Source organism: Notolepis coatsorum (genome assembly GCF_963971535.1).
Source record: "Notolepis coatsorum genome assembly, chromosome: 3".
NCBI classification, from domain to species: Eukaryota; Metazoa; Chordata; class Actinopteri; order Aulopiformes; family Paralepididae; genus Notolepis; species Notolepis coatsorum.
In genome coordinates, this window is record NC_140167.1 from 75567022 (window position 1) to 75639110 (window position 72089).

The 72089-nt window shown below is 45.3% G+C and overlaps 1 protein-coding gene across 1 annotated transcript; it reads right to left on the bottom strand.

Annotated features, from left to right (window-relative positions):
- Positions 1-267: 267 nt before the first annotated feature.
- On the bottom strand, positions 268-45276 carry lrrc24 (leucine rich repeat containing 24; the record flags this gene model as incomplete). Its single annotated transcript, XM_084311250.1, has 8 exons — positions 268-687; positions 5389-5973; positions 19300-19562; positions 22154-22322; positions 29823-30014; positions 35576-35662; positions 43958-44132; positions 45191-45276. 8 exons carry the CDS (start codon positions 45274-45276, stop codon positions 268-270), a joined length of 1977 nt encoding a protein of 658 aa, XP_084167376.1.
- Positions 45277-72089: the final 26813 nt, after the last annotated feature.

Below are 72089 nucleotides of genomic sequence, written 5' to 3' on the forward strand. Positions count from 1 at the left end.
ACCATTTTAAGAGTTTATGTCTCCATCCGTCCGGCACTGCAACTTTTCACAAGGATGAGTTGAGCTCTTACTGATTAGCAGATCCCAGGAGTTGATCACGCAGCAGTGAAATCCTTCTTTTCTTTTGGATAAAATGGATTTTCTTTATTGATCCTGGTGGGTTATTTAATCTCAGACACAAACAAGTCCCTGCTATGTTGACACCATCATACGTTAGAGTAAGTCGATTTCAGCACCAGATCCTCTTCCCCTTGGATTCCCCCATTTTTAGCAGTGGATCTCGTAGGCAATCTGCGAGTCTATGAAGATGCCCGTGTGGTTGAGGAACATCCCCTCGGCCTCTGACGTGATCACAGGTTCGGCTTCCCCTCCCTCCCCCGCGATCCTCCGCATGGTCCGTACGTCCGGCTCTGGTGGCGGCTGCTGCTGCTGCTTGTTGGGCCCGAGGGCCGGGCTCCCGGTCTGGCCAGGCCCCGGCGAGGATAGGGCCAGGCTGGAGGAGTGGGCTTCGGACGACGCCGGGTAACCCAGGTTGGTGGTGGCAACGGTGGGCGGCGCAGGCGGCAGGACGGGTTTGGCCCGGTTGAGGACGTACATCTCATGGCCACGCTCGTCACGGTACTCCTCCAGCTGGGCGAAGGTGGTCGGGCCGTCAGAGTAGTCGTTCACGTACAGGATGCTCTCTTCCTGGAGATGTGAAATAGAATGGAAATGTGATTTGCTTACAGAGGAAACAAAGTGTGTTAGCTGGTAAGATGTTATGTCATGGGAGGACACTGTGTCCTTGTGTTGTGTTAATTACAGCTAGGGGTGGGACGATACATCGATCCAGATCGATACATCGATGTAATTATCAACGATCGAATCGGATCGATGCGATGTAATAAGATCGATTCATATCGATACTCTTATTTTGAAAATCCTGTGGCGAGTCTCATAACTGATTGTGTTAAATGGGCATATGATATCATCTCATATCGATCGCAGGCACCTGAATCTAATCGTATCGTATTGTATCGTGAGAGACTTTGTGATATCGGCAAATATCGTATCGTTGTCCAAAGAATCGATATCGTATCGTATCATGATGAAACTGGTGATTCCCACCCCTAATTACAGCACAATGAAAAAATAGCAATTGCCATTGAAATCCCTGTGACTATTTTCTCTTCTCCATCCTTTCATTGAGAACACGAGGACCCAGGGCGGGATCCACAAAGGGTTTGCGCAGCTTTTTCCGACGCAAAGCCGGTGCATATCGCTCTGAAAGTTTGGTATCCACAGAGGACATGCAACGGGTGAAATGAGGTGGCAACTGCATTCCGTCAGCATTGCGTCCGGTGCAATTGGCGCGTACTTAAATGAGGTAATATGGGCGGAACATGTCCCCTTTCTATGCAAATGAGCCTCGTCCAGAATGCTCTGAATCCACAAAGCCCGCCAATTGCACCGAGCAGTTATTGCTACGCACCTACCGTCTTCACAGACATGGTGGTAAATAAGCGCCAAGCCCTAAACGCTATGGCCGTGTTCACATCTGAAAGTCCACCGATAGTTCGGACTTTCTGGTGGACCAAATGTGAGAATGATACATTGTTTGATTTTGGTTTGCGTTCACACTGCCCTCTTTTGAGCAAACCTAATTTGTAAACAAAGGACATGCAGTCGCCAAGTCGTTCATTCTATTTGGACAGATAATTTTTTCGGGAAAATCCCGCTCGCACACACACACTCTCTCTCATGCTCGCTCACACACACACATGCTCTCACACACTCGCTCTCTCATGCTCACTCGCACACACACACTCTCTCTCAGTCGCTCGCACACACACACGCTCGCACACACTCGCTCTCTCAGTCGCTTGCTTGCACACACACACACGCTCACACACTCTCGCTCTCTCATGCTCACTCACACACACACTCTCTCTCAGTCACTCGCTCGCACACACTCGCTCTCTCAGTCGCTCGCTCGCACACACTCGCTCTCTCATGCTCGCTCGCACACACGCACACACACACACACACACACACACACACACACACACACACACACACACACACACACACACACACACACACACACACACACACACACACACACACACACACACACACACACACACACACACACACACACACACACACACACACACACACACACAATAAGAGGCCTGCACTCCTGCCACTCCTTGTCCGAGTGTTGTTTACACCTCCCATGGTATAGGACTCTCTTCTAGACCTTAGTATTCTTGAACTATGTTTTTTGTGCTCAGTGACCTTGCTCTATACTAACCCTTGTTCTCCGATGTCCAGGACCTCACCTCTCCGGCCTACACCTCGACCACAGATCCTCACCAGCCTGCACCCTCATGGGCCTGTCACTCTTCCACTCCCTGTTCCCCCTCTCTAGCTCCTCTCACGACCCTTGGACCCTTCTCCCCTCTCATGCTTCAATTAAACATTCTAAACCGCTCTATTCTCCTGTGTTCTGCTCCTGGGTTCTAGAAAACACCTCACCCTAACACTATGCCTTACCTTGACTTTGTCTATTTTGCTGCTATTTATTTTTTACTAATTTTATGCTTATTTTATGTGCACTTTATGCATTGCTCTTGATCTGCCAATTTTGTGCCCATTTAATGTCTGTCTTTTTTTTTACTGCTGTGAAGCACTTTGAGCTGCATTTCTACCTCCCGACAGTGGCTCTGGGGGTAGAGCAGTCGTCTGGTAATCTGGAGGTTCCCGGTTTGATTCCCGCTCCTCCCGGGCAGCGGGTCAAAGTGTCCTTGAGCAAGACACTTAACCCCTAATTGCTCCTGATGAGCAGGTTGGCACTTTGCATGGTTGCCTCTGCCGTCGGTGTGTGAATGTGTGAGTGAATGGGTAAAATGTGAGGAACAAATTGTAAAGCGCTTTGGATAAAATAAATACAGCCATTTACCATTTGTTATAGAAAGGTGCTATACAAATAAAGTTTATTATTATTATTATTATTGTGCTGATAAAGACCCACATACACTGTAATAGTTAAAGGTAGAATCTGTAATGCAGTCAAACAGCGGCCTCTAGGCACTAGGCCAGGGGTCGGCAACCTGCGGCTCCGAGGCCGCATGCGGCTCTTTAGCCAATCAGCTGCGGCTCCATGTCCCAAAAAGAAAAAAAAAAAAAAAAAACATTTAAAAAAAATTCTTTAAATTTCTTTTCTTATTTTGGAGATTGATGTCATACTGTGACACTGAAATGAAAAAATATTTCATCAACTACGATATTTAGTCAACAAAAGGCTTACCTGTATGCCTGATGTGTGGTGCGAAATTTGCGAACAACGAAAGATTTACTTTTTATTTTATAGATTTTCCACAAATAGAGCTGCATAGTTCAGGGTTTTATTTCAAAGTAGGTCTACAGACACCAGTGTTTTGTCTCCTCTTCTGTGTTTTATTTAAAAATAGGTCTACACAGCCAGTATTTTTTCTCCTCTTCATAAGAGTTTGAGGTTTTCCTTTGTTATAACAGGTAAAAACAGCAATAAAAAGTCAGAATTTTTCTTTTTGTTGCTTTATAATCCCACTAATGCAACAAACTGTGTGCTATAAGTATAAAGTATAATAAATCGCAAATTACTTTGGGTATGCAATTGTCAGGCGTTTTATGCTAAATGTGGGGTATGCTTGGGGATATATAAAACGTTATACGTAACACGTTTCGCAATTATGCCACATCAATGTGGAACGCCCTACCCAAAATTGTAAAGGAATGTGAATCTATACCCACTTTCAAAACCACTCTCAAGGGACACCTACGGGAGACTGCAATTCGAAACTGGCCCCTGTAAATGTCCTAACCCAACCCCCTCCAATGTACAGTAATTTACCTAGTATGGTTTTGTCAATATTCCAATGTACAATTGTGCTTGTTTGTACAGTGTGTGTGTCCCCCCCCAATGTACAGTTTTGCTTGTTTATACAGTGTTCCCCCCCCCCCCCAACCACCTCTAATGTAAATGACCCAGTATGGTTGTCAATATCCCAATGTACCCAACCCCCCCCACCCAACCTCCTCCAATGTACAGTTTCTACGTCAAATGTATATACTCCCTTTTCTTGACTCTTTTTGTATCACAAACAGTACTGTATTTGCAAATCTGGTATGTCATAAATGTATAGATGTAGCAGTACTGTCTATCAGTATGTCATGTACCGTAATTCCTCTAATAGTAACCGGGTCTCAAATACAAGCCGGGTCTCTATTAATGGCCGGCTGCGCTCTTGAGCTAAGCAATTATAAGCCGACCTCCTAATACAAGCCGGGTTACTAATATACTGAGCTGCATACTGAGCTAGTTACTTGATTTCACTTTGAAAACGTTGAAATGACCAGCGACCACCTGTAATTGCACTGTTTACTATTTCATACAGTACTTGGTTTCAATAAATGAACCCAGTACATTTTACTGGGTTCAAACTGACACAAAATGTTGATTTATTCATTATGATCTGTTTGAAAATTAGAAATATAGGCCTCTCTCTTATACATGCCTCCTCCTAATACAAGCCTGGTACCCGCTACAGTTAAAACAAATACAAGCCGGGGTTACTATTAGAGGAATTATATATGTCCTGATGAATTGAAAATGGGGGACCCTGATGTAAACAAGACGAAAGTCTTTCTCTGGTCTGCATCCCCTTAACAATTGTGTGTATTGAGCTGTACTGCATTGTACCCATTCTGCAATCTGTTAATAAAGTTTTCAATCAATCAATACACTGTGTTATCTTCATTTTAAGGGTAAATAGGTTGTGTGGCTCCCTGAGCATTTTATTTTGTGGGATGGGGGAAAAGTGGCTCTTTTGATAGTAAAGGTTGCTGACCCCTGCACTAGGCAGTAGTTCAGTTAGGAGTTCAGTAACTTATTTTACTGTGAGTTTCTCCAGCAAAAGCAACCCAACGCCCTATCCCCACTCAACTCCAACCCACATCAGACCAAAACAAAATATGTAAAAAAAAATAAAAGTGGGGGTGCTCCAGTAGCACACCATGTTACCGCGCTGCGTCGCGGGACTCCGTGCTGCGTCACGGATCTGGTTGACTCCGAGTTCGATTCCCGGACTCGCCGTCATTTGCCGAATGTCTCCCCCTGCTCTCTCTCCCGTTTCACCCTACAACTGTCGGTCATGCTTGACCAGAAAAGCGATAAACGCTAAAAAAAAAAGAAAAAAAAAAAAAGAAAAAGTGCAATACCAACCGAGGTCACGGTTTGAAAGCCTTACAGATTCTACCTTTAATACACACAGTATTACACACATACTTCTTCTTCTTAACCTTTATTTGACCAGGTAGTCACTTGAGATCAATGATCTCTTTTTCGAGCACATGCACACACACCTTCTCAGCGCCGTCTGCCTCCTTCTCTCTCTGGTGGTGGCGGCTGTAGATCATGGCGACCAGCAGCAGTGCGGTCAGAGCAAGCAGGGAGATGCCGATAGCGATGGCGGTCTGCGTGGCGGCGCCCAGGGCGCTGAAGGCCATGCTGCCTAGCGCGTACAGGGGCTCGCGGCTGACATCGGAGCCCGCGGCCGGGCGGTGGTTCCTCAGCCGCGGCCAGGAGGGGGAGGGGGCCTGCGACCAGGAGGCCCACAGGGAGGAGGAAGAGGTGGAGGAGTTGATGGCCAGCTGGAAGGTGACTCTGGCCACGCCCCCGGCATTCCACGCCTCGCACTCGTAGAAGCCGGCGTGCGCCACCGTCACGTTGCTGAGGAACAGCATCCCACTGCCCATGTCAGGGTCGAAGCGGTCCCCGTCCACCTTCTGCAGACGCACTTTCCCGTCCTCTGAGTGTTCCTCTCCTCCCGCTCCTCCTCCTCTGGCTCCTCCTCCTCCTCCTGCACCTCCTCCTCCAGCCCCCAGCTCCTGCACCAGGCCTCGGGGAGACAGCGCCACCTTCCCCTGCGACGCCTTCCTCCACGTGACCTACAGAGAGACGTTAACAGTGTTAACCTCTTCTTCTTCATAGCTATTTGTGTAGTTAAGGGTTTCAACCTTGTTTCTGTCACAGTTTTTAAATGTCCTGGTTTCAAAGAACAGCAACATAAATCTATATCACTGCTTTGCCATCGCAGCTGTTGAAACACATAATATATATTTGAACAAGAAGCAGGGCTACAGTGTTCTTGTAGTGTGAATATGTTTGAACTATAAAAAACTGCCAACATGTGTCGGCCTTCTTCAGGGCATATATATTTATTTATATAATTTATTTTATTTTATTTGTATCAACCTGGACAAGCTATGGACACTGAACTGCTGCAGCTATAGCAAGAGAACACACAATTGCCATGTCATTATTTAAGTACAAAATTGGTACCATTGCAAATTATTTCATACAATGACTGGTACCATGGTCACAGTAGAATGACCACCAAACTAACTGTAACTGAGGGGTACAATTCCCTGACTGTATTGTTAGATATGGTATTTAATACCACTACCTCTTGTACTTTAACTTCTGGCCATCCAGTACATGATATAAGTATGATGAACACTTTCCCACCTGATGAAACGAATCCACACAAATGTACAAATCGAATATTTAATATAGCAAAAGGTATATACAACGTTCACTTGTTTACACTTATGATTTGAAATATGCACTTGTATGGCAAATGAGTATTCGTAGGTAAATCAACATTGAATGTCCAATCTCTGGTTACGCAGGGAGTAAGTATACAACCTGGATATTTAGGAAATATAGCGATGGTACTTAAATGATTATAGCTGGATACACTAAGGGGGGGGGGGTCCCGCTGGTTGTAAGACAGTAGGAGGGGGGGGTTAGAGAAGCCGCTGGCGGTATCCCATCTGGCCGACGATTTCTTGGGAGAATTCAAAGTCTTGAACACGGTGCCCACAGAACCTCGGTCCGCAGACGAATACAGCTGGACCCTCTGGTGGACGGTAGCTGCCGGTCCACAACGGAGAGACGTGAGGCGACCTCACTGGTGTAGAGCGCCGTCTCACCTGGAGTCCTCTCCGGGGGGTAGTTCCAACACTCCGCAGTGTTGGCCGTTATCCATGGAATAATCAAAGCACCCAAAGCATAATCCAAGCCGTGGAAGGCTCGCCGTCGTCCGGGTAGAGTAATCCAATATACAGGTCCAGTCGCCCTGGCCCGGAGCTCCTCGGATGCAAGCACCACTAGGGGTCTGCCCAGCCTGGTTAAGCGTCCAGATAACGTCAGGAACGATGGGGGTACTGATAACTTTATAACTCTAACCGAACGATGCACCATACATAAATAGACTATTATTAGCTTAATAGAATACGTCCAACTCGACGGTATAGTGCCAAACTATGACTATTCAACTATTAATCCACACGATATCTCAATGCCTATTCTGAGGCCAAGTAGGCCTTACTACACCACACGTGCGTCGTGGGTGAGGCTTCGCGTCTGTCACTCTGTTGGAGGGTAAAGAACTGGACTAAAAGAAAGTTCTACTTTACTTGCGCCATATATATATGCGCTATGAACAAATAGTACCATTCGTATTTCGCCAGACGTATTCCTACGCGGAACCGGGGCTTGCCACGACATGTTGGGCGGCACGATTGAACTTGGACCTAGGGGTATGGCAACCTGGCGCCAGGTTCTCGTCCAATGGTAGAATGAAACTATTATGGGCTGTTTAGTAGACTAAAGGGATATTCAGTGCATATTGTACAAGGAATATACAGGGGATATCAAACGATATACAAACACTACTTAAATATATATATATAAATAAATATATATATTCGGTTTAATCTGATCCTTCACAACAGCCGCCCCCTAATTAGTCCCACCTAATTAGCTAAGCAGAGACAGATTAACCGCACTGTCTACCACTCAAGGTCCGCTGTAAGGGTCAGTCAACTCACAAAGTCATGGGGTCATGGTCATCATCGATAGTATCTGGGAGTCGGGGCAGTTCTATGAACCTCGCCACGGGTCGTGTGTAAGTGCGCCCTTGGACGAGTACTTCAGCTGCTCGGACCTTGCCATCGGCACCGGTGATCACTTTGCTTACGCGGCCAGCCGGCCACATAGCTCTGGGTAGTGACTGGTCGATAATCATGACGACTGTTCCTTCTGTCAAATTGTCTCTCTCTTTTACCCACTTCTGGCGGGTCTGTAGAGACGGTAGGTAGTGGAGTAGGAAGCTGCTCCAAAACTTGTCAGCTAGTACTTGGCTGTACCTCCACATTCTTCGGCCGTTCGCTTCTTCAGGCCTGTACATTGTCTGGGGTAGCGCGGGGTCCAGCCGCGCCATTAGGAGTGTGTTGGGGGTGACTGGGTCGACATCTGCTACATCACTGGAGACGTAACCGAGGGGCTTTGAGTTCAATACTCCCTCGATCTCCGTGAGGACTGTCATTAGGACTTCCTCCGCCACAGTCTGGGCCCCAAGCACGGCGTACAGGGCTGTCTTTATAGAACGTACTTCTCGTTCCCAGGTTCCACCGAAGTGGGGTGCGTTCGGGGGATTAAACTGGAAGTCAATCTGGGATGGAGCGAGGTGGGTCTTAAGTTCTGGGCCCATAGCTTGGAAGCTCTCTCTCAGCTCTCTTTCTCCGCCTTTGAAGTTTGTCCCGTGATCAGACAACAATGTAGACGGTTTTCCCTTCCGTGATGTGAATCTTCGGAAGGCCATAAGGAATGAGTCTGTGCTCATGGTCGGAAGGAGCTCGATATGTATCGCTCTGGTGTTCATGCATTTGAATACAATACCCCACCGCTTCTCGGTTCCTCTTCCTCTCTTTATATACAACGGGCCAAAGCAGTCCATGCCTGTGGAGTGGAATGGCTTGTCGCCGAGTCGGAGGCGACAGGGGGGTAAGTCAGCCATCCGTGGTATGCTGGGCTGCGCGCGCCACTTACGGCAGTCTAGACAGGTTCGCTGGAAGCGCCGCACTGCTTCTCTCCCTTGCAGTATCCAATAACGACGTCTGATCTCCGCGAAGACTCTCTCTGCTCCTGCGTGGTGTACATCCTCGTCGTATTTCTTTATGATCAGCTCTGTGACCTTGTGTCGGCTGTTCAAGACGATCGGGTACTTAATATCATCCGGTAGATCGGGGGCAGGCGACCACCCACTCTGATGAGATTATGGGCGTCACTCTCTGGTGCCAGGTGGAGCAGTCTGCTGTCTGATGGGACGGGGTTTCCTCCCTGTAGGCAGTCTAGCTCATCGGGGAACGAGTCTCTCTGGGCTCGTTGTAGTAGAAGAAGTTCTGCTTCTTCGTAGTCAGCTGCTGACATGTCAGTGGTGGACTGAATCTCTGGGTGGTGCCGCAGGAATGTTCTTTGCTGCGCACTCTCTAGGGTAATGCAGTCATCTATGTTGGGGTCTGTGGAGGCGACTGTGCTCAGTCCACAGAACATAGGTTTCTTGTTCTCAGCCTCCTCGTTACTTGCTTCCCGTGGGGTGGGCGTAGGCCACTCTCCTTCCGGGAGCTTGAGGAATTCTGGTCCGTCACTGTAGATGTTGCGACGGGTTAGGTCATCCAGAGACATTCCCCGGGTGATGACGTCAGCTGGGTTGTGTTTGGTGTCCACGTACCGCCAGCTCGCTGCTTCTGTTAACTCTTGAATCTCAGTGACTCTGACTCCCACGAAGACTTTGTATCTGCATGAATCAGACTTGATCCATGTGAGTACTGTCGTGGAATCTGACCACAAGATTGTTCTGTGCACCGGAATGGTGAGTTCACGTTGGATTAACGTGGCTAGATGCGCTCCTGCTAGGGCTGCGCAGAGCTCTAGACGTGGGATAGATTGTTGCTTACGTGGGGCTATTCTTGAGCGGGCCAGGATGAAGGCAGTGTGTATCTTTCCTCCCTTCTCTTGGGCACACAAGTAGGCCACCGATCCATAGGCTACTTCGGAGGCGTCGCTGAAGACGTGTAGATCAATCTTGCATGTATCTGGCCTCACTGTGGATGGGAAGTAGCTGCGGCGTATATTGACGCCTGGGAGTGAGCGGAGTTCCGTCTCCCACTCTCTCCATGTTGAGGCAAGGTGTGCGGGTATTGGGTCGTCCCAGCCCTGGTCCTTGTCCCATAGTGCTCGTACAATCATCTTTGCCCTGGTGGTGTAAGGTAGAATACATCCCAACGGGTCATATTGTCTGGCGAGTGTTCTGTACACACTCCGTCTGGTGGTCGGTATCGCCGTCGACCTTCCCTGGTCTGGAGCCAAGGGTTTGTGTCTATAGTGGAGCGAGTCTGTTTTGAAGCGCCAGACTAGTCCTAGTGTCATTTCTTGGGCTTCTCCTGGGATGGTCGCCATCCAGGTCTCGCTGCTGGCAGCCTTGTCCGCGGGGGAGAGGCTGCGCAATACGTGCGGGTCACTGCTGGCCCACTGCCTGAGATCAAAGCTGCCTTTGATCAGGGAGGCGCGTAACTTGATTAGGAGAGCCTCGGCTTCTTCTTGAGTCGAAACGCTTTGTAAACAGTTGTCCACGTAGAAACTGTTCTTCACACTGTGTCGGACCTCTTCATCTGCTGTTGGGTCCTCTGCGACGTGTTTCTGTAGTGCAAATGTAGTACAGCACGGGCTGCATGTGGTTCCGAAGGGGAGTACTTCCCACTGGTAGATGGCTGGGTTCTCGTCTCCGATCCTCTCTCTCCATAGGAACCGCAGCAGGGGCTTGTCCTCCTCTACTAGTCTCACCTGCAGGAACATCCCTTTGATATCCCCGCTGATAGCCACCTTGTCCTGGCGGAAGCGCAGTAGCACGCCTAGTAGGGAGGGGCCGAGTGTGGGGCCGGGCAAGAGCTCTTTATTCAGATTTTGGGATCCGATCTGGTAGCTGCAGTTAAACACAATGCGATCCTTGCCGTTGTGATGGACCTTGTGATGCGGCACGTACCATGATTCGGTCGTCTGATCGGCCTCTTTAATGTCAATCTTTGTTACGTGTCCTGCTGTGATTAGCTTCTCAATCTCAGCGCGGTACACACTCTCTTGAGCGGGGTCTTTGGCTAGGCGCCGCTCCGTGTTCAATAGATAGCGCTCCGTGGCGTCTTTCTTTGCGTGAAAGGTGGGCATTCCCTCTCGCCTCAGGAGTGGAGTTGCGTATCTCATCACTCCGCCGACTGTGACTCTCTTTGTCCCCTGCTCGAGTAGGTTGATGGCGTAAATGTCTTCTTTAGAACGAATACCTTTCTTTTCGTTCTTAAAGGGCATTGTCTCTAGTGTCCATAGCCTCTCGACATGCTGCAGGAGAGTGGTGTCTTCTTCTGTCGTTCTGGAGTGGAGGCAGCTAGTGGCTGCTGTTCGGTTGAGAGATTTAGCGAGGGGGCCTTGTAGGGTCCACCCTAGGCGGGTCTCGACTGCTGCAGGACAGCCTCGGGGTCCTGTATGGACCCGGTCAATCGGGACTATGAGTTCTGCATGGTCGGAGCCTATCAGCAGGGTCGGGGTAGCGCCGTCTATGAGCGGGATAGGTAATTGGCGCAGGTGCACATATTTATCCATCAACTTGGCGACAGGGTAGGTGTACTGCGATAGTCCTATTTCTTGGCTGGTGAAAGCATTTGTAATCTTATACCGTCGCTCTGGCTGCCCGTTTGCTGCGATAGTGAAGGAGACATTCTCGCCCTTTATCGTCTTTAAATCTCTTCTTATTGTCCGAATCGTCATTTCGTTCTTGCTCCCCCGCAGTCCCAGCTGGGCCGCAGCGGACGCGAGCAGAAGGGTCTTCTCTGACCCGTCATCAAGGACGGCGTAAGTGTCCATGACTTTATCTTGGTAGCTCAATGTCACACGGACTACCTTTAAGAGCACTTGGACGCCGCTGCTGCTGGCGGGGTCAATGTACATGACACTTGCCTTGGTGCCGCTCGGTGGTGCAGGTGGAGGCCGTCTTCTGTTACTTTCGTGTAGTATATCTAGATGGGCTCCGTCGCACCGACTGCACCTTTTCTTTAGGCGGCATTCGGCTGCCATGTGTGGCCGCGCACATCGGTAACAGCGCCGGTTGGACTTTATCCATTGACTCACTTCTTCTGCATTCATCTTTGTGAATAGGTCACATTGTGACAGCCAGTGTTCTTTCTCACAGTAGGGACATGCTATCTTCCACTTCTCTTTTCTCGAGGGGGTGCTGTGACTCTTACTGCTCGGTACTGACTCTGATTGGTGCATGACAGTCACCGATCTTCTTCCATCATTTATTCTCCTGGGTCCCTCTCTGGAGCTTGGCGTGCTCCGCCCGAATGTATCCAGTCGTAAGCTGCTGACTTCTCTCGCCAGGAAGTCGGCTAGATCAAGGAGGGATGGTTCGGGGCCGTTGGGATCCCGGTAGTCTCTCTGCCGCCTAAAACGCTCCTGTCTTGCGGGTGGCAGCTTCTCCAAAATCCTCTCGACGTTAGAGTTGGCGTATAGCTCGTGCATGCCCTTTTCCCGTTGCGCTCCCAGCATCCCTACCAGGGACTGCACTTTGATTGACAGGTCGTCTAATGAGCGATTGTCTGTGGCTGGGGGTAGGCGGTCAATATGCCTTATCTCTTGGATTACGTAATCCCATATACGTCCATATCTCTGGTCCAGCCCCGCTAGGGCCGCTGTGTATGGTGTCGAAGAGGTGGCATAGGCTAGCGCTATATTGTGCGCTCGCGGTACTTTCAGGTGCTTCAGTAATATTGCATACTTGTGGCGTTCATCAGCGACATCCACCATCATTGTCTCTAAGCACATCCGGAGCTCCGTGTACTGTGCTCGACTCTCATAGGCGAAGTCTGGAAATGACGGCGTGGCAATGTATGACGCCGTGGATGGCTGATACATCGGCGAGCGTTGGGGGAGAGACCTCCTGGGCGAGTCCCCTCTTGCGCCTCGCTGTGGGCTGGTACTGACAGGGTACCATGGCCCGCTGGTCCAGGTGCTATTCCTCGGGGCTGGTCGTGCGTCGTGCTCACCCGTGAATAGAGTCGGGGGTCTGTAGCGCAGCGCCGCGGGGGTATAGCCTGGGCTGTACTGGACCTCCTGGTCCGGTGGAGTACTGTGCTGTCGTCGGGCTTGGTTCTCCTCCTCTCCCTCTTCTTCCTCTATCAGATCTTCCAGATCCTGTAATCGTTTATTTAGCTTCTCCGCAGTGTATGCCGCTCCTTCCTTGTAGCTGGGTCTCGCTTGGACCGGTCTGGGAAGGGGGTCTGCGGGGGGTATAGGCTCGGTCTGTTGGTCAAGTTCAGGGTCGCTTGCTCGTTGAGGAGACGCTGCCCTTGACTGTTGTCTCGACGAGTTCCTTGAACCCCTGGCGGAGGGAGAGGGTGTTGCCTTGCGGATCAGCTGCTCCATTAGCTGCGCTTGTAACTTGTCGCGCTCGACTTCGCGCTTGGTGAGATCTGCTTCTCTTTGGGCACCGGCAGCGGCGCGCTGGGCGTCGGCCCGGTCTCTTGCCATATTCTCTTCCGTCTGAAGGCGTCTCATCTCCAGGCGTGTGCGCTTTTCTTCGCTCCGTTGTTGCGCTTGGAGTTGTTCGCGCTCGCTGAGCGCCTGTGCTTGGAGACGGTCGCGTTCACCCTGAAGTCGATCGCGTTCGGTAGAGGCTGTCAGGCTGACGAGGAACGCCTGTTGTAGCATCCTCTCCGCTTCGCTGGGGGAGGGCGGTTGTGGAGGTGAGCCGCTCCTGCGTGAGCCGCTCCTGGGGGTACTCGTTGGGGAGTCCTGGAGCTCTATTTCCTCGGCGCTCTCCTCCTCTTCTTCCGTGCAGAGTTCTCTCTCTGTAGGGTTGTCTTCCTCCCGGGGCTGGTCGGGGACTACTTCTTCGGTAGTGGCGGGGGGTAAAGGCATGTCCGCTCCCTCCTGGTCCCCACCGTGAGCTTGGTCAGTTACATTAGGACCTACTAGGGCCTCTGTGGTCGGGGAAACCTGGTCGTTAAGGTCAGACATAATTTTACTTTCTACTTTTACCGCGTTTACCGTTTGTCGAAGGCTAGGTAGTTGACTGACAGTGTAATCCTCTAAGTACTGAGGTGGCTGTCGTCTGCGCCGCGGGCGTTCTAGGTTAGGAGGACCGTTTCGTGGAGTGTTCATCATAGGCCATTTCAATATTAATAACACTATATTAATATTACACTAGTTACCATCCGGCTCGAAGGACCAATTGTAACTGAGGGGTACAATTCCCTGACTGTATTGTTAGATATGGTATTTAATACCACTACCTCTTGTACTTTAACTTCTGGCCATCCAGTACATGATATAAGTATGATGAACACTTTCCCACCTGATGAAACGAATCCACACAAATGTACAAATCGAATATTTAATATAGCAAAAGGTATATACAACGTTCACTTGTTTACACTTATGATTTGAAATATGCACTTGTATGGCAAATGAGTATTCGTAGGTAAATCAACATTGAATGTCCAATCTCTGGTTACGCAGGGAGTAAGTATACAACCTGGATATTTAGGAAATATAGCGATGGTACTTAAATGATTATAGCTGGATACACTAAGGGGGGGGGGGGGTCCCGCTGGTTGTAAGACAGTAGGAGGGGGGGGTTAGAGAAGCCGCTGGCGGTATCCCATCTGGCCGACGATTTCTTGGGAGAATTCAAAGTCTTGAACACGGTGCCCACAGAACCTCGGTCCGCAGACGAATACAGCTGGACCCTCTGGTGGACGGTAGCTGCCGGTCCACAACGGAGAGACGTGAGGCGACCTCACTGGTGTAGAGCGCCGTCTCACCTGGAGTCCTCTCCGGGGGGTAGTTCCAACACTCCGCAGTGTTGGCCGTTATCCATGGAATAATCAAAGCACCCAAAGCATAATCCAAGCCGTGGAAGGCTCGCCGTCGTCCGGGTAGAGTAATCCAATATACAGGTCCAGTCGCCCTGGCCCGGAGCTCCTCGGATGCAAGCACCACTAGGGGTCTGCCCAGCCTGGTTAAGCGTCCAGATAACGTCAGGAACGATGGGGGTACTGATAACTTTATAACTCTAACCGAACGATGCACCATACATAAATAGACTATTATTAGCTTAATAGAATACGTCCAACTCGACGGTATAGTGCCAAACTATGACTATTCAACTATTAATCCACACGATATCTCAATGCCTATTCTGAGGCCAAGTAGGCCTTACTACACCACACGTGCGTCGTGGGTGAGGCTTCGCGTCTGTCACTCTGTTGGAGGGTAAAGAACTGGACTAAAAGAAAGTTCTACTTTACTTGCGCCATATATATATGCGCTATGAACAAATAGTACCATTCGTATTTCGCCAGACGTATTCCTACGCGGAACCGGGGCTTGCCACGACATGTTGGGCGGCACGATTGAACTTGGACCTAGGGGTATGGCAACCTGGCGCCAGGTTCTCGTCCAATGGTAGAATGAAACTATTATGGGCTGTTTAGTAGACTAAAGGGATATTCAGTGCATATTGTACAAGGAATATACAGGGGATATCAAACGATATACAAACACTACTTAAATATATATACGGTATATAAATAAATATATATATTCGGTTTAATCTGATCCTTCACAACACTAACTAATAATGTTATGGAAGTCAAACGTTCTGCCCTAATGTAATCAAATAATAATAATAATAATAATAATAATAATAACTTTATTTATATAGCACCATTCATACAGATTACCTTTCAAAGTGTTTTACACTAAAAAGTAAACAAATGTATAAAAAATTTATAAAATTATTATAAAACAAAATAAGGATGGAAATGATTAAAATGATAAAAATGGTAATAAAACAATTAGATAATATAGGAAAATAACTAAATAATATAAATAATACAAACAGTAAGACAATAACACAAGACAATAAGAAATGACAAATAAAAGAATAATAAAGATAATAAAGAAAGAAAATTAAATAGTTAAAATAATAAAATATTTTTAAAAAACAGCCGGACTTTGTCAATATTTCTTAAATGGAAGGATGCTGTCTTGGTCACTTTATTTATGTGTGTTTTAAAACTTAAATCAGAGTCTAAAATAACACCTACACTTGTTACTTCTGCTTTATTTTGTTGAGCCAGATTTCCTAGCCTATTAAAATGTGCATCCCTTTTGGCTTTATCCTCATTTAGTTAAACATAAGTATTGCTCATACATTGATCCACTGCAGACAGACAGGTAGTCAGGGAGCATAGAGCATAGAGCATTTGCTTGCAGGAAGCTGGAATCGGCTAGGTAATGTAGTTTTTCGGAATTTCAAAGCTCATTGAGAGCTCTGGATGCCCTCTCCTCAAATGACTACAAACAAAGTTGCGACGCAAATTCAAAATGGCGGATATTTGCAAAATTATGAAGACATTCCATGAACTAAAATCTCACTAATAACACTTTAGCCTATTGGTAAACAAACGTATTGTTGAAAATATACATTATGACTGCTGTTTTGACAGGATTAGGGTATTTACTCTTGGCTACATTTGAAAAGAAAACGCAACATTATGTCATACAGTCTGGAGAGATTGATTTATGACGTGATGTCATCTGCGGTTCGCCGGCGGACCGCTCAAGAGTTTATTAAGAGGTTAAACATCTAGTTGACACTTATGCATCCCTAAATGTAATAACTGTGTTCCCACTCTTTTCTTTGTGTAAGGAGACTAGATGATTTCACACCAAGCCCTGTCTCTCACTTTTCACTAACCCTTACTCCCTTACTCAACTAATTCGCTCTCTCTTCCTTTAAGCTTTTTAGACTTTATCTCGATATAACTAACTTTCTTTGTTCTTTGACTATTGTTCTTGTATTTTTGTATGGATACATAATGGACACATCCTAATTATTATAATTTCGGCAGCAATTAAATATCCTTTTTTACATTAACACTTTCAGTGCCAAAAACGACTTAAGTCGTTTCTGGGCCCCGACTGTTGAGTGCCAAAAACGACTTAAGTAGTTTCTGGGTCGTTTTTCCTTTTTTTTCGATATTTGTATTTATTATTCACCCAGGGAGCCTGTTGTTACCATAGGGAATGAGTCTGAGGTCGCCAAAGTGCAATACCGGCCGCATCCAGCTAGATGGTGTATCGAGCACCCTTTGAAACCTTGTATCTTGGCCTGTGCGTCGATCTTTTTTTTTACGATGAGCGGTTATAACGGTCGGATTGAGAAGAATCAAATGCTCCCGACGCATGATGTGTGGTGGATTATGTTGGCGACACGATGGACATCAATACTTGTAATCAGATAATTGGAATATTCTTTTTGGGGTACATCCTAGTCAAGGTAAGGGCTATATGATATCAATCTTGCGTTGATCCAAGCATGTCTTCAATTTGATCCGAACGTGTGTGTAACGTTAGTCCACAACGTATGCCGTTGGTGGCGATCAAAGCATAAAAAAACTACCCCCCCCCCCTTTCATGCATTCATGATGAAACATAATACCTATGATATAGATTTGAAGTATAATACAGGAATAAGGCTATTCCTCAGCATTTCAGGAATTACCCCGGACCGATCTAAAAACATACTTATATTCACTACGGTATAACGTGTGAATGTATGCATGGAAAAACTATCTCTTTTTTGCATCTTGACCGCACGAAAATCACTGTCAAATGACCATAGTATTGTATCCATAGCTATAATATAGAACAGGGGTTCCCAAAGTCGGGGTCGCGAGCCGCCGCGGGGGGGGGGGGGGGGGGTCGCCAGATGATTTCCCCAAAAAAAAGAACTGTTGTTGCTAATCATTGACACATGCTAGCCTGTAATAATCCCCCCCAGTAAAATCTACTTTGCATTTGATATATTGCAAATATATGCCATCACACACACTGGCATTTAAAGGGTTAGAATTATAAAATTAATATGTGGTGTTATGATCAGGGCTGAAGTTCAATAAAAGATTGTATTATTTTCAATCTGACATTACAAAAAAACTGAAAATCCATCAAAATCAGTGTTGTTGCTAATCATACATATGCTAGCCTGTTTTTTAACAATAATTTGTGATGCCATCACAAACACTGGCATTTAAAGGGTACAAATAAAAAATGCCTGCACCAGAATGTAGGAAATGAAGTCTTTGTAACAAGAAATGTCCTGGTGGGGAACCCCCAGACCCCCTGCTTAAAAAGTGGCCTGACTGGGGCTATATTTTGCACTATATTTCCTGGCCTGAATGATTTCCCCAGTCCGGCCCTGGTTAAAAGCCTCCAATGCTTATTAGTGTGTGTGCGTTTGAACGTGTGCATGTTTAAACATTTTTTTTAACCTCCTATAATAGTGAGGGTCGCGGCTCTCTGACACCGTTATTTTTGGGTAGCGGCCTGAAAAGTTTGGGAACCCCTGATATAGAATATAGTTATAGCTCTACAAACAAGGTGACGGACTCCTATCTTTTAAAGCGTGGCATTGAATAGATGGGGCCCGAAAACACCGGCAGCACTCAAAGTGTTAATTAAGTTATCAGTTATTATAGATATAATAGATATAAAATATATAAAAAAAGAAAATCAGCAGAATTTTCTGCAGAAAATCAGCAGTGACAGCAAAAAAATCTTTGACCTCCCTAATGATAAAGAGCAGGCTGCACCCGAGGTCGTGACCTCCCTAATGATACAGAGCAGGCTGCACCTGAGGTCGTGACCTCCCTAATGATACAGAGCAGGCTGCACCTAGCCCCTTTCGTGACTGCGAGCGAGCCTGGGTCTCTACCGCAGTCACTCTCACCTAGACTGTGACCACTCTCACCTAAACAGTTTAAAACATTGTTACAAAACGAGTGGTACTCACAGAGCGAGCCGTGCATTTCCGCCATTGGTGTCACCGCACATGCGCACCAGGCAGCCAATGCCTGGTGCGCATGCGCGGTGACACCAATGGCGGAAATAGACGGCTCGCTCTGTAAGTACCACTCGTTTTGTAACAATGATTTAAACTGTTTATTAGCAACTCCGAGCTTCCAGACCCCACTGTAAAGCTGTGTTAAACCCATATTGTACGCTGGGTATCTTTGAAATTCATATATGATATATTTTTGACCCACCGCGAGCCCCGTGATCACGCTTGGTACCTTAAGTTGAAAATGGTCGCAGTCTAGGTGAGAGTGACTGCGGTAGAGACTCAGGCTCGCTCGCAGTCACGAAAGGGGCTAGCTGCACCTGAGGTCGTGACCTCCCTAATGATAAAGAGTGGGCTGCACCTGAGGTTGTGACCTCCCTGATGATAAAGGGCTGCACCTGAGGTCGTGACCTCCCTGATGATAAAGGGCTGCACCTGAGGTCGTGACCTCCCTGATGATAAAGGGCTGCACCTGAGGTCGTGGGTATCCAGACGCGTGGCAGGACACCCTCATGCTCTCCCCCAGCCGCACGGCCAGCCTCCTGGGCTCCAGCTGCACCAGCGGGGGGATGCACACCAGGCTGTTGAGAGGCACCTCCACCAGGCTGAGGTGGGACAGACGTGGCGGCTCGGTGCAGACCAGGCGTCGCTCGGCCGAGCTGAGCAGCCGCTGACCCTCCTCGTCGATCCAGTTCCTCAGCCAGTGGAGAGCGCAGTCGCAGCGCCACGGGTTGTCTGTCGGAGAGAGATAGACGGGACACGGATATAGAGGCTGAACACATGAAGGGGGGAGGGGGGCTTCACTAGATTAGATCAGATGTTCTTTATTGTCCACAAGGGACATTAGTTTTGCTTTGGTCATTATCTACATACAGACAAACAAGACAAGTAATCAATTAGAATGAGCCAGAAACACCACTGTAAAAAGAAAAACCTGTAAGAAAAAAAACGCCACTGTGAAAAGAAACGTCACAGTAAAAAGAAAAGCCACTGTTTAGGAGGGTTTCCTCTCCACTAAGGAACACCAGAATAGGTTCCTATATGTGGAGGATGGAGGATGGAGTTGACATCGCAATTGGTTTCTTTAACCTCTTAAGCATCGGGCAAAAATGGGGCTTGTTTTCTTTTGGTTTTTGATGATTGCATATCCAAAGTAATTTGCGATTTATTATACTTTATACTTATTATAGCACATGAATGAGTCTCTTTTTAAAGGTAACATTCTGAAGTTTCTTACACAATAAAGAAAAATCACTTTGAGTGCTAATGAAATAGAGTAACAGAGGTTTGAACACACTGAAGTAAAAGTTTTGTGTACTCACATTTCTTTTTACTGGTTGCCAGATGCCTGTTTTAAAGTTCCAGCTGAGAGGTAGGAGCTGGAACCATAATGGATCCATAGCCTGAAGTCTTGTGGAGTACAGGTCCAGAGTTTATAAAAATCCCACGGAAAATGTATGTTTTACAAAGGTTTTTGTAATGTGTGTACCAGTACAAATTCAGCACGATCATGTCATTCATTCAGAGGCTCTTGTCAAAACAATTTGTCTTCTTGTGGCACCTTCCCCCACTCTGAGCGCCAGTCTGGGATCGCTTTCGGAGCAGACGCTCCTTGGCTACGATGATGGTAAATCATTTTCACCATCAGCGATGACTGGTCAGTTCAGGACCGCTTACAACCGGACGTGGTCACTCGTCCGAACGGCTTGTCATGTTTCGTCTTGTAACTCGAGAATGGAATCACGCAATAGGTTGAGTGTGGTGACGATTGAAAGGCGGCAAATTCAACTTTCCAACAATGTATCGGTTGATCAGCGAAAACGCAGGCCGGAGCCGACAGACGAGAGCAAAATGCCCTGACGTGCGCATTCACCGATGGTGAATATTCAACAAAATATATCATATATCATTGGTTGTGATACCTTGGTATGATTACAGTAAACCATTGCTGAAAACAATTGGTAGCCTAATTCTAATGATAAGACTACATTTACCATAAACACTGTTGCTTCCTGTTTTACCGTTTTTTCCCACCCCCCGGCATGGGATTTGTTTTGGTGACGAGATGAGAGGGTGAAGCCCTAGCCATATTTTCTGAAAATGTGCCTAAAAGTACAAGTAAATGGAAGATTGCTCCACTTCTTCAAGCAATTTGCATGTTCTTGGTATCTAGGGACATCTATGGACCTCAGGGAATGTATTGCCAGTGTCAGAAATATTGTGTCTGTTACTATGCTTGAGTAAATTGTAGGGCTGACCCCTATTAGTCGATTAGTCGACTAATCGGTCGAAAGGAGCCATAGTCGACTGCCAACCTCTTAGTCTAATAAATTTTTTTTATCATTCTTTCCAAAAGAAAAGAGGCCTAGAAGCGTGGCTAACGCTAATGGCATGCATACCAGAGGCTAACTGCCTAAGAAAACAGGCACAGAGGCACTGAAAGAGGATTTCACCCATCTAATGAACACACTAGACTAGACAAATATCAAGATGTATCCATCAATGGACCAATTGCATGCTTTTGCAGAGGACAAGAAGCCTTCAGTCGACTCCTTCAGACATTAAGCACCCCCCACAGCCCAAATGGAAAAAAAAAAAAAAAAAAAAATGAAAATGTATACTTTGGCACATTTTGGCCAATCATAGTCGACTATCCAAATCCTTAGTCGGGGACAGGCCTAGTAAATTGTAATGAACCAAAGGAGAATATAAATTATTATTATATATAAAAGAAAACGCTACTTAATGTCATACAGTCTGGAGAGATTGATTTATGACGTGATGTCATTTGCGGTCCGCCGATGGACCGCTCGGGCTAAAGAGGTTAACAGGTTAAGCCTGAGCGGTCCGGTACCGGACAGACAATAATTTCACGCCATAAATGGATCAATACCGGCGGTATTAATTAATGTAGCCAAGAGTAAAGACCCTAACCCTATAAAAACAGCAGTCAAAGTATATATTTTCAGCACTACGTTTGTTTACCAATGATTTTAAGTGTTATATGAATACAAGAGTTTATAGAAATCTCAGTGCATTGAGTCGGAAATGGCTTATTTTTAAGGTATGAACCTGTACATTCATACCATGTAAAAAGATGGCTCAACAAGACCTTTTAGCTTCTGTCCCCCCTGTTTTGCAAAGCACCCTAAAACTCAATACAATAGTCTGTAGTTGTTTTGATTGATTTGAATTGTTTAATTGATTTACCTTTCTCTTTCTATATTGTTTTTGCATGTATTGTATACCTCTCGACATAATTTTAAATGAGAGCGCACTCTCAATGATCTTTGGAGATTAAATACAGATTGAATGAATAGTCTCACCTGTGATGCGCAGCACTTGCAGGCTGACCAGGGGTCTCAGGGAAGCAGGGCCGATGGTGTGCAGGCTGTTTCTGCTCAGGTCCAGCAGAGCCAGGGAGCTCAGGCCCACCAGAGCCTGCTCAGCCAACATCTCTATACTGTTCCTCTGCAGGTGAAGCTCCTGGAGGCGCTGTAGGAGGAGGACAGGGTTACCACACGGGTTATTAAGGAATGCAATGCACGGTGTCATATGAAAACCTCATATCTCAAAAATCTAGATTTGATTCAAATGTATTGTCATTATACAGTCCAGTACAACGAAAAGAGGGTTGGCATCAAACCAGAGTGCAAATGTAACATGATTGATTGATTGATTGATTGATTGATTGAAAACTTTAATTAACAGATTGCAGAATGGGTACATTACAGTACAACTCAATACACACAATTGTTAAGGGGATGCAGACCAGAGAAAGACTTTCGTCTTGTTTACATCAGGGTCCCCCATTTTCAATTCATAATGACATTTATGACATACAGATATACAAATCTAATCTAGTCATCTAATCTAATCTAACCATGACATTTATGACATACACAACATACAGATATACAGATATACAAATCTAATCTAGTCATCTAATCTAATCTAACCATGCCATTTATGACATACAGATATACAGTACTGTTACATGCACAGTGAAGTGCAATAGTAATATACAATGTACAGGTGATTAAACTGGATATCAAATATATTAATTAGTATTACTGAGTAATAGTGCTAATCTACACTATGGTATGGTAATAGCTTAGTCATTTTGGCCAGCAGCGTAACCAGAGTAGGTAAGGGATATGTACAGATATAGACATAGAATCTACAGATATGTAAAAAATTATTATATAAAGGTATGTATAGACATATCTGGATAGATATATAAACAGTAACAATAAGTAATAGCACATGACAACACAATATATACAGCATTATTGTACATGCTATCATACAGAGTTATATTGAATCTAATCTAAGACAATATTTTGGATGCCTTGTAACAACACAATATGTAATAAAACCACATTATGTAATAAAACCACATTTTGTAATAAATAGCATCAACGCAATATGTAATACATTTCCATACATTTTGTAACACATTATTACATATTACGTTATTACAAATGTGTGATTGGGACTTAACAATAATTCTTTTAATATAATAATATGGTGTATTACATTATGTAATCGAATGTGATGTAATGTAATCTAATGTAATGTAATGTGTAATTCTTTTTGTATTTTATTTTTTTATAATTTTTTAAACAAACACATAAACAAACATGACAACATAAAATTAGATATACAAGCATTAATTAACAGTGCACATGCAATGAAATCACCATTTAGACAAATGTCTTATACAAGATATACACCTAATACCTGCTATCTAATACCCTACATACATATGCTCCTGCTCGCTATCCCCCCCCCCCCCCGGACCCCCCATTGGATAATCCATCCATTATCATTCGCTCCTAACCAGGCATTACCATTATATGCTAGCTTTTATTCTCTCCACCACTTCTAACCACATTGTCATTTTGGATTCATTGAGACCCAAAATTCTTGCTGTAGATATTTCTAGATAAATCACATCGAGATATGTAATAATCCAGACCTTCCGGCAAATTTTTTCCGGTTGAAACCACCGTGATGCTATCAGCTTTTTAGCCACTGTGATACCAGATAAAACCAATCTCTTTAGCTGTATAGGTACTGCACACTCAAAAACATCATTCAGCAGTAATACAGAGGGGTGTACAGGTATATTCAGAGTTAAGAGATTTGATAATTGCTGGGTCACTTCTTTCCAGAATATCTTAACTGGTGGGCAGTCCCAGTACATGTGCATAAATGTCCCCTCGTCCCCATTTGTACATAAGGAGCATTTGGAGTCTTGTTTAAGACCCATTCTGTTTAGTCTTATAGGGGTCAAGTATGTCCTATGAATATAGTTAAGATTGATTTGTTGATGGTCCGGGTTCCTTGATGCAAGTCGAACATTTGCCCAGGCTTCTTGCCAATCAAAATCTATCTCCAGGTCTGGTATATCCCTCCTCCAGACTGATTCTAGGTGGAGGATTTCATACGAGGACGTTAGTAATTGATGATAAAAATCTGATACAAAACCTCTCGATGTCTCTCTTTCATAGAAGAATTTGTGGTATCTGTGGTGTACAATTGGTATCCTTAATGGAACACCGTGAGCCTTCAAACATAACAATAACTGTGCGTAAAAATAATATGTAGAACCGGTGAGATTAAATTTTTTGTGTATTTCCTCATAACTACAAAAACCCTGTTTGTTGAAAACATCTCCTAATGTGTGTATGCCCTGCTTTTCCCATCTAGGGAATCTTATAGGTCGTTTTCCAATCAGGAGTGCATTGTTATTGAATAAGGGAGTATGATTATGCCATTTATGTGGGTTCGAATATTTTCTTTTTGTGTTTCACGCCATATCCGGATCGCATGAGTAATAATGGGGCCAAATTTCAGTTCGCATTGCTTAATTGATAATTTGGTGTATACTATGTCCTGCAGTCTATGTGGTGCTACTATATTTACTTCTAAATTCCTCCAGGATACTGATGCTTGGGGATCAAACCATGTTGTCAGTGGTCTTAAAGTGTACGCCTTAAAATAGTGGAAAAAATCTGGAATGCCATACCTCCGTCGGCTTTGTTTTTCTGTGCGGTGGATCTTTTTATACGTGGTGGTTTGTTATTCCAAATAAATTTGTATGCGGAAGAGTGTAATTTTTTCCAGTAACCATCTGGAGGGGGTAACGGTAGCATTGAGCTGATGAAGTTGATTCTAGGTAAGACATCCATCTTAACTATTGAAACCCGTGCCTGCCTGTACTGAGTTTTTAAGTTTTGACCACCTGTCAAAGTCGTATTTGATTTTATTTTTGATTTCTATGTAATTGTGCTTCACCGTTTGGCTTATGGTAGGGAATACTTCAACTCCCAAACATCTAAAGTGTTTAACCATTGGTATTTCTTCTGGAAGGAGTATATTTTTTGCAGGGGCGTTGAGTGGAAGGAAAGCCGACTTTGGCCAATTTATCTTAAATCCCGATAGGTCGCCAAAATCATCAATCAACTTGAGAAGATGAGGCATTGCGGTGTTAGGGTTTTGCATGAACAGTATTACGTCGTCCGCATATAAACTAATTTTGTGTTGTGTGCCCTTGATTACGATTGGTTCTATGAATTGGGATTGTCTTATATATTGTGCTAAATGTTCTAATGATAAATCGAATAGTCCGGGACTAAGAGGGCAACCCTGTCTAGAAGAGCGTGATACCAGAAAGATTTCGGAGGTGATTATACCTGTTGTAATCATGGCTGATGGGTCTTTGTATAATACTTTAATCATATCAATGAATCCTTTTCCTAACCCCATCCTTTCTAATACTGCCCATAGATACGACCATTCCAACCTATCAAAAGCTTTCATTGCATCCAGGGACAGCATCGCCTTAGGTGTGGTGTCGTCCTTGCTGGCATCTAGTACGTGTAGTAATCGTCTTATGTTATCAGTGATCAAGCGGCCTCTTATGAAGCCAGTTTGATCCGGATGAACTAAAGACGTCATATGCTTTTGAAGTCTGATGGCTAATACCTTAGAGTACAGTTTGATATCGGTTCCGAGGAGGCTTAAGGGTCTATAACTACCGCACTCGGTGGGGTCTTTGTCTTTTTTAAGGAGGACTGTTATGAGTGCAATATTGTCGTTCTTATGGAAGTTCCCCTCCTTGACTGAGTATAAAATCATATTAAGTAATAGGGGTCGTAATGTGTAATTCTTGTAATTCTTCTGAGAAACATGACACCTACTTCGGAGTTCCACAGGGGAGCTGCCTTGGTCCATTATTGTTCTCACTATACATGCTACCACTTGGAGACATCATTAGAAAACACAATGGGTCTCATTCTCGAACGAAGTTACGACAAAATATTTCGTCTTAGCCAGATTTTGGCCTATTTAAGACATATTAGGGCTGGGAGTGGGAGTCCTCAAATTTTCCTGAGATCTTATTTGAGAGCAGATCTAAGAGTGCTGAGGAGCACACTTAAATATGCTCTCAGCCCACGATCAAATCTCATGATTGATTGACTAATTTAAAATGTTATTATAACTTGACAGACTGTGTTCTCAGTGATTCCTTCACGTCAACGCTACAGGCCTCCTTGGAATTAATTACTTAATCATAATTAAAATAAATATGACAATATTTGTACGATAAGAAATTACGAATTTGATGTCGGAAAATAAATAATATGGATTCATCTGATCACAGGGCAGCTGGATTAACCATATCTGAACCAGCTATTTTGGACAAATAATTACTCAGATATCCAAACACAATTATGCAATTATTGTGAAATGATTGAAAATAATAATAATTTAATGCCTTCTGTGGAATTTGTATTTATTATTTGTTACACATCTGTTTTAATGATTAATTATATACATTTGAAAGAATGCAGGTCAACATGCAATGTATCCCATTGATTGGTATACAATGGGACAGACCTTTGTTTGATTGATTGATTGAAAACTTTATTAAGTACAGTACAGCTCAATTACATAAGGGGATGCAGACCAGAGAAAGAATTTCGTCTTGTTTACATCAGGGTCCCCCATTTTCAATTCATCATAACATATATGACACACATGACACAGATAGACAGTACTGCTACATCTATACATTTATGACATACCAGATTTGCAAATACAGTACTGTTTGTGATACAAAAAGAGTCCAGAAAAGAGAGTACATTTGACGTAGAAACTGTTGGAGGAGGTTGGGTAGGGGTGGGTGGGGGATAGACTTACACTGTACAAGCTAAACTGTACATTGGAATATTGACACAACCATACTTGGTCATTTACTGTACATTGGAGGGGGTTGATATAGCTATAAACCTGCATTCCTTCGAATATATCATTAATCAATTAAACTTATATTGAAATACACTATATAGCCTATACACCAACACTGAAATGACAGTGGATAAATAAATAAGAACTATAGCTAATCGGTGGAAATAGACTGCATTAATATTCCATAACAAGTCTTGTGTGCGCCTACGAATGAACAGTAGCCTATAGGCTTAATTGTGGAATAATAAGCCATACTGCGTTCATTCATTACGCCCGCCGTAGGCTATATATTATATGTCATTCATTCATTCATATACAGTACTGCGCGCGCGCGCGTCTGTGTGTGCGCGCGCGCTGCGGCAGGTGTGTACCGTGAGCTGTATATGATGCCAATACATTAATCTAATCTAGTTTTGATGGGCGCAAGCGTGATTACGAAACCTAGCCGCATTTCTCGGAGACGCTCTCTGATTGGCACTGACTGACGCTAGGTTTCGTAATCACGCGGCTCGCAAAGCACTTCCGCCATTCCATTTCACACAGCTGCGTCACCAGTTGCCTTATAAGGAGCTATGGAGGCTGTGTTTTGTATGCAAATGAGCTGAACGGGAACGCGCTTTGGAGTTTACGACAGAATGCCATTCTCCAAGCAGATATCAGATCATATCATTTCTGCGACCGTTTCAGCCACTTAAGACATATTACCGGCACGTTCAGGACTCAGAGTGTACTTGTCATAGATTATGTCTCAGTGGTTCCAAGATAAGTCTTCCAGAATATATCTTTGAAACATTTTCGGGAATGAGACCCAATGTATGTTTCCATAGTTACACAGATGACACACAATTGTACATCTCCGCTGAACCAAATCCATTTCCATTAACTCCATTTCCACCTGTCTCTTAGCAATAAACAAATGGATGACAAACAACTTCCTAAAATTAAACGAGGACAAAACTGAAATCCTACTAGTCGGTCCTATAACAAAAAGAGAAATATTACAGAGCAATATGAGGCAACTTACTCCTTGGATCAAACCCGAAGTTACAAGTCTTGGGGCGGGATCCACTAACAATGGATTGCGCGGTGGGAATTGCACCCTTAACTGTGTGGGGTTTGCACACGGTATCTGCTCCGTCTTTGCGAGCTATCCACTATGGACATTGCGTGGATGAGATACCAGCACAGACACGCCCATTATGTGTGAAGTTTTCCCCTGATCTGCTCCAGCGCAGTTGGCTCGCAGCGCTGAGAGAGGCAAACTTAAGTTTGTTTAAACTTACAGTTTAAACAAACTGTATAAACGCCATAATACTGTTGATTAAAGTTGGGACTCTGTCCCTTTCAAAGTGGAGCATGGTGCGGTTTGCTGTTGATGTGAACGCAATAGAAATTTATATAGTACCTAATCTAGGAAGCGCAGGGTTTTTGGAAGTGAGTGTGAATGAGAGTGTGCGAGCATGTGTGTGTGTGTGTGCGAGCGAGCGACTGAGAGTGTGTGTGTGCGAGCATGAGAGAGCGAGTGTGAGCGTGTGTGAGAGCGTGTGAGTGTGTGTGTGAGCGAGCATGAGAGAGAGTGTGTGTGTGTGCAAGCGGGATTTTCCCGAAAATTATCTGTCCAATAGAATGAACGACTTGGCGACTGCATGTCCTTTGTTTACAAATTAGGTTTGCTCAAAAAAGGGCAGCGTGAACGCAAACCAAAATCAAACAATGTATCATTCTCACATTTGGTCCACCAGAAAGTCCAGACTATTCAGATGTGAACACGGCCATAGCGTTTAGGGCTTTGCGCTTATTTATTGCGCCTTCCAGATGAAAACTTGTCAAACTCACCATGAAGGGGATGCAAAGGATCAGACAATATTCACTGAGCCTTGTCCCTATTCCGAAGTACATACAGTATAACTCAGACAATTGTTTTTGTGGTTTCCCTATAACTTTACTGCCCATGTTAACAATTTGTTCTTATTCTTTAAAAACAGCTCAAAACGTACTTTTTTTTTCTTGTTTACTGTGTAATTTTGCTATTATTATTGTTTATTTTTTGTATAATTTTGTTTAGTTTTTTTAGTGCTTGTCAGGCGATTAAAATAATTTATCTAATTAATTACAGGATTTCTAATTAATTAATCTAATTAATCACATTTTAATCGCATAACCATTTTAGGCCTGATATTCTATATTCTATAATCATATTTCAAATTGCATGTGTCCGGATGGCAGAATTCAGTACTGTATCTACAAAACCTTCTGTTTAATCATCTTCCATTTATTCATTTGCTTAGATTTGTCAGGTCTGATCAATTTGAGCATGGTGTTATTCACAGTCAAAGATAACAAAAATGTTATTGTTATTCTCATTTGGTTCATTACAATGTACTCAAGCCTAGTAACAGACACAGTATTTCTGACACTGGGAATACATTCCCTGAGATCCATAGATGTCCCTAGAATCAGATACCAAGAACATGCAAATGGACAATATTAGAAAAAAGTCTGTAAATGTGTATTCTACATTCTTATGGAATGAATGACATATAAAAATATTTTAATAAACATTTTTTTATTTTTTTTGTAAATTAATTTTGAGTTAATTTTCATAACGCGATAATTTGCTGTGTAATTAATTAATCTAATTAACGCGATAAACTGACAGCCCTAGTTTTTTTGTGGTGCTGCTATATAAATAAAGTTATTATTATTGTTATTGTTGTGACGTGTGCTCCACCTTACCTGCAGGCCTCGGAAGGTGTAGTCCAGCAGCCGCGTGATGTCGTTCCCTGCCAGGTAGAGGATGCGCAGGTGCTCCAGGCCGTGGAACATATCCGCTGTCACCAGGTGGATGCGGTTGCCGTTCAGCGCCAGCTCCAGCAGCAGACCCTGGGTCCTGAACGAGCCCGGCTCCACCGCCGAGATGCTGTTGTTCTGTGGGAAAGGCGTGAAGTTCGAGCTTAGAGTCAAAATTGGACTTTGTTCCAGAGAGTGTTCTGATCTCGGTTCCAGATGCGCGTTTCCATATCTGAGCGACAGAGCACACACTGGTACCGAAATGGACTATTTGTAAATTAAGAGCGCTCTCAGAATTGATATAGATGCCTGATAAAAGGTAGGAGGAAGGGCTTTGGCCTTTCAGTAAATGCATCCAGCAGCACTAGGGACCTTAAATATGAAAAGGCCTTGAAGAATTCAGAAGTAAACCTATCGGGGCCAAGCTTTGCATGCTTTTAATTGCTTGTGTTAATTCCTCAAGGGAGAAAGGTTGATCCAGGCTGGTCTCATAACTCTCTTCTACGTTTGCTTTTCATCTAGAAAGTAAAGGTAATTAATGTGGGATCCCATCTGGATTCCGAGGTATAGAGATGTGTGTAAAACTATTTAAATGCCATATTAATTTCCTGCTGGTCTTTAAGAATTTCGTCTATAAGTCTTGATGCAGCACCTTGACATATCTGGTGGGCCAGTAGGCATCCAGCATGCTCATAGAATCTGTGTCTGACGTATTAGCTTCACTGATTCATCAATGGAAAGGAGATCAAACTCTGCTTGGAGGGAAATCCTCCTGTCATAAAGATCTGGGCCCTCATTTATCAAGTTTCTTCAGAAAATGTTCTATTTCCACACGTAAGCACAGAATTTAGAATGTGTGCACGCACAAAAAAAAAGGGATTTATCACACGTGCGTACACAGGTCCTACGCACACCTGTCATGATAAATATCACCTTGGTCCTACGCCGAGGCTCGTGCACACTTTCACGTATTTGCATACCAAAACCGCCCCGATTAACCATATACGGTAATGGAACACCCCCATGAAACGGTGGAAAAATGGACTAAACCGAGGGAAGCGTGTTATGAGACAGGCTGACAGACGTGTACACATACGGTGATGTCGGATATGATATCTATTAACCATTGCTGCCTGGGCAGCGCAAACACTAATAAAGACCGTGCTGGAATATGACTGCCTTTTTCCGTTTTGTTTGATTAATACCCAGGGATTAAAGTTCTCCTCAATTTTATTCCAAATCGCGACGGATTTCCCGTCAATCTTCTACCTGCTGCATATGATTTCTAGAGGCATACAATCTATTTTGATGTCAGTATTGGGTAGCCTATATAAACAATAATACGAGAGCATATACAAGAACAATGAATCTCACTGCCATGTATGATGTAGCCTGCCTATGTGATCAATACATGAACTTGAATTCCATCATGTTTGTGTGCGGGAGCTCACAAGGCTGTTGTCACAATGGGTGGTATGCCATGTAGCCTATGTTCTATTATGACATGATCTGTGACGACAAATGTTCTAGAATGTTTGATTATGACACCATACTCTGACAGCATGCCTATGATCAATAAAAACGCGAACTTGAATCCCATCATCATATTTACATAGTCTGTCCACTATCTTTATTACTTTGTTATTCCCCCCCCCCCCCCCATCTATGTAAAGCGACCTTGCATGGGTCTCTTGAAAGGCGCTATGTAAAATGAAGCTATTATTATTATTGTTGTTATTATTATTATCATGTCTGTGTGCTGAGCTCAGTGAAGTTTCAACGGAGCGAGGTAATCTATTCTAATCAACAAATTGAAGTAGAAATCATTCCGTTGTGGCCAATCTTATTTGGAAACATGACACAAAATAATAATATGTCGCTTTTTATTTGAAACAATATTTAATCGTATGATTATAGATATTTTTAGAGAATAAATAAATCCAATGAAGTTGCCAAGTTCACAGACAACTCTGCGCTCTAATGCCTATTATGTGCGCTCGTCATGAGCCCGTTCTGGTCAGAGTCATATGGCTTCAGTGGATAACTATGATCTGCATTTAATGGCTGAATGAATGAATGAATGAATGAAAACTTTATTTAACAGATTGCAGAATGGGTACAATACAGTACGGCTCAATACACACAATTGTTAAGGGGATGCAGACCAGAGAAAGACTTTTGTCTTGTTTACATCAGGGTCCCCCAACTCGAGTCCTCGATATCCTCGCGGACGGACCAGTATACCTTTATATCATATCATATTCATATTCATATCATAGTTTACTCTATCAGCCTACCAGCATGTAATACGTTCTTTGTTAGAACTCAACTCGTTATTATTTTGCGCATAGATTGCAGAAATACGGGGACGTTTTGATTTAGGCTTTGACACAGAATACAAGTCATGATATCACCCACACGATATATGCTCTGTGTCCAGAGCATGTATGCTTTTCATTCATTTAAGACACATTTATTGCAAGGGTTTTGTATACACATACACTCAACAAATAACCTCTGTCTGTTCTCGTTGCAATGCGTTTATATCGTGGGTGTTCATATGACTTGTATTCTGCTTACAGCTTCGGGGTTCCACTTATTACGTTTAACAATGGCAAAGCCTTTTAAATATAATCAAAACGTTCCCGTATTTCTGCAATATATGCGCAAAATAATAACGAGTTGAGTTACGCGGAGCGCAGTCAGTGCTTATTTCCGCGTTGTAAAAATATTCTACCACCGGGCGCCAACTACGCATGGTCCGACCTGTGCTTAAATATACGCACAAAGTCAAGCACAAGTTCAAATAGATAAATCCCACACTTTGCTTAGAAATGGTCGTACGCACGGCTTAAGCACATATCTGTGCGTACGTCAGGTTGATAAATGAGGGCCCTGGAGAGGGCACTGTTCTGTTGATGATCAACTTCCAATATTTCTTCTGAAATCTCAGACATACGTTTAACACGTAAGCATTGAGCCGATTTAGTAGATTTCCCCATTAGATACTTAGATACTTTAGATACTTCCCCATTGTCGTTAAAGCCATATATTGTTCTAGTTGGGCTGAAATGAATTTATCTGTCCCTCATGGACTCCATAAAAGAAAATATTCTCGTGAACAGAAAACATTACTGATTGGCTACCAATAGTATGCTTACCCACCCTTTGTCCACATTTACTAAAAGAAATGATAGAGAAAAAGAGAAGAAAATAAACCAAGGTTGTGAATGTATCCATGGTAACACCAGCACATCTATATTAATTGTTAGACTAGAAGTCTTTATTTGTCATGCAGTTTTAACACACACACGCGAGATGGGCGACCCACAGGAACACACACACACATGCACTGAGTCGCCGATGAAATGTCTCTCTGCACTTTTCCCATCTCGTTGTCCTTCCCCCCCAAGGGCAGCCGGGAGCAGATAGGGCGTCAACGTGGGCCGCGCCCCGTGGACCAATCCAAGTGCTCCTGTCCGCTTTCGTCAAGGACGCCACAGCGTTAGCGATCTGTTGTGCATGTTTTTCCATTGGGTTTATCTTATCGGGGGGGAAACCCTTGCGAGCACGGGGAGAACATGCAAACTCCACACAGAAAGGCCTGGGAGATACCCCACCTGGGTACCTGGCATCATGGAAACCTGGTCCCCAAGGGGGAATCGAACCCTGGACCTTCTTGCTGTGAGGCGACAGTGTTAACCACTACACCACCGTGCCGCTTATACGTCTGATACAAGTCCTCCGCTGCCTGTTTGGAGTCCGATGAGGAATTTAGTGGGACTAGTTCCTTCTGCTCCTTCTGGGGTGTCGATAAACCTCAAGTTTTGCCGCCTGCTCCTGTGTTCAAGGTCAAAGTATTTATCTCTCAGTCACTTCAGTTCCTTAGATTTCGACCCATCTGATTGTTCTAATTGTTGATGGGGTTGAGGGCATCTGTGAGACCCAGTGAGCCATATCAGCTGGCTCTGTTTACACCTGGTCAGGTCTCATATCAGCTGGCTCTGTTTTCACCTGGTCAGGTCTCATATCAGCTGGCTCTGTTTTCACCTGGTCAGGTTGACCTCCACTAACCCTCCCCCTCAGCTGGCTCTGTTTACACCTGGTCAGGTCTCATATCAGCTGGCTCTGTTTTCACCTGGTCAGGTCGCGTGTAGCTTTTTGCCAGCGGAAGAGTGCAAGAATGTGACAATGTGACCATGTGACCGCGGCAGCGCGAGAGAGCGGCAGTGCGGAAATAGGCTGTCTATTGCCATTCTCTAAGACAAACGCTAACCTTAACCAGCTCCTTAACAGCGCCTAAACTTAACCCTTCTAACCTTAACCAACTCCGAAACAATGCCTAACCTTAACCTTAACCTTAACCATTCCTAACCTTAACCTTAACCATAGAAAGAATATTGCCATTCTCTAAGACAAACTCTAACCTTAACCAGCTCCTTAACAGCGCCTAAACTTAACCCTTCTAACCTTAACCAACTCCGAAACAATGCCTAACCTTAACCTTAACCATGCCTAACCTTAACCGGCGAAAGAATACATGTTAAAAAAAAAAAAAAAAAAAAAATATGGGATTCGAACTTGTCACCAACGGACCGCAGGACCGCAGCGCTGCCAGGTGTGCTAAGCTTCGAATGAAAATCATCACGGATTACGGCTACATAATGCCCCAAGCTCTGCCGCAAGCTCTGCCGCTCCGCTCCGCGGGGCGTGTCGCAGCCAATCAGGGAAAACGCGGAATCACTCGGCAGCACTCCTCCGCTGGCAATAAGCAATAAGCGGTCAGGTCTCATATCAGCTGGCTCTGTTTACACCTGGTCAGGTCTCATATCAGCTGGCTCTGTTTTCACCTGGTCAGGTCTCATATCAGCTGGCTCTGTTTACACCTGGTCAGGTCTCATATCAGTTGGCTCTGTTTTCACCTGGTCAGGTCTCATATCAGCTGGCTCTGTTTACACCTGGTCATGTCTCATATCAGCTGGCTCTGTTTACACCTGGTCAGGTCTCATATCAGCTGGCTCTGTTTTCACCTGGTCAGGTCTCATATCAGCTGGCTCTGTTTTCACCTGGTCAGGTCTCATATCAACTGGCTCTGTTTTCACCTGGTCAGGTCTCATATCAGCTGGCTCTGTTTTCACCTGGTCAGGTCTCATATCAGCTGACTCTGTTTACACCTTGTCAGGTCTCATATCAGCTGGCTCTGTTTACACCTGGTCAGGTCTCATATCAGCTGGCTCTGTTTACACCTGGGTCTGGAATTTCCCCATTTTCTCTCCATTTCTCAGCGCAGGTCCTCCACACTTGCTGCTATTTCAGAACGTATGGCCTAAATTTCTTGCCTCTTTGCAGAGGGCAGAAATCTCTGCCATGACCTCTTTCAAGATAGTTTCCAGAGTGAGTTTGTGTTCTTGTTGAAGACACTTCTTGATAGATTCCAGAGTGCGTTCGTGTTCTTGTTGAAGACACTTCTTGATAGATTCCAATGTTATCCCTCCGAGTGTGTGTGTGTACACATGTGTGTTTAGTGTTTAGTGTGTGTGTGTGTGGTGTGTGTGTGTGTGTGTGTGTGTGTGTGTGTGTGTGTGTGTGTGTGTGTGTGTGTGTGTGTGTGTGTGTGTGTGTGTGTGTGTGTGTGTGTGTGTGTGTGTGTGTGTGTGTGTGTGTGTGTGTGTGTGTGTGTGTGTGTGTGTGTGTGTTACCTGTAGGTAGAGGTAGTGGAGCCGGCCCAACTGAGAAAGATCCTGGCGACGGATCTGACTGATGGTGTTGTCCTGAAGAAATATGGTCTAGAGAGAGAGAGAGAGAGAGAGAGAGAGAGAGAGAGAGAGAGAGAGAGAGAGAGAGAATTCTAATTGGGGCAAACATCAAATTGAAACTCTTCACACTGAATTTTTTTAATACATTCGAAAAGTTCAAAGAAAAAATCCAAATAATGCATGCAGAGCGGAAGTTGGCCAATTCCCTCTTCTGATTGACATTCAAGGAAGTGAATCAAACTTAAAACTAGTGCCCCCCCCCCCCTCCTGCCATCATCAAGCCTTGCAAATCCAAGAGGAGAACAGAGGAGCCCCCTCAGCCTGAGGTTGACCTCCACTAACCCTCCCCCTCAGCCTGAGGTTGACCTCCACTAACCCTCCCCCTCAGCCTGAGGTTGACCTCCACTAACCCTCCCCCTCAGCCTGAGGTTGACCTCCACTAACCCTCCCCCTCAGCCTGAGGTTGACCTCCACTAACCCTCCCCCTCAGCCTGAGGTTGACCTCCACTAACCCTCCCCCTCAGCCTGAGGTTGACCTCCACTAACCCTCCCCCTCAGCCTAAGGTTGACCTCCACTAACCCTCCCCCTCAGCCTGAGGTTGACCTCCACTAACCCTCCCCCTCAGCCTGAGGTTGACCTCCACTAACCCTCCCCCTCAGCCTGAGGTTGACCTCCACTAACCCTCCCCCTCAGCCTGAGGTTGACCTCCACTAACCCTCCCCCTCAGCCTGAGGTTGACCTCCACTAACCCTCCCCCTCAGCCTGAGGTTGACCTCCACTAACCCTCCCCCTCAGCCTGAGGTTGACCTCCACTAACCCTCCCCCTCAGCCTAAGGTTGACCTCCACTAACCCTCCCCCTCAGCCTGAGGTTGACCTCCACTAACCCTCCCCCTCAGCCTGAGGTTGACCTCCACTAACCCTCCCCCTCAGCCTGAGGTTGACCTCCACTAACCCTCCCCCTCAGCCTGAGGTTGACCTTCACTAACCCTCCCCTGCCTCCCTGCCCCTCAGACAATCTGGCCCTAATAGAAAAAAATATAAAACTATATTACCTATTGGAAAGATACCAAATAAATACATTTAGAAATAGAAATAGAATTAGAATGCTATTTGGCACTAAATCAAGAGTACACAGTGGCAGACTATTACTATTATCCAAAACTGAAGAAGACATTGACTACTACAGACTCAGTGAGGAAAAAAACTGACCCATGAACAGATTGTATTATATTCAGAAGAATTCTGGATTCGGAGTGTGTGTATGTGTGCTGTTGTTAGGAACTTGAGCAGACTAAGTTAACGCTGTTAGGAAATTGGACAAAGTTAACGTTGTTAGTAACTTGAGCAGACAAAGTTAACGCAGGTAGGAACTTAAGCAGACAAAGCTAACTCTGTTAGGAACTTGAGCAGACAAAGTTAACGCTGTTAGGAACTTGGACAGAGTTAACGCTGTTAGGAACTTGAGCAGACAAAGCTAACTCTGTTAGGAACTTGAGCACACAAAGTTAACGCTGTTAGGAACTTGGACAGAGTTAACGCTGTTAGGAACTTGAGCAGACAAAGCTAACGCTGTTAGGAACTTGAGCAGACAAAGTTAACGCTGTTAGGAACTTGGACAGAGTTAACTCTGTTAGGAACTTGAGCAGACAAAGTTAACGCTGTTAGGAACTTGGACAGAGTTAACGCTGTTAGGAACTTGAGCAGACAAAGCTAACGCTGTTAGGAATTTTATCAGACAAAGCTAACGCTGGAACTTGAGGAGACAAAGTTGTTGTTGTTAGGAACTTGGACAAAATTAACGCTGTTAGGAATGTGAGCAGACAAAGCTAATGCTGTTAGGAACTTGGACAAAGTTAACGTTGTTAGGAACTTGGACAAAGTTAACGTTGTTAGGAACTTGAGCAGACAAAGTTAACGCAGTTAGGTACTTGAGCAGACAAAGCTAACGCTGTTAGGAACTTGGACAAAGTTAACGCTGTTAGGAACCTGGGCAGACAAAGCTAATGATGTTAGGTACTTGAGCAGACAAAGCTAACGCTGTTAGGAACGTGAGCAGACAAAGCTAACGCTGTTAGGAACGTGAGCAGACAAAGCTAACGCTGTTAGGAACGTGAGCAGACAAAGCTAACGCTGTTAGGAACGTGAGCAGACAAAGCTAACGCTGTTAGGAACGTGAGCAGACAAAGTAAAATTTGTTAGGAACTTGGAAAAAGTTAACATTGTTAGGAACTTAAAGTTAACCTCTTAACTCTTCTGTGCCGCCGCCGTCGGGACCGACGGCATCGTCACTCCTGTCAATCAAATTGCCGTCCCGCCTCCAGTTCTTGTCCAATCGACACCATTCCAACGGCTTCTTTATAGACAAGAACTGTACTTTAATATGGTAATCTCGGATTTCATGAAGTCCCAGGGACGGCTGCATGGGACTGGTTGGAAAAGAGACGGGCGTTTAGAGAGAGCAATCGAGAGAGACCGCAGCATTTACCAAATTGTTCCCCGGCAGTGAGGAATGTCTGTGAGTGAGGCGATCATGTAAGTACTGATTTGAATCAATTAAACATCGTTGTTGGACATATTATAGCATTCATTCAGTTTCTGACCGTTTATAGTGTTTGTGATATGTTTTTTTTTAATTCTTTATTTTTTATTATCTTTCCCCCCCCTCCTTTTTCCGATTTTTCTCCCATCCCACTGTTAGTCGCTATGCCAATTCCCAACCCCCTTCCTGGTTGTTGCGCACTTTCTTCTACTGTTGGTCCGGAGACTGTCACATGCTTTCCTCCGACGCATGTGCAGCCAGCCGGCAGCCAGCCTGGCCGCGCAGATTCTCACTGGGAGAGTGTAACGTGTGGGAGGCCGCACTACCTCTCTCCAGATCCTACCCTCGCTGAGCAGGCGCCCTGACCGAACTGTAGGGGTCGCTGTCCACAACGCCCAGGACCCACCCGCCAGTTTTCCCCACCCCCTAATACTGCCAATTGTATTAGTGTGAACGGCCAGCCAAGCTGGTGACAACGCCGGGAGCTGGATTCGAACACGCGAACCCAGCGTCTCCAGCGTTGGTGACGAACGCAATCTCCGCTACGCCACCTGACCGCCCTGTGATATGTTTTTGATGAGATTTTGGTAATATTTTCCACTCCAAAAGCATGTTTTCTAAAGCAGCGTGGCGACTGTAGAATATAGCCAGCAAAAAGTGTGAGTCTTCCCGCGCCCACGACGGATCATTTCGTATCTTATTCAGTCTAACAATGTTTTCAAATACTGTATTCACTGTTATTTGTTTATTCATTACTGGGTCATATTCTATATATAATTTATTTCATTTTATCATCCCAGAATAGACGATGTGTGTGCCCGGGTCCATGCGGCCCACCGCTTCTAGTCGGTGAGCAGTCCTGCTCGTACCTGGCTCGTAGCTAACATTCAGCTAGCCCAAGAACCAGCCCCGGTCCCCACCTTTCCCAGAGAGGCAGAGAGGCAGAGGAAGACAAGGCTCGAGGAAGAGAACAAGGTAAGTTTGAATAAAAATTTTCACACACAAAAATTTTATTATGCACATTTATAATAAAAAAGAAATAGGTGTCTCCTCATGGTTGTATCTGCCTGTTCTGTATCACATTTAGCCTTTGTGATATGCGAAAAAGCAGTTCCTGTCTGGAATGAGACAGAGGGCCACACCACATGTGCTGGCTTTATCAGGGACATGACAGAGTCATACGCCAGTCCAATGCCTGATACAAACTTTGACTTCCCGGCGTAAACAGAAAAGTCCAAAGTGTAGCCATTGCTACTGTCAGCCAAAACGAAAAGTTTGAAGCCCCACTTGGTTGGCTTGGCTTTCATGTACTGCGTCATACCAGTATGGGCCTTGGTTGCAACCATCCTCTCATCAATGGAAAGGTTTTGCCTGGGGTGCCTTGATAGCAAGACATTCCAGTAGAAAAAAAATCCCACAAGAAAATAGTTTGAACTACTTTAAACTATAACTATAATCAAATATATAAATTAGTACTACTGGGTGTAGTGCTAATCAGATGTATGTACAGAGTTGTAGTATCAATATGTACAGTGTTACAATACAATCGTTTTTTCGTAGTCACACTGGCCAGCAGCGTAACTAGTAAGAGTAGGTAAGGGATATGTACAGATATAGATATAGTAACTAGTAAGAGTAGGTAAGGGATATGTACATTTACATTTAGTCATTTAGCTGACGCTTTTATCCAAAGCGACTTACAAGTTCTGTACGACAAGTCATCAGGAAGGGCACAACTCTATCAGCTGAGTAACAATGTTCATCAAAGTGTTGAGTGCTACAGTGTAGGTTAGTTTATTAGGACAAGTGCATGACAGTAGGTTAGTTAGGGTTAGATGTAAATAGATATAGTAACTAGTAAGAGTAGGTAAGGGATATGTACAGATATAGTAACTAGTAAGAGTAGGTAAGGGATATGTAGATATAGATATAGTAACTAGTAAGAGTAGGTAAGGGATATACAGAGTAGTACTGTCAATCGATTAAAATATTTAACTTGATTAATCGCATGATTGTCCATAGTTAACTCGCGATTAATCGCAAATTAATCGCATTTTTTTATAAAAAAAAATTCGACCTTAAACAGATCTTTTTCAAGTTCCAAGTTTTAATACTCTTATCAACATGCGAGTCAACAAATGCTTGCTTTATGCAGCCATTTAACACAAAAGGATGACCCTCATGCATTGCAAATTTGCATCAAATTCAAAACAGAGTGATGCACAAAATAACTTAAAAGAAAATAATAATTTAAAACAATGAATAAAGTGTGCATGAAATAATAGGGGAAAGAAAACGTTAGGAACTTGTTACATTCACCCACACAAGGGCTGAGTAATCACACACCCCCCCTCTCTCTCTCACACACACACACACACACACTCTCCCAGCTCTTCTCTTTCTCTCTTGCCCCTTCCTCATCTCTCTCACCCCCCCTCTCTCTCTATATCTCACACACACACACACACACACACACACACACACACACACACACACACACACACACACACACACACACACACACACACACACACACACACACACACACACACACACACACACACACACACACACACACACACACACACACACACACACTCTATATGAATTGAAAATGGGGGACCCTGATGGAAACAAGACAAACGTCTTTCTCAGGTCTGCATCCCCTTAACAATTGTATGTATTGAGCCGTACTGTATTGTACCCATTCTGCAATCTGTTAAATAAAGTTTTCATTCATTCATTCATTCATTCATTCATTCATTCATTCATTCACACACACACTTCAGAAACAAACATAGTATCAATGAGAGCATCAATAATACACCTGAGTGAAGTAGTACAAAAAAAAAATATTTTTAATAATTTGTTTAAGTTAATCGTGAGTTAAAAAAGAAATAGTGCCATTAATAGAATCGGCGATAACGCGTTAATACCGCGTTAACTTTGACAGCCTTAGTACAGATATAGTAAGAGTAGGTAAGGGATATGAGGATATAGATATGAGGACTGAGACACACACACACACAGCCAGCATGTAGGCGTTATTTACTTCTAGCATCCATTCATTGACCTTTTCTGTTTTTTACATCTAGCATTCATTCATTGACCCTTTCTGTAGAAAGCTATCTGACTGACTTCTCCAAAGTCATTATTATTATTAGCCTAGCTTAGCACAATGAATGGAAGCGGACAGTGCGGGTTAGCTAGGCGACGTCATCGTTGGATTCACTCCAACGTTTTCGCTCACCGGCTCAGTCTTCATTGAGGCCGAGACAAAACAATTATAATAACAATGGCCTAATATCTGTCCTCTCCGCCGCGAACACAGAATTCTCCAATACGATTGATAGCTGCTGCTAATGCTGTGTTGTCGATAGCTTTTCAGCTCAGAGCTCAGTCAGTGTTTACTTATGGAGATCGCGTCAGTGATCACTGACACTTAAATCAACCCCTCCCCTCGACATTGTAGTTCTTTCAACTATTGCGGGAAAAACAGCCATGCAAACTAATAACAATTAACGTATTTACAAGTCGTATTAAGTTTTGCAAATAAGGAGACATATATATACAGTAACATCTCAAAACACAAAAAAAATGTTTGTTACCTGCCGGCGGGTGCAAATAGGGTGAGCTGACTCGAGAGGGTTAAAAGCTGTAGCCCTATTTTCAGAAATGTTGCCTAAAGGTACATGCCTAAGGAAGATTGCTCCACTTCTACAAGGTCAATTAGCATGTTCTTGGTATCTAGGAACATCTAGGGACCCGTCACCCGAGGGTAAGTATTCCCAGTGTCAGAAATATTGTGCCTGTTACTAGGCTTGAGTAAATTGTAATAAAAAAAAGGAGAATATAAATTATGATTTTATTTTGCATCTGTGCCGGTGAATAACACCATGTTACAATTGCTGCGCTAGAGATTTCGCTCACTCAGCTCATTCAGCACCTTCTTGAGATCAAGTGTACAAAAAAATCTAAGCAAATGAATAAAGGGAAGATGATTAAACAGAAGGATTTGTAGATACAGTAATAAAATATAATCCATTTTAATTATAAATTCATATTTGACCTTGAACTTGACCTTATTATTGCCAAATCATACATCTATGGATAGGGAAAAAGCTCCTCTTTCCAATGGCAGTGTTACATCTGGATTTAGTCATTTCCTCGCGGTTTTACGATAAAAGAGATATAATTAGCATTTTTTCGATAAATTCTTAAATTCAAATTTTTTACAAATATACACGTTTACTGCTGTTTTGATAGGGTTAAGGTCTTTACTCTTGGATACATTTGAAAAAAACACACAACATTAACTCTTGAGGACGATTCGCGACGCGCCACTTTGCCAAACTCTAGCGGCTCGGGTGTGCATTTCTTTTAATACAATATATAGATAGAATTAATTACCCGGCGACATTAGCCGAATGCCTCCTCCCCATATCTTCTCCCATCCTTCCTCTCTGTCTATCCAATAAAGCAATAAAATGCCAAGAAAAGAATATAAAAAAAGAATACAAAATTTTAACGCAGTTCGTTTTTCTACCTTTCTGTGAACGTTTAGCAAAAATCCGCATTGCAAACAGATTCAAAATGGCGGAGCCATATCCATTATAAGAAAGGAACTGTACTTACAGTAGATTTCATTCACGGTTCTTGCTGCGCGCCTGGTGATACTAAATCCAGATTGAACTCTGCCATTGGAAAGAGTAGATTTGGCCCGATCCATAGCTGTGTAACATGGCTATAATAAGGTAATTTATAGGCCTGATATTCTATATTCTATAATAATATTTCAAATTGCATGTGTCCGGATGGCAGAATTCAGTACTGTATCTACAAAACCTTCTGTTTAATCATCTTCCCTTTATTAATTTGCTTAGATTTACACCAAAAACCATTAATGAAATCTACTGTAAGTACAGTTACTTTTTTGTAATGTAAATAACTCTAGTGCCATTTTTCATCAGTTTAAGACATGTTTTCTTTCTAGACGTTCACAGAAAGGTAAAGAAACGAACTACATTCTATTTTATGGCAAGAACGTTCAGGTTTATTCGACCTGTGAGATAAGATCATGAAAATAACGTAAGAAATAAAAGTTTGCGGGCGGCTGGGTGGCGCAGCGGACTATGCGCTCGTCACCAACGCGAGAGTCACTGGTATCGAATCCGGCTGTCAGCGGTGCCTCCGGCTTGGCCGTCATACTGGCTCAATTGGCACAGTCAGCGGGAGGGAAGCCGGTGGGGTGGTATTCTGGTCGTTGTAAACAGCAACTCCTACAGGTCGGTCAGGGCGCCTGCACAGCGAGGGAGGGAGATGGTGAGGATAGTGTGACCTCCCACGCGTTACACCTCGCCAAGAGTCCGCGCTGGCAGGTGAAAAGATGCTGCTGGCTGTCTCCTATGTCTCTGAGGAAGCATCTGATAGACTTCAGGGCTCCCTAGGCCGACCAGTGGGGGGCACATGCGAGCAACGACCAGGAAGGGGAGGGGGGAATTGGCATAACGACTAAATTGGGATGGGAGAAAAACACGGAAAAACAGGAGGAGAAAAAGTGGATAAAAAAATTATAATAAAATTGCGCTGGAAGTCAGATGACAATTATCTCGGGATACGCCGAGATATTTCATAAATGATGTGTGTGTGTGTGTGTGTGTGTGTGTGTGTGTGTGTGTGTGTGTGTGTGTGTGTGTGTGTGTGTGTGTGTGTGTGTGTGTGTGTGTGTGTGTGTGTGTGTGTGTGTGTGTGTGTGTGTGTGTGTGTGTGTGTGTGTGTGTGTACCTGTGTGCAGGGGGGGACGTGCTTGGGGACCTCCCGGAGACCCGTGGAGCCACATTCCACGGTGAGGCTGTAGCAGCGACAGCCCACCGGGCAGGAGGGGGCACCGTGGCCAGGACCTGGGGCAGAGAGGAGCAGGAGGAGGAGGAGCGCAGGCACCTGGGACTGAGCCATCCTACTGGAGGAGGAGGAGAGCATGCAGGTTAAGAGAGAATGGAGGGAAGAGAAAGAAAAAGACAAAAGATACACACATATATATACAGACGGACAGGCTTAGATATGTTTGGCTAATGTGGTGGAATACCCCGGAGGAATAACTCGCTTGGTCCATACTTAACATAACCCAGACTAGATGAAGCCAGGCGACAACTTTGCTCATCCGGCAGAAACAAGGCAGCGCACGCGTCTGAGACCATAATGTTGACAGTGAAAAATGTGCTCCATCGACATCAGATTGTTCTGGCTGGCTGCTCAGTCACTGACAGGCACTCAGAGGTACAGCTGGCAACCTCACCGCCTACAGCAAACACTCTATCTCACACACACACACACACACACACACACACACACACACACACACACACACACACACACACACATGCACACGCACACACGCACGTGTAGGGATGATTGTACTGGCTCCATAACTCATATCACACATTAATCAATGTTGGCAGACAATTGGTTTTCAATTGACTCTGTAATTAAAATGAATGATCATGCCAGTTAATATCTTTTAGAGGCACAGTCTCACTGAAGTGTATTGTAGCAGCGGTTTGCAATAGGACTTTTAAATTTTTTATTAAATCTTTATTTAACTGACAGGTCAATCAATTATGAACAAAGTAATCGTGGGTTGGCAAGAGGCCTTTCGAGGGGAGGAGGGGATTGTAATGAAAGGCCTAATCCATAATCCACATGTAAACAAATGGGTATCCCCACTTCACTGAGTTTGACTGAGCTAGAAACAATGACTAACACTAGACAACAGGTACAGTACCCATAGGCTAAATATACGTTTTAATTTGTATCCTTGTATTTTGCGGCTGTCATAGGTTTGTTTATGTGTCAGTAATGTTTGTTAACATTTCAGTCAAACAAACTTGTAATTCCTATAGTTATGATGGGTCAAGAAAGTTACAGAAATCTTTCCGTCAAAAACACCTGAATCAGGACTTTAGACATGACTACACTACATGTAAATATACAGGGAACACATTTCAGACAGAAACAAACGGAAGGTCCACTCCACAGTCGGACAGCTTGTCCCGGGACATGGCACCATTGTAACCCACCTGGATTCGAACCTGGATCCCTTGCATGGCAAACCGAACAGCTACCTGTCAGTTCAGTCCCCCCCTCCCATCGCCAAGGAAAATATTAGGCTTACTAGGCTTCAGACAGGGCTACTCTGTTACACCCACACTAGGGCTGTGCAATATGACGATATATATTGTGGGATGATAGAAACATTTCTATAGATAGAGATATTCCTCTATTGTTTCTATCTCTATTGTCAGAAAAAAGCTGCATAACTGCTTTACAGCAGTGTTTTACGTCATTCAGACCCTGCTTTACAGCAGTATTGTACGTCATTCAGACCCTGCATTACAGCAGTATTGTACGTCATTCAGACCCTGCTTTACAGCAGTATTGTACGTCATTCAGACCCTGCCTTACAGCAGTATTTTACATTATTCAGACCCTGCTTTACAGCAGTATTGTACGTCATTCAGACCCTGCCATACAGCAGTATTTTACATTATTCAGACCCTGCTTTACAGCAGTATTGTACGTCATTCAGACCCTGCTTCACAGCAGTATTGTACGTCATTCAGACCCTGCCTTACAGCAGTATTGTACGTCATTCAGACCCTGCTTTACAGCAGTATTGTACGTCATTCAGACCCTGCCTTACAGCAGTATTGTACGTCATTCAGACCCTGCTTTACAGCAGTATTGTACGTCATTCAGACCCTGCCTTACAGCAGTATTTTACATTATTCAGACCCTGCTTTACAGCAGTATTGTACATCATTCAGACGTGGGCTTGAATAACAAACACTTCCAAATAAAAGGAGAAAAGAGAAAGTGTCTTTCATTTGTATTAGTTCACAGGATTATCAAAAAGCTGTCATGAGGCACAAGACAATATTTTCATTGAATTTACAGAAAAGGTACTATAATGTGATATATATGATTATTGAGATATGAAATTATCCATATTGTGATAGAAGATTTTGTCCCCATATTGCACAACCCTAACTCACCCTAACTCACTCGTCCCCCCCCCCCCCCCTGACTACATGTAATCGGGATTAAGTAATCAGATTACAAAAAGCAAGTAACCCTAGATTACATTAGGAAAATGTGTCATTCGATCGTCAAGAAAACTTGATTACATTTTTGATGACGTCTTTAAAATATGGCAATTTTCAACCCCTACCTTCAACAGCTCTGCAGAACAGTCTGGTCCCCCTTTCTCAATACACCCCCCTGCTGTCCCAATCAACTTCTTGCTGAAGAGACAGATCTCTATCTACCCCGCCACCAGAGATGTGCATCACACACAATGAATCTGATAACCTCCAAGGATCTTGTGAAAGCTTTGAGACGGGCCAGTGCACAAAATGTACTACAGTGCAACATGGACCATGGAACTAGGCCCACCAAACACCATTGGCTGATGAAGCTGTGGAAGACATTGAGAAGATGAGATTCATTGTTCCATGTCTCACTCGCTGGAACTCAGAATAGCATGCAGTGCAAAAGGTTGTGTCTTTAAGTGGTACGTTTGTGACCGTCTGGAGTTTTTTACCCTGAGATTGCCTTCTTGAAAGAATATGCTGAGGTCTTGAAGCTACTTGTCGTCGCTCTTGACCTTCTGCAAGAAGAAAATAAATGCTTCTTTGGAACGCTGATCCCCACATCAATTACTCTGAAGAAAAAGCGATGCAAGAAGAGAGCTGCAACACGCCTTTTTTCTGACCTCCTTGGCACCATCCTGGCAACAATAGACATGTTTTATCAGTTGGTCAACAGTTGGGATGCAGACATTACAACAGAAAGTATCCCACAGTTCTGTTTGTGGGCTGGAAGAAGCTGAAAGAAAGGAAATATATAATTCTACGTGGTCAGAAGAGGGTTTCTTCAGTTTTGGACCTGGAGACTCAAATGTCAAAGGTAGTATTGCTGATGAAGTCCGGAAGTATCTAGAGGGGACAAGTAAGAGTTTGGACTGCCTTAATGACTTTCCAAGGGTGAAGAGGCTCTTCCTTAAATCCAACACCATCTTACCCTTGAGTGCACCTGTTGAACGGCTCTTCAGCCATGGTCCATCTTCACCTCCCGCACAACCACCCGCGCCAGAACAATTGCTAAGGACCCCTCACACCCAGCACACCCCCTGTTTCAGCCCCTGCCCTCAGGTCCATCTTTTAAAAAGTCCATCTTTTAAAAAACCACCCGCTTCAAGGACAGCTTCTTCCCTACCGCCAGTCGGACCCTGAACTCCCTTGGCCCCCCTCTCCCCCTTCCGCCCCCACACTAACCAAGCTCCTGACCGATGGACTAGATTCTTCTGTGTGTTTATGTTGTGCTGTGTCGTGCTGTGCTGTATTTATGTATTTATTGTGTCATGTTGTACTGTTTCATGTATCCACTCTGTACCGATCAAGAATACCACCAACCTGGTTGTGTGGCAATAAAGGAAACTTGAACTTGAACTTGATGGTGGCAATATCTTGATCCCCCATAGGAACCACTTGACAGATGGACATGTTCATTGTCAGGAACAAGTGCTCCTCTTACAACAGCAAAGCCCTTGTTTTAAAGTATTTTACATAGATTTTATTCTACTGGTGCACTTTTATATCAATCACACTCAGCACTGTCACTTTCACTTAGATTACTATTGTGCTGGTTTTTATTTAATTAGTTTGTATTGTATTGTTTCATTGTGTATGTTAATGCTGTGCTGTAGGTCGAGGGGCAAGACCCTGAAGCTGAATCTGAATCCTCCCTGTTGCCTTTGATTCAAAACATCAGCAACACAAATGTAAACCAAAGAAACAACACAGTTTCCCTGTAGACCTGTGAACATTTACGCCAGCATGTTTCTGTGAGGGTCATTTAAATGCTGAAGATGCTAAATGTTTTATTTGCAAACGTCGAGATGATTAAAGAGCGGGGGGGGGGGGGGGGGTCAATGTTTGATTTTGGAGTAATCCAAATGCTGGTCAAACTGGTTTGGTGTGAATCATGGTAAATGGAAAAATGGTAAATGGCTGCATTTATATCTAGCTCTTTTATCCAAAGCGCTTTACAATTTGTTCCTCACATTTGACCCGTTCACTCAGCGACAGCAGAGGTAATCATGCAAGGTGCCAACCTGCTCATCAGGAGCAATTAGGGGTTAAGTATCTTGCTCAAGGACACTTCGACACGCTGCCCGGGAGGAGTGGGAATCGAACTGGGAACCTCCGGATTACCAGACGACTGTTCTACCTCCCAAGCCACTGTCGCCCCTGTCATGAATATGTATAACAGCAGAATAAGCACCATCTCACCCCAAGTTTAGAGCAGCGGTTCTCAATGTGGATTCCGGGGACCCCCAGGGGTCACGTGACAGGGTTCCAGGAGGTCCCCAGAAAAGTGGATAGTTTAAGTTCACTATTTAAGATAAGATATTCCTTTATTGATCCCCTTGGGGACATTTCATCCACGAGGTTAGAGGTCAATGAGAGAATATCTAAGAGTGACTATTGTGGTCATAGTTTTCACTTTCTCCTCTGGTACTGATAGAATGCTGCAGTTAATCATATTTAACAACAAAAAGCTTCTCAGATAGGGGTCCCTGAGACAAAATCGTATCAGATTGGGGATCCTTGAGACACAATTTGATCAGATTGGGGTCCGCAGGCACACTCGTAACAATTTTGGACATTAGTGGGAAGGAAATAGTGTATTGTTGTACACCTGGATGTAGGATTTTGTATGCCAACATAAAAGCTCTAGCAAAAGTGAAAACGTGGTTATTGTACAATAGGCATGTGTGGTGAATCTTATGTTGGGTCTATTCCATCGCCCACTTGACATCCACTACTGGGTCTTATTAAAACCACCCCCAGGCCATTCTTTCTCTCAGAAGTGTCTGCGGCTTCGTTGCTCGTTTGACACTGATCACGCTGCCTGCCTGGCTGCTCGCCTTACATGTTCTCTCTGACCATCATCTCGTCCGAGGCGGTGGAGAGGTGCGTTTAATTTGTATTTCCTATGAACACTGCACTGTGATAGCTGTTTGTTTTTCTGGTCAAAAGAAGCTAGCGCTGTAGGCCTAAATCAAAGAGAGGGATTTATCATCATCATTGTTATTATTATTATTATTATTATTATTATTATTGTTATTATTGTTATTATTATTATTATTATATTATTATTATTATATAAAATAGAGGAACCATACCCGGGCAGGGACCGATGGAGTGACGCGATGCTGTCCATTCTCTCACTCGACATGATGTCCGTCGTGCGCGGCGCGCGTCGCTGTTTCAGTAGAATATGATGTCTTTATGATTTTTTTTTATTTTTTTTATTATTTTTTTTACAAATCCAGGACCAGGGTAGGTTTCCTCAGAAGAATGGCGCGATAGAGGGGCTCTGCGTTGCACCGGGTCATACACAGCCTCTACGGCGGGCCCGTCGCATCCTTAGAAATAATGAGCTCCAGATCAATAATGTCCAAACCGCAAAAGAGCTTTTGTCCACTATGTAGCGATAGGCACATATTATGTCTGGGGGAAACATATCTATAATTCACTTGAATCAGGTCAGCTCTTTCTTATTATTATATCCCATCCTGTTATCTCGTCAGCCTCCTTGCGCCGCACACCGTGTCATCCCCACGCTCTTCTTGTGGCCCCTCCCCCCCCCCTCTCTCTCTCTCTCTCTGCCTTCTGTCTGTCTGAGTAGGGTGTATCTGCAGAGCCGCAGAGCCAGGCGTGGACGGGTTTGAGGCGGGGCTTCGTGGCGTAGACAAGTATTAGTGGCCTGGACGCCTGTAGCTGTTCCGCAACTGTAGCTATTTCCGGGGTAGGCCTGATTGGCCCCGACAGGCACGTGACCGCCGCGGCCACGCCCCGCGGCAGCCCCGCGATGCGGCAACGAGGCTGCTGTGGTTCACAGGCGCTTTCCGCCTTCAACGCCGCCCGCAGCAGAAGGAGTTTGCGGCGCCTTTCACTGTCATCAGTCATAATAATATCATCAGTCATCTCTAATAATATTAATCACTGTTCAATGTACTAATACTTTTCCCACTTCAATGACAGAGCCGCTGTTTAATTATTGTCGCGGAGCTCCGTCGCGGCAGCATTATGTAGCAGTAATCCCCCCTTCTTTATCATCGACAAACTAGCTCAATTGGTAACTCTGCTTGGCTGTGGATCCTATGGTCCTAATTTCTATTCCCTTAAGTTTTTTTTTTTTTTTTTAACGTGCATAGCGTATTGTATATTGTATATTGTATGGTACAATTTACAGTAAGGTGTATGCGTTGCAGTGCAAATGCTTCTTATTGTTGCGCTCCAGAGACCGTTACTGTACCATACACGCAATGCATGTAAAAAAAATTAAAATACAAAAAAAAACATAAGGGAATTGAACTTAGGACCATAGGATCCACAGCCAAGCAGAGTTACCAATTGAGCTAGTTTGTCAATGGTAAAGAAGGGGGGATTACTGCTACATAATGCTGCCGCGACGGAGCTCCGCCGCGACAATATTATTAAACAGCGGCTCTGTCATTGAAGTGGGAAAAGTGAGCCGTATTGTATATTAGTACATTGAACAGTGATTAATATTATTAGAGATGACTGATGATATTATTATGACTGATGACAGTGAAAGGCGCCGCGAACTCCTTCTGCTGCGGGCGGCGTTGAAGGCGGAAAGCGCCTGTGAACCACAGCAGGCCTACCCCGGAAATAGCTACAGTTGCGGAACAGCTACAGGCGGCCTGGACAAGTATTTGCACTACTGCGCATGTGGATGAGGGGCCCGGGGGGGGGGGGGGGGGGGGGGGGGGCTCTCTCGCTATGTGTTGGAGTGCGCAATGTGTGTGCGCATGCGTGTGGACTGGAGCACGTGAGAGTATAAAGAGTCCAAAAGCTAATACAGTCATTACTATTATCCCCATGATTTCTGCCATCATTGTTATGTTGTAAGATAACATATGTATAAAGCCCCCATTTTCTTTTCTTCATGGGCATTAATAACTTATTTCATTTCTAGCACATGTTCATTCCAAGACAAACAAATGGAATTGACTGTGGGATTTTTATGCTTATGGTAAGATTGTTTCATATTGGTATACATTGGTTTTACCCTTGAATATATATATATATTAAGTCTTCTATTGAAGACGCAGAACATTACATATAACTGCTGCTGGATGCACCACGTTTTAGTGGAGTTAGGAAATTAACTCCTAATTTACTTGCCTTTGTCTCATGGGGTAAACTGTAATCTTCTCTCTCCATGACAGGCCACTATAAGCGCTATTGCAGCAGTCAATGAGGTCACCAGTAAGAGGGCTGAAGAAATCTTCTGGACCCCAGATGTTGACAAAAGGCATGCCAACATTATCCTAATCATCAGATTCGTTTTTATTATCTGAAACATTTTCTCTTTTAAATGTCTTGTTTTGAATTTATTGTCACAGTATGTGTTGTCCTGGTCATATCGCTATTAGACCTAACTATGTATAGTGGTACAGTGTAGAATTACCAGAATATTGCATTGTCGTACTTGTATTGAAAAACTGATTTTATATGTCTGAGGAGAAGACTGGTACTCATCATCTTCGTCTCCACAAAAAGAAAAATGACATGTGAAGTATGTTGTGTGCCAGGTTCAAACAGTGCTGTATATGTACAGTTTATTCCTACTCCTATCCAAGCTCTGGGAGGGTCATCAAAGAGAAGTCGCCTATTCTCAGTCCTTGCCCCACAATGGTGGAATGAACTACCCACCCCAGTTAGGACAGCCGAAACCCGTCCAATCTTTCGCCGTCGACTAAAGACGCACTTCTTCAACCATTATCTGAATAAAAAATAATAATAATAGAAAATCTAACCCTAACTAACCTTACTGTCATGCACTTGTCCTAATAAACTAACCTACACTGTAGCACTCAACACTTTATGAACATTGTTACTCAGCTGATAGAGTTGTGCCCTTCCTGATGGCTTGTCGTACAGAACTTGTAAGTCGCTTTGGATAAAAAGCGTCAGCTAAATGACTAAATGTAAATGTATTCCCCCTCAAATGTATATACTCTATTATTACTAGATCTGGTATGTCATAAATGTCTAGATGTAACATTACTGTCTATGTACCTATGTAAACGAGACGAAAGTTAAGTTGTAGAGACGAAAGTTAAGTTGAAAATGGGGGATCTATATGTAAACGAGATGAAAGTGAAGTTGAAAATGGGGGACCCTGATGTAAACGAGACGACGAGACGAAAGTGAAGTTGAAAATGGGGGACCCTGATGTAAACGAGATGAAAGTTAAGTTGTGTATGTGTGTCGTAAACGAGAGAGGGAGCGAGCGAGAGAGCCCCCCCCCCCTCATCCGCATGCGCAGTAGTGCAAATACTTGTCCAGGCCACTAATACTTGTCTACGCCACGAAGCCCCGCCTCAAACCCGTCCACGCCTGGCTCTGCGGCTCTGCAGATACCCCCTATTGGAGTGTCTCGCTCTCTCATCTCTCACTTTGCACACACACACACACGCACACACGTGCACACACAGAATCCACTATTCTGATTATAATCAGTTCATGGGTCCGTTTTATTGTTATCTATTATTAATATAGCGTTATATATTATTATTATATATTTTTAATAAATATTTTTTTTATCACAGGTGTAACAAACGGCATTGTTTATTTTACAGAAAGTATTTCTATAATATACATCTATGATTAATAATCACTATATTATTCCTGTGTTATAGTGATTCACTATTACTATAGTAATTGATGTGTGTGCAGAGGAGAACACAGGACTAATACCATAATGGGCAACATGCCCAGGTTAAGGGCTTGACTGTATCTAACTTGACTTCTAGTCTGATGATGGAAACAACGTTCCCAACTGAACATCACTTCTAGATGTCTAGCTGCAGCCGTGTCTAACCCGGTCGTGTCCTCCTTGCACTGTCCTCTACCTGGCTCCTCTACCTGGCTCCTCTCCCTGTCCTCTCCCTGTCCTCTACCTGGCTCCTCTCCCTGTCCTCTACCTGGCTCCTCTCCCTGTCCTCTACCTGGCTCCTCTACCTGGCTCCTCTCCCTGGCTCCTCTCCCTGTCCTCTACCTGGCTCCTCTCCCTGTCCTCTCCCTGGCTCCTCTCCCTGGCTCCTCTCCCTGTCCTCTCCCTGGCTCCTCTCCCTGTCCTCTACCTGGCTCCTCTCCCTGTCCTCTACCTGGCTCCTCTCCCTGTCCTCTACCTGGCTCCTCTCCCTGTCCTCTCCCTGGCTCCTCTCCCTGTCCTCTACCTGGCTCCTCTCCCTGTCCTCTCCCTGGCTCCTCTCCCTGTCCTCTCCCTGTCCTCTCCCTGGCTCCTCTCCCTGTCCTCTACCTGGCTCCTATACCTGGCTCCTCTACCTGGCTCCTCTCCCTGTCCTCTACCTGGCTCCTCTCCCTGTCCTCTACCTGGCTCCTCTCCCTGTCCTCTCCCTGGCTCCTCTACCTGGCTCCTCTCCCTGTCCTCTACCTGGCTCCTCTCCCTGTCCTCTACCTGGCTCCTCTCCCTGTCCTCGTGTCCTGGCTCCTCTACCTGGCTCCTCTCCCTGTCCTCTACCTGGCTCCTCTCCCTGTCCTCTCCCTGGCTCCTCTCCCTGTCCTCGTGTCCTGGCTCCTCTACCTGGCTCCTCTCCCTGTCCTCTACCTGGCTCCTCTCCCTGTCCTCTACCTGGCTCCTCTCCCTGTCCTCTACCTGGCTCCTCTCCCTGTCCTCTACCTGGCTCCTCTCCCTGTCCTTGTGTCCTGGCTCCTCTCCCTGTCTTCTACCTGGCTCCTCTCCCTGTCCTCTACCTGGCTCCTCTCCCTGTCCTCTACCTGGCTCCTCTCCCTGTCCTCTACCTGGCTCCTCTCCCTGTCCTCTACCTGGCTCCTCTCCTTGTCCTCTACCTGGCTCCTCTCCCTGTCCTCTCCCTGGCTCCTCTCCCTGTCCTCTCCCTGGCTCCTCTCCCTGTCCTCTCCCTGTCTCCTCTCCCTGTCCCCTCTCCCTGTCCTCTACCTGGCTCCTCTCCCTGTCCTCTACCTGGCTCCTCTCCCTTTCCTCTACCTGGCTCCTCTCCCTGTCCTCTCCCTGGCTCCTCTCCCTGGCTCCTCTCCCTGTCCTCGTGTCCTGGCTCCTCTCCCTGTCTCCTCTCCCTGTCCTCTACCTGGCTCCTCTCCCTGTCCTCTACCTGGCTCCTCTCCCTGTCCTCGTGTCCTGGCTCCTCTCCCTGTCCTCTACCTGGCTCCTCTCCCTGTCCTCTCCCTGGCTCCTCTCCCTGTCCTCTCCCTGTCCTCTACCTGGCTCCTCTCCCTGTCCTCGTGTCCTGGCTCCTCTCCCTGTCTCCTCTCCCTGTCCTCTCCCTGGCTCCTCTCCCTGTCCTCTACCTGGCTCCTCTCCCTGTCCTCTACCTGGCTCCTCTCCCTGTCCTCTACCTGGCTCCTCTCCCTGTCCTCTACCTGGCTCCTCTCCCTGTCCTCTCCCTGGCTCCTCTACCTGGCTCCTCTCCCTGTCCTCTACCTGGCTCCTCTCCCTGGCTCCTCTCCCTGTCCTCGTGTCCTGGCTCCTCTACCTGGCTCCTCTCCCTGTCCTCTCCCTGGCTCCTCTCCCTGTCCTCGTGTCCTGGCTCCTCTACCTGGCTCCTCTCCCTGTCCTCTACCTGGCTCCTCTCCCTGTCCTCTACCTGGCTCCTCTCCCTGTCCTCTCCCTGGCTCCTCTCCCTGTCCTCTACCTGGCTCCTCTCCCTGTCCTCTACCTGGCTCCTCTCCCTGTCCTCTACCTGGCTCCTCTCCCTGTCCTCGTGTCCTGGCTCCTCTCCCTGTCCTCTACCTGGCTCCTCTCCCTGTCCTCTACCTGGCTCCTCTCCCTGTCCTCTACCTGGCTCCTCTACCTGGCTCCTCTACCTGGCTCCTCTCCCTGTCCTCTCCCTGGCTCCTCTCCCTGTCCTCTACCTGGCTCCTCTCCCTGTCCTCTACCTGGCTCCTCTCCCTGTCCTCTACCTGGCTCCTCTCCCTGTCCTCTACCTGGCTCCTCTCCCTGTCCTCTACCTGGCTCCTCTCCCTGTCCTCTACCTGGCTCCTCTCCCTGTCCTCTACCTGGCTCCTCTCCCTGTCCTCTCCCTGGCTCCTCTCCCTGTCCTCTACCTGGCTCCTCTCCCTGTCCTCTACCTGGCTCCTCTACCTGGCTCCTCTGCCTGGCTCCTCTCCCTGTCCTCTCCCTGGCTCCTCTCCCTGTCCTCTACCTGGCTCCTCTACCTGGCTCCTCTCCCTGGCTCCTCTCCCTGTCCTCTACCTGGCTCCTCTCCCTGTCCTCTACCTGGCTCCTCTCCCTGTCCTCTACCTGGCTCCTCTCCCTGTCCTCTACCTGGCTCCTCTCCTTGTCCTCTACCTGGCTCCTCTCCCTGTCCTCTCCCTGGCTCCTCTCCCTGTCCTCTCCCTGGCTCCTCTCCCTGGCCTCTACCTGGCTCCTCTCCCTGTCCTCTACCTGGCTCCTCTCCCTGTCCTCTACCTGGCTCCTCTCCCTGTCCTCTACCTGGCTCCTCTCCCTGTCCTCTCCCTGGCTCCTCTCCCTGTCCTCTCCCTGGCTCCTCTCCCTGTCCTCGTGTCCTGGCTCCTCTCCCTGTCTCCTCTCCCTGTCCTCTACCTGGCTCCTCTCCCTGTCCTCGTGTCCTGGCTCCTCTCCCTGTCCTCTACCTGGCTCCTCTCCCTGTCCTCTACCTGGCTCCTCTCCCTGTCCTCTCCCTGGCTCCTCTCCCTGTCCTCTCCCTGTCTCCTCTCCCTGTCCTCTACCTGGCTCCTCTCCCTGTCCTCTACCTGGCTCCTCTCCCTGTCCTCTCCCTGGCTCCTCTCCCTGTCCTCTACCTGGCTCCTCTCCCTGTCCTCTCCCTGTCTCCTCTCCCTGTCCTCTACCTGGCTCCTCTCCCTGTCCTCTCCCTGGCTCCTCTACCTGGCTCCTCTCCCTGTCCTCTACCTGGCTCCTCTCCCTGGCTCCTCTCCCTGTCCTCGTGTCCTGGCTCCTCTACCTGGCTCCTCTCCCTGTCCTCTCCCTGGCTCCTCTCCCTGTCCTCGTGTCCTCGCTCCTCTACCTGGCTCCTCTCCCTGTCCTCTACCTGGCTCCTCTCCCTGTCCTCGTGTCCTGGCTCCTCTCCCTGTCCTCTACCTGGCTCCTCTCCCTGTCCTCTACCTGGCTCCTCTCCCTGTCCTCGTGTCCTGGCTCCTCTCCCTGTCCTCTACCTGGCTCCTCTCCCTGTCCTCTACCTGGCTCCTCTCCCTGTCCTCTACCTGGCTCCTCTACCTGGCTCCTCTCCCTGTCCTCTCCCTGGCTCCTCTCCCTGTCCTCTACCTGGCTCCTCTCCCTGTCCTCTACCTGGCTCCTCTCCCTGTCCTCTACCTGGCTCCTCTCCCTGTCCTCTACCTGGCTCCTCTCCCTGTCCTCTACCTGGCTCCTCTCCCTGTCCTCTACCTGGCTCCTCTCCCTGTCCTCTACCTGGCTCCTCTCCCTGTCCTCTCCCTGGCTCCTCTCCCTGTCCTCTACCTGGCTCCTCTCCCTGTCCTCTACCTGGCTCCTCTACCTGGCTCCTCTACCTGGCTCCTCTCCCTGTCCTCTCCCTGGCTCCTCTCCCTGTCCTCTCCCTGGCTCCTCTCCCTGTCCTCTACCTGGCTCCTCTACCTGGCTCCTCTCCCTGGCTCCTCTCCCTGTCCTCTACCTGGCTCCTCTCCCTGTCCTCTACCTGGCTCCTCTCCCTGTCCTCTACCTGGCTCCTCTCCCTGTCCTCTACCTGGCTCCTCTCCTTGTCCTCTACCTGGCTCCTCTCCCTGTCCTCTCCCTGGCTCCTCTCCCTGTCCTCTCCCTGGCTCCTCTCCCTGTCCTCTACCTGGCTCCTCTCCCTGTCCTCTACCTGGCTCCTCTCCCTGTCCTCTACCTGGCTCCTCTCCCTGTCCTCTACCTGGCTCCTCTCCCTGTCCTCTCCCTGGCTCCTCTCCCTGTCCTCTCCCTGGCTCCTCTCCCTGTCCTCGTGTCCTGGCTCCTCTCCCTGTCTCCTCTCCCTGTCCTCTACCTGGCTCCTCTCCCTGTCCTCTACCTGGCTCCTCTCCCTGTCCTCTACCTGGCTCCTCTCCCTGTCCTCGTGTCCTGGCTCCTCTCCCTGTCCTCTCCCTGTCTCCTCTCCCTGTCCTCTACCTGGCTCCTCTCCCTGTCCTCTACCTGGCTCCTCTCCCTGTCCTCTACCTGGCTCCTCTCCCTGTCCTCGTGTCCTGGCTCTTCTCCCTGGCTCCTCTCCCTGTCCTCTACCTGGCTCCTCTCCCTGGCTCCTCTCCCTGTCCTCTACCTGGCTCCTCTCCCTGTCCTCTACCTGGCTCCTCTCCCTGTCCTCTACCTGGCTCCTCTCCCTGTCCTCTACCTGGCTCCTCTCCCTGTCCTCTACCTGGCTCCTCTCCCTGTCCTCGTGTCCTGGCTCCTCTCCCTGTCCTCTACCTGGCTCCTCTCCCTGTCCTCTACCTGGCTCCTCTCCCTGTCCTCTACCTGGCTCCTCTCCCTGTCCTCTCCCTGGCTCCTCTCCCTGTCCTCGTGTCCTGGCTCCTCTCCCTGTCCTCTACCTGGCTCCTCTCCCTGTCCTCTACCTGGCTCCTCTCCCTGTCCTCTACCTGGCTCCTCTCCCTGTCCTCTACCTGGCTCCTCTACCTGGCTCCTATACCTGGCTCCTCTCCCTGGCTCCTCTCCCTGTCCTCTACCTGGCTCCTCTCCCTGTCCTCTACCTGGCTCCTCTCCCTGTCCTCTACCTGGCTCCTCTCCCTGTCCTCTACCTGGCTCCTCTCCCTGTCCTCTACCTGGCTCCTCTACCTGTCCTCTACCTGGCTCCTCTCCCTGTCCTCTACCTGGCTCCTCTCCCTGTCCTCTACCTGGCTCCTCTACCTGTCCTCTACCTGGCTCCTCTCCCTGTCCTCTACCTGGCTCCTCTCCCTGTCCTCATGTCCTGGCTCCTCTCCCTGTCCTCGTGTCCTGGCTCCTCTCCCTGTCCTCTCCCTGGCTCCTCTCCCTGTCCTCTACCTGGCTCCTCTCCCTGTCCTCTACCTGGCTCCTCTCCCTGTCCTCTACCTGGCTCCTCTCCCTGTCCTCTACCTGGCTCCTCTACCTGGCTCCTCTCCCTGTCCTCTACCTGGCTTCTCTCCCTGTCCTCTACCTGGCTCCTCTACCTGGCTCCTCTCCCTGGCTCCTCTCCCTGTCCTCATGTCCTGGATTCCGTGTATGACCTTCGCCTACCCGACTACTCTTCTCCTCGCTTACCTCCTGGACTGTCTGAGAACCCGGTTCCGTCTACGACCCCCCGCTTGTCTGACCACCCGTCTACTCGCCTACTCCCTGGACTGTCTGAGGACCTGGTTAACATGAAGAATGCATGAGAAGAATGCCATGCCCACCACAGGCATTGAATTTGTTCCCTCAGCCTAATAATATATGCCCAGGGTAAGCATGCTTACAAACTTAAAATTAGGATGTATTTTTTAATCAATGTCATTACGTACACGTTCATGCTGAGACTTTCGAAACGTTTGATTCAGTGGATAAGAGGGGCTGAAACTTTACTCCAGCACTGGGACATAATGTCCAAATATGCTGTTATAGTCCAACTGCTGAAACAAGTGTATTTTAATCAATCAAAGACCTTGTGTGACAAACACAGTTGCATTAACCTGGAGGGAGGCTTCCTCCCTCCCTCTGGTGCACATTCCAACAAGGGCTTCAGAATAACTGGTTGGCTGGATAATATTCTTTTAACTGTTTTAAGTTCAAATCAACAGTACAAAGATTAAGCAAATAATCTGTACATTTGTCTTTAAGAATAATAGAGACAGCTCTTGATTCTAATTTGAAAGCATTTAATCCAAAAAGGCTTTAATTAGAAAACTATACTCTTAGAGAAATTACTAGAGGGAGGGTCTTCTTTCTGACTGAGGCCAGACACGGCCTCAGGATTGTTTTTGATTGGCTGAGGGTGTGTGTCCTTCTTGATGACACGGCGAGTAGGGAGGCGGGCCTGGACGGTTTAAATGTTTGTGCCCGGGGGAACACACACACACACAACAGACACAAGGCAGATGAGGCCAGAGGGAGATGATGAAGATGATGAGGAGAAATGACCAGAACTGAACACAGGATGAAGGCCCTCTGCTCTGCTATGCCAATGATGACTGCGACTATGCAAAATGCCAAACGAAGACCAAACCTGCTGAAATAATGATTTTGTAAACTGGAAACCATCCAGAGAGAGTGTGTATTATGATATTTCAGAGAGCTTGAAGACTACCACCTTCAGGGAATCTTTTCAATAAAAGCTCTATAGTATACCACTCCAACTGGCTTGTGTGGACTCCTGATTCTTCTGCACTACACCTGCACTAGACCGGTGGTCGACCAGACACGTAGCCACAGAAGAGGCAGAGTACTGACCCAGAATATACGACACATGTCGATGTGTCCTTGAGCAAGTGGGGCGGCATGGCTCAGGGGTAGAGCGGGTCGTCCAATGATCGAAGGGTTGGTGGTTCGAATCCCGCTCAAGCCCATGTCCATCCCACTGCCGTTGTGTCCTTGGGCAAGACACTTAACCTACTTGCCTTGTATGAATGTGTATGCATGTGAATGAATGTTGGTGGTGGTCGGAGGGGCCGTAGGCGTTGATTATTCGCCACGCTTCCGTGAGTCTGCCTCAGGGCAGCTCTGGCTGCAATTGTAGCTTACCACCACCGGTATGACTGTGTATGAACGAATAATGGCCTCTGTAAGCGCTCTGGGGTCTCTGGGGTGTCACGAAGAGTGCTATATAAATCCAATCCATTACTATTATTATTAAGATACTTAACCCCTAATTGCTCCCGATGAGCAGGTTGGCACCTTGCATGGTTGCCTCCGCCGTCGGTGTGTGAATGTGTGAGTGAATGGGTACAAATTTGAGTAACAAATTGTAAAGCGTGTTGGATAAAAGCACTATATAAAAAAGCAGCCATTTACCATTTACGTTATTGCTGCTGGTTCATACAGTGGCGATGGTGATGGCGATCTGACTTAACTGCTGTTCTGCACTGGTTATACTTAAGACCGCCGTGTCTAATTTACTTTTGAAGGTATGCCTTGTACTACGAAGTGGTGATCTGAGTGAACTGTTGGGGATTCGTTGGCATAGGACCCAATCGCAGACAGGACAAAGAGGAAGCAGGCAGGACGAGATGGAGTGTGAATGAATGAATGAATGAATGAATGAATGAATGAATGAATGAATGAATGAATGAATGAATGAATGAATGAATGTAATTCAAATGAGAGCTTTACTCAACAAAAGCATATGAACGACCATGACCATGACAGTCTAAACAAAATAATGAACCGACAAGGAGACAAGGAAAACACAGAACTTAAATACACAAGGTAATTGACACATGAGGGTTGATTGGCAACGAGAGACAACTGGGATGGGAACAGACTGACAAGACTAGATGTGACACAAGACAAGACTGAACACTATAACACTAGAAACATAGCAACAACACAAGGAAACTAACACACTAGGAACATAACACTAACAGGGGAACATGAAGGGCAAGAGACACACCGGGAGACACAGCAAAAGGGGGAGAACACAGAGGAACATAGAAACACTAAAGAGCCACCAGTGCACCAGGAGGGTATGCACCAGTGAGGGTAGTCCAAGGGTGAATGGAGGCTGTGAGGGGACTTGTCCATGAGAAGGCGGGGGGAGGTGAGGTACAGGGATAAGTCCAGGAATAGGAGGGGGGAAGATGGCAGGACCGGGTGGAACGTAACATTAACTGCTGTGCTGCACTGGTTTTACTTTATTTAATAACACGTTTGACGGCCCGCATACAGGACATTTGATTTGATTTGAAATCTTTATTTCGAACATGCAAATTTCGAATACAAACAAACAAATAACTAAACAAAAGCAAAACACAACTCAATCTACATGTTCGAAAAGGAGTCACATTATATCGTGACTGGCAACTTTTTTGTTTTTGGTAACTTGATTGTGATGGACCAAGCAGCCAGAAGATGAGGACACAGTGGTGCAGGCAAAAATAAGGGTTTTTATTTACCCAAACAAAGGGTTAACAAATACATAATTTCCAAAGAATATAAATGGGCCAATTTTTTTTAAGGCAGACCAAAACAGACCTGAACTGAAGGGAAGCCAACTTACAAATGGTAAACTCAAGCTATTAGACGCTGGCCGCATGAATATTAAAGGCAACCAACTTGTGTTCAGCTTTTCGTTCAGCGTTTCTATGATTGGCCACACGGCCACGTGACCGCCCTAGCACACGCCCTTATCCGCGCCGCGCCACTCTGTGTGTTGTGCGGCAGAGAGTGACGCGGCAGAGAGTGACCGCGGCCGCGCATGCGCATGAGGCTCCCCCAGGTGCTCTGAGAGGTGCTCGTTGGTTAATGCCTTGTTGTGTTGTTGTTGCGTTGTTGGTTAATGCCCCGCTGTGTTGTTGGTTAATGCCATATCGCCGCATCACTTAACGCCATAACTAACTAACTAACTAACTAACTAACTAACTAACTAACTAACTAACTAACTAACTAACTAACTAACTAACTAACTAACTAACTAACTAACTAATTCGCATGTCTGTATTTGATTATGGTGAAATTATGTACATGCATGCCTCTCCCTCCACCTGTAAGCCCATCCACGCTGTGTATCGCATCACTGGGTTTTATCACTGGAGATACATTTCTCACTCACTATTGTATTTTATATGAAAATAATTGTAAGTAGGTGAATTCTACACATCTGCCAACACCATCTGACAATATCATAATGATGTGTTTTCTATATTATATCAACAATCATTCATCTAAAAAATTGTATGGGCGTAAATACATGTTAAGATATTCAAAATCGTCACAGCAGTATAGTTTGTTTATACTTCAGAAGTATGATATTTGAACATGGTCCCCAAAATGAATGGAAGCGAATGAGGCGCCTGACGCCTGACACCTGGGAGGAATGGGGGCGTGTTGCAGCGTTGGGGATGTTTAAAAAATATAATTTAATATATAATATAATATAATAATAATCTGGTCAGCAGCCTCCACTGATGTAGCGTGATTCAAACCCCCTCAATGTGCAGTTTCTAGTTAATCAGTCAGTTACGCAGCCTCCACTGATGTACAGTGACGAGTGAATCTGGTAGTTGGTTTATGACGTTACAAACGCGAAATAACATTATACATTATATAACGTTACAATGTACAGTTTCGAGTTAATCAGTCAGCAGCCTCCACTGATGTTATGACGTTACAAATGCGAAATAACATTATACATTATGCTCCGCGAAATAACATTATACATTATGCTCCGCGCTTCATTCATTCATTTCATTTGGGACCTCTGCCACTTGCAGGGACCTCTGCCGCGCTCGCGGCAAAAGGGGGCGGGGGGTCGTGGCCAATCAGAGAAAAGCTGAACACAAGTTGGTTGCCTTTAATATTCACGTGTCCTGGCCAGACACATTAACATAAGAATGGTAATTAATACAATAAATATTTTACTCAAATAAAAAAATCGAATAAACAATAAACACACAATATCTCTACTAAAATGAACAAGCAATAATCTTAATGTTGCACAGTCATTGAGCATCCTAATGGGTCTTCCTTGATGTATGTCCCTGGTGAACCTGGGCTTTCATGTCACTTCCTTTGGTACAGTAGATGTAATCTTCCTTTGGTTTGTTTCATCTGGATTCTCACACACCCCTACTGCACTACTGATGCTGTCCGACCAATTGTATACCATAGTGAACGGTCCCTTCCATTAAAATATATACCATAGTGAATGGATCTCTCTCACTCTCCCTCGTTCTCACCTCTCTCTCTTCATACATCTTCATCTTTGACTCCCCCCTCTCTCTCTCTTCTTTCATCCTTGTTTTGCCTCATTCTCTTTCTTCATCCCACTCGCCCTCCACCCACAATCACTCTCTTCCTCTCTCTCCCACCATCTCACCCTCGCTCCGCTCTCCCTCTCTCTCTATGTATCACACCCAGTGGCGAATCCTTATGGAAGCCAACGGAAGCCATGCCTCCCTAATATTAAAATATGAATTAATATCAAATATGAAATATGAAAAAAAAAAAAAAAAAAAAAAATCATATAGTTTACATTCTTTTTCATATGTGCATCTGTGTTATAATTTTTTATTTTTTTTTAAATGTCTCCCTCTTCTCCTTCTCACTCCCTCTAACACACTGTCAGCCTCACTATGCTCACTGCAGCAGGAGAGGAGGCAGATGGTAGGTCTCTTTCTCCAGGCTTCCAGCATTATAGAGTCCAAATCCGATCCTAGCCAATCAGATTCGAGCTGACTGCCACACCCTAAAAGTTTAAAACGGGGCTGTGAGAAGAATCATGAGTGTGGAATCCCCTCTGCACACCTCCCCTCTGCACTCTGAACATTGTATTAACCCGTAACTGTTCCCACGGGCCGAATATTGCCCCGATCCTCGCGAGATTAAATCCACGGGGACCTCTCGGCGTGCCGAAGCTTTTCCTAAATCACTTCCATCATCGAAAACGAGGGGAAAAGGTCGGCTCGCGACCCTGAAAATGTCGCGTGATTTTAAAAACGCTGTATTAAGTGCAGGCATGCGTTGTTCATGGCACGGGGTACCACTCAGTGGTACCTCACTGAGTATTAAAGATTTGAGCAGAAGCGCGTGCACGCACATGCACGCGCTCGCGAGAACGCGCTGCGCTCGGCTGGGCTCGTGTTTACCTGCCGAGTCCCGGGCCCCGGCCGGCGCTACCTCGCATTATCATAACAATAGCCGCCCGTTAGGCCGGCGGTGTCGTGTCTTCAACCACGTCCGCACATACAATGTATAAGTTAACAGTATCTGACTACCTGTCTTCATTCACCATCACAACTGCAAGGATGCCAACATTGCCATCCAAGAAGAAGATGAGGAGGACTAGTGCGACACTCGTTCAAAGCAAACTTAGTTTTGCTAAACCAGGGGTGGACGCCAGGAGCAGGAAGGCAAGTAACACTAACAGCAAAAGCATTTGAACAGCTTTAATTTGTTAATATAGGCTTTTGTCCAGATTGACTAGCTAGGTTATTTGCCTGTTTTGTTTCTCTTGAAAATAATCGTGGTTCATGATTGATGAGACATGACAAATGCGTGTTTACAGTCTTACAGAGTCCATCAGACATCAAGACATAATCATGTTATTATTCAATGTGATTCACTGCTTAATCTTGTACTGACAGAAATGCAGATATATTATTCTGCTATCATAACAAGGCCAGCCAAAGAAAAATGTATTTGCCACGCGATCACATTGGAATAATAATAATAAAATAAAAATACACATTCGTTTTTGTTTGTAATCTACTGTGTAGGCTATGTGGTTGGAATATAGTGAATCAATGATGTAGACCATGCAAAACCATGAAAGCATGCTTTGACATAGGCCTTGCTGTTCATAATAATAACATGATGCTTAAATCTGTTGAATTAGCTAGACAAGAAACAAATCATGCAGTAATGACTAATGGGAACTAGGATATGTGTTCTAATATTTCCCTCTCTGTTTGTGTTTTTTCAGCAGGGAGATGAACAAACTGTGTGTGTTACACCACTTTCAGATACACAGCAGCTCCCACCACCACTGTATGATAAAAATGGTGATTTGAAGAAACGCAAACAGGCAAGTAACAGTATTGTTAGATTCACAACCTGCTGTGAATAAACTGTTCCATTCCATTCCATTCCTAGAGGCAGCATCTAATGCTTTTGTTTTGTTTATTCAGCATGAAGCGGGTCTACCTACAACAAGTTCACAGTCACTGCCAGCAGTTGATCGGCTGCCACCACTCAATTCTGTAAGTAACAATAATGTCTTCAGAATAAGTATTTTACTGTAGTGTGTGGTCTCGTCTAGGCATGCTGAGGTTGGAGAGTGGGGGGGTGGGGGGGTTGTTTGTACTCTTGACTAATTGTTCAGCAGGTGGACCAGTCACACAACCTACTGTATACTCTGAATAAACTTTCATTCCATTCCTAGAGGCAGCATCTAATGTTTTTGTTTTGTTTATTCAGCATGAAGCGGGTCTACCTACAACAAGTTCACAGTCACTGCCAGCAGTTGATCGGCTGCCACCACTCAATTCTGTAAGTAACAATAATGTCTTCAGAATAAGTATTTTACTGTAGTGTGTGGTCTCGTCTAGGCATGCTGAGGTTGGAGAGTGGGGGGTGGGGGGGTTGTTTGTACTCTTGACTAATTGTTCAGCAGGTGGACCAGTCACACAACCTACTGTATACTCTGAATAAACTTTCATTCCATTCCTAGAGGCAGCATCTAATGTTTTTGTTTTGTTTATTCAGCATGAAGCGGGTCTACCTACAACAAGTTCACAGTCACTGCCAGCAGTTGATCGGCTGCCACCACTCAATTCTGTAAGTAACAATAATGTCTTCAGAATAAGTATTTTACTGTAGTGTGTGGTCTCGTCTAGGCATGCTGAGGTTGGAGAGTGGGGGGTGGGGGGGTTGTTTGTACTCTTGACTAAGCACCGTTTACACCTGTGAATGGGTTGCATTCCACCCCTAGAGGCAATTAGTCTCATTGTCTCTCAAAACAAACTGGTCAAACTACTACTTGAACTTACTCCTAGAACCCACCTCACCCCTGCCCACTTTGACTACCTAGGATGGCTTAGAGTAGACGACAGAGTACAGCAACTTGCAATGGGCCTGGTCTCTCCACCGTATGTATATTTCTCTCCCACCCACCCCCTCCTAATGTACAGTCTCCTCCCCATCATATGTATATACTCTCTGTCAGGATCTATGGGTAACAGTACTGTATATTTGCATATTATATGTCACAAATGTAACAGTACTATATACCTGTATGTTGTGTATGTCATAAATGTCACTATGAATTGAAAATGGGGGACCCTGATGTAAACAAGACAAACGTCTTTCTCTGGTCTGCATCCCCTTAACAATTGTGTGTATTGAGCCGTACAGTACTGTATTGTACCCATTCTGCAATCTGTTAAATAAAGTTTTCATTCATTCAGTCTTTCATATGCTGGGAATGTGTTTTGATGTGTTTTTCTCTCTTTGTTTGTTTTTTCAGCAGGGAGATGAATGTGTTGCACCTGATTCTACTACATTTTCACCGTTTCCTCACCTATGGTCAGACAAGATGTGGAAAGAGAGACAGGTTAACTACCCCTGGCTCGATTTTAAAGATGGGAAGTTGGGCTGCAAAGTGTGCTCAGCCATTGCCGATTTCGCTGTCTACAAAGGCCACAATATACGATTGAATACAGAATGGACTACCTACAACATCACATACAGTGGAACAGTAAGAAATGCTATGCTGCTGTCTCTTAGGAAAAAGGTGACTATGCACAACAACTCAGCTTCGCATTGCCAAGCAGAACAGATTGTCAATGAGGCAAAAAAACAGAAAATTGAGAAATCCACTGACGTTATGAAACGATCCGAACTCAAGGCTACACATAATATTTTCAAGACTGTGTACTTTTTAGCAGAGGAGGACAGGCCGCTTTCAGATCATTTTAAGACGGTGGATTTACTAGATGATACTGGGTCTGACACTGGCTTCACCTTGCATGGAAGAGATAGTGCAGCAAACATCACCAGGCATATAGGTTCAGAAATGCGCAAAAAATCCAATCCATAGAAGGTAAAATTTCTATTCTGATTGATGAGTCAACTACCCTTGGAGATAAAACTACACTGATTGTGTACCTCAAAGCTGAAAGTGACAAGAACCTGGACCCAGAGTTCTTATTTTTAGATCTGATTGAACTTCCCAACCAAAAAGCAGAAACAATTATGCAACATCTGTTGAAATGCCTCAGTGAACATGGCTTTGATGATGCATATTTGAAGAAGCACTTGGTTGCATTTGCAAGTGATGGAGCCAGTGTCATGTTGGGACGCAAAGCTGGTATAGCTACAAAACTGTCTGAACTGTATCCTGACATATTGACCTGGCATTGCTTAAATCACCGGCTGGAACTTGCTGTAGGTGACACGGTTAATGATATCACAGCTATGAACCATTTCCAGATGTTTATGGATAAATTGTATACCGTGTACAGTAGATCACCACTAAACCAAGAACAACTGAAAGTGTGTGCAGCCGGCCTGGAAAAACAAGTGAGAAAAATTGGCCGTTTGCTAGACACAAGATGGGTATCCAGTTCTTTCCGCACAGTGTCTGCAGTGTGGGATGGTTATGATGCACTTTGTGCTCACTTCAGCATGGCAATGACAGACAGGGGACGACAGAGCGCTGATAGGAAAACATATGAAGGTCTATTCAGGAAAATGACTTCATATCAGTTTTTGCTAGATTTAGCACTGCTGTACGACACCCTAAGTGAGTTAAGCATTCTTTCAGAAGCTCTGCAAAACCGCCAAATGACACTAGCCTCTGCAGACAAATGTATGAGACGTTGCATTAAATTCATTGATGTAATGGGAGAAAAACAAGGCAACAAAGTCCTTGAAGCTGAAACTGCAATAAAAGCAGGTAAATTTGGCACAGTTGATCTGACAGACAGACCGAAAATTGTTTCCATCAACCGGAAACAGTTTCTCAGAAGTCTGAGTGATAATCTAACTAATCGGTTGTTCACCACTGCATCTTTTAAGGGGTCAACAGTAGTTGCACAGAAAGAGTCTGAAGCACAGTATGTTCAATTGCTTGAACAACTCCAAGTCCTTGAATGTAAAAGCTGGCCAAAAGAAATGCCACTAGGATTTGGAGAGGTGGAAATAAGGCATCTGTGCAAAAGATTCAAGCTGCACCTTAACAGTACTATTGGTGGATTCAGGGACTTCATTGAGAGCAATGGAGAAACGATACCTGATGAGCTTAGGCCTTTATTGAATTGTACAAAGGTCATTCCATGTAGCACTGCAGAATGTGAAAGGGGATTCAGTGCCATGAATCAAATTATATCCCGAACCCGCACACGGTTAATGGTTTCACTAGTAGCATCTTTGATGTTCATTAAAATAAACGGGCCACCTCGAAGGTTTTGGGATCCAACAACATACGTGACAACTTGGCTGAGAGCCCATCGCTCAGCTGAGAGCAAGATAACGAAGACAGCAAAACCAAAATACAGGCCCAGGACCAATTGGTGGGGGTTAGCTTGATGGTTTTGAATTCATACCTCATTGCACCTTACCCTAAATTGTACCCGATCCATTGCTGCATTGTACCTCGCTGTTACTATTTTTTTGTATATTGATTGACTGAACACTTTTTGTTTATGTACTCTTGACTTTATTTTATTTTATACTTTTTATCTAGCACACTCTCAGGAGCTCATACAGGAAAAAAGCATTTAATGGAAAAGTATTCTGTATTTTACTATGACAACTATTAAAGAAACTTGAAAAAAATGTAAGTGATGTTGTGTAATTTTTTTCCCCTTCTCAAAATAAGTTCACGTAAACATAAGTTGTCTGATTATTTTAAGTTTGTGTAAAACTATTTCTTTAATTGAATTAACTTAAACTAGAAAATTAAATACAAACTAAATGTAACAACAATTACATTTAAAACATTGTTTTTTTCACCATATCTGTTGACAATATAATTTCTTTATATATTGAAGGCTACATATTTTATTGCACTGTAAAATATATATATAACAATTGTATTGCATTGCACTATTTTACTGTAAAGTAATAGTGTCTTATTTATGTTTGAACACTAGGGGGTGTGAAAAACTGATTTTATATGTCTGCACTTTATGTGCTCATTTTTTTTCTTCTGTTGTGAAGCACCGTGAGCTTTGTGCGCGAGGGAACATATGCGCATGCGACGTCATTATCCTGCGTGGCGGCTCAGACCATTATAACAACGCACCACTGATTAAGTGAGCCTATTATGGGATCCACGCGAGCTTTCTATCGTGGAAACATCTGGGCGTCCCGCAACTTTTACTGATTCACATGTAGCCCCTAAAATGCTTAGAAAAGGAAAACAGAAAGCGTGGAATAAACTCGCCGAAACGGAAAAGTGTCCCACGGGCGCGCCGTGATTCCGATCCGCGTGAAAATATTCACGGCCATAGAGGAGACCGTGGGACACCTTTTTGCAACCGAATATGTGTCTCGAATTTGCTCCCACGCGGCGCGCAAAATCGCGCAAGGAAAAATTGGACCAAAAATTAACCAATGCTCCAGCAGTATTAATGACCCTGATGTAAACAAGACAAACGTCTTTCCCTGGTCTGCACTGTACCCATTCTGCAATCTGTTAAATAAATAAAAAGAACGTTTGACTGGCCGCCGAGCCATACTGTAGTGTACATGGTGACTGCTTGACTTTAAAAAAAAAAGAAAAAAAAATTATTAATAAAAATATTTAATAATTTTTTTTTTAATAATTTTTTTTTGGCTTCCCCTGTTATTTTACCCACGCGACGCCACTGATCACACCATCTCTCTCTCTCTCTCTCTCTCTCTCTCTCTCTCTCTCTAGGAACACTACAAAACAGATTATTGCTTATGAACAAAACGTTATCAACACAAAACAAGTTGTCAGTAGGGTTTCTGGGCTGTTCTCTCACGACTGTTACAGTCCATAAATCATTGAGCTGGTCTTTCACACCAAGGTACCAGAAAACCATGAAAATGTTCACCAATAGGAACTCTCTTAATGATTCAGCAGGGGGCACTGCTGTTTTCATTATTTTGTAATGATAATGAAAAGACACAAAACAACCACTGACATTTTTATAATTGTATATCACGTCTCGTTTGTCTTGGTGGAACAGATGCTCAATGTCATCTTGTAAGTCTACATCGCTCCAGGAATCTGTGGACAAACACTCAAAAGAACAGTCTCAGGAGGGGGGGGGGGGGGGGGGGGGGGGTGGGGGGGGGGGGTTCGAGCTGGATCATATGTGTGTAGGTTTTTAGATAACAGGTATTAGGGGTATATCCTGTATAAGACATTGGTATATATGGTAATTTCGTTGGATATACACTGTATATTAATGCTTGTGTATCTTATCGTGTGTTGTCATGTTTGTTTATATGTGTGTTTAAAAAAAGAAAAAAAAAGAAAAGAAAAAAACAGTCTCCTATTTACACCTGTATTCATCAGAAAGGTATTTCCTTTCCCTAGAAGTACTTCACGTCCTTCTAGCTGTGTTAATCTAAATGTACAATAATGATTAAGATTAACAGTTAATGACATAATAGTTCCCTCTCGGAGGGGCGATAGGAATTTCCGTTCCAAGTCAAGCTTTATATTATATTGCATACCTAGTCTTACTAGTTTTACCACTGGCCAGTATGGCTTACTACCATTGTATTTATACCTGTATCACTGTACATAATAATACTGTACGTACATCAGATTACCATATTTAGTCAGTCTGTAGCTTTGTTATATATATCCCATATAATTAGCACTGTATATTGTTAATGCACTTTTACTCTGGTTAGATGCCAACTTCTTTTCATTGTGCTGTACTTGTGCTGTACTAGAGAAGAACATATTGCGTAACGTTATTGTGACAGAACCACACAGATGCTGAAATCCAAACAGGGCCCCATGTTTCTCCCCTAACCGTTAACAAATATTGACCTTTCACAGGACAACGTCCCCTGCTCCTAAACCACGGTTCAAATAGAACTCCTAATCCCTGATTTGTCCAACTTCATTCAATGAGAAAGACAGACTGACAGTCAGACAGACAGACAGACAGTCAGACAGACAGACAGACAGACAGACAGACAGACAGACAGACAGACAGACAGACAGACAGACAGACAGACAGACAGACAGGACAACAGAGGTAGGAACACAGACAGACAGACAGGCAGACAGGCAGACAGACAGACAGACAGACAGACAGACAGACAGACAGACAGACAGACAGACAGAAAGACAGACAGACAGACAGACAGACAGACAGACAGACAGACATACAGACAGGACAACAGAGGTAGGAACACAGACAGACAGACAGACAGACAGACAGACAGACAGGCAGACAGACAGACAGACAGGCAGACAGACAGACAGACAGACAGACAGACAGACAGACAGACAGACAGACAGACAGACAGACAGACAGACAGACAGACAGACAGACAGCTGGTTGGTCAGAGATAGTGATGTAGCCTACATAGACAGCAAAGGGAAGTGACCAATCCACAGACCGACAACAAAGTGAGACAAAAAAAGATAAACAAAGATAGCGAGAGACAGATAGAGGGAAAGAGAGAGAGACAGAGAGAGACAGAGAGAGAGAGAGAGAGAGAGAGAGACAGAGAGAGAGAGAGAGAGAGAGAGAGAGAGAGAGAGAGAGAGAGAGAGACAGAGATAGAGAGAGAGAGACAGAGAGAGAGAGAGACAGAGAAAGAGATCCAGCCATATGCCGCACGGTCTGAGAAACCAGTTCTAGCCTAGCAATGATTCAAATAGGTAACACTAACAGCTTCTGTCTGCCGTCTCCGGCCACCATCCAGGAGCTGTTCTTTGTGGCCAGAGACGGGGGCGTCATTCCTGACATCTCCCTGGACCCCGTCCTCACCTCCCTCCTGTCCCTGGACTCCTCTGAGGCCCTGGAGCACCAGTACGCCTCCTTGCAGAGGAGCCTGGCGGCGGAGCAGCTAGCTAACTTCAACCACAACCTGACGTCGGAGCTGGGTGGGAGCAGCCCAGTAAGCTACGGAGGTGTAGGGGTCATTGCTCTGGCTTTGTCCATCCTCTTTGACCTCCTGGCTGAACAGGTAGGGGGGTGGGGGC